The 72089-nt window shown below is 42.8% G+C and overlaps 4 protein-coding genes across 4 annotated transcripts; 1 reads left to right on the forward strand and 3 right to left on the reverse strand.

Annotated features, from left to right (window-relative positions):
• Positions 1–3297: 3297 nt before the first annotated feature.
• On the reverse strand, positions 3298–11213 carry LOC108925392 (transmembrane protein 182-like). Its single transcript, XM_018737250.1, has 5 exons — positions 11037–11213; positions 6970–7090; positions 5871–5969; positions 5632–5769; positions 3298–3771 (listed from the first exon to the last, which is right to left on the reverse strand). The coding sequence occupies exons 1-5, from the start codon at positions 11211–11213 to the stop codon at positions 3548–3550; spliced, it is 759 nt and encodes a 252-aa protein (XP_018592766.1). The 3' UTR covers positions 3298–3547.
• A 10356-nt stretch (positions 11214–21569) lies between these two features.
• LOC108925314 (uncharacterized protein CXorf21 homolog) lies at positions 21570–22553 on the reverse strand. Its single transcript, XM_018737143.1, has 2 exons — positions 22532–22553; positions 21570–22476 (listed from the first exon to the last, which is right to left on the reverse strand). The coding sequence occupies exons 1-2, from the start codon at positions 22551–22553 to the stop codon at positions 21755–21757; spliced, it is 744 nt and encodes a 247-aa protein (XP_018592659.1). The 3' UTR covers positions 21570–21754.
• An 8309-nt stretch (positions 22554–30862) lies between these two features.
• sh3bgrl (SH3 domain binding glutamate-rich protein like) lies at positions 30863–52857 on the reverse strand. Its single transcript, XM_018737026.2, has 4 exons — positions 52638–52857; positions 36071–36256; positions 35159–35239; positions 30863–32010 (listed from the first exon to the last, which is right to left on the reverse strand). Exons 1-4 carry the CDS (start codon positions 52680–52682, stop codon positions 31981–31983), a joined length of 342 nt encoding a protein of 113 aa, XP_018592542.1. The 5' UTR covers positions 52683–52857; the 3' UTR covers positions 30863–31980.
• A 1616-nt stretch (positions 52858–54473) lies between these two features.
• On the forward strand, positions 54474–58016 carry hmgn7 (high mobility group nucleosomal binding domain 7). Its single transcript, XM_018737178.2, has 6 exons — positions 54474–54641; positions 55766–55798; positions 55954–55983; positions 56243–56290; positions 56607–56726; positions 57210–58016. The coding sequence occupies exons 1-6, from the start codon at positions 54627–54629 to the stop codon at positions 57258–57260; spliced, it is 297 nt and encodes a 98-aa protein (XP_018592694.1). The 5' UTR covers positions 54474–54626; the 3' UTR covers positions 57261–58016.
• The last annotated feature ends 14073 nt before the right edge of the window (positions 58017–72089 follow it).

Consider the following 72089-nt stretch of genomic DNA (forward strand, 5'->3'; position numbering starts at 1 on the left):
GTACAACACTGATTATGGTAAACTTAATTCACAACAAAAAGAGCAGATTCAATATTAACTAATGACGTGTTAACCGAATTATTAAAATCATACAGTATAAACAGATTTTATAACGGGAATATTCTTACACTCTCGCAAATAAAGTCTTTTCTTGTGCTTCACAACTCAGAGTTCCCAACGTGACACTGACTGGGCAAAAACTGGATAAAAATATGGAAAAAAGTTACAGAATTCAATAATTTTTTAACAAATATTTTTAAATATGTTGGTGTTATAACCACGTGCATAAAAATTTTCAATTTTGCTTAGTTCTGGTAAATTTTAGGAGAAATTTTTTTTTAAATCTGAGAGCCTTTTATCTTTTTCCCTTATAATATAATGGTAATTCATCTCCCTCATAATGGGATTTTGCTGAAAGGAGTGTTTTTGTGGATCACACTAGTCCTAATATGTGAGTGATAGGTGTATGTGTAAATGGATATAGAGTTTTAAAAATCTGACAATGCTGAAACAATATAATATCGCAGCATTATAGCAACTTAAACATAAAAATCCTCAACAACTTCCAAGAAAAACATGAAACAATTGAACAAGGGTTTCAACAAAAATGGTGTTTAATCACACTGAAACTCAAGCTGTGTTTCTTAAATGCTTAATTACATAGTAAGGAGTGTCCAAAAGTCTTCAGCAATAGAATAGCAATTCTGCCGCTACTTTCTTAAACCCAACATAGAGGAATGGTCCTCAAAGGTTATGCCACATCTTTTTGAGCCAAAGGACCAGTTCGTGTGCAATACAGTAATAATAAAACGCTCTTGTCTTGGAAAGTAATGCCTTAGTATTGTGGTCAGATGGAAGGAAAAACTGAACCAGTCATGTGACCCCATCTAAATACATAATACTCAAATGCTTAGAAATTTATTAGGAATGGATACGTTTAGACAGCTGCTGCCTCTTAGCAGTTACATCACCTCTTGCTATCCATACATATAATATGTAGTATTTGCAAAACTGGGAGCATTTACAAGTAAGAGTGCACCTGATTTTTTCATCGATCCCCTTTCTGAGAGGCATGTCTCCAGAAAATGGGCATATCCATCCATCGCCAACAACCACTTGTCCTAAGTGGGGTCATGGCGAGCCAGAGCCTTACCTGGCAACACAGGGCATGGGGGGGACACCCAGGACGGGACGCCAGTCCGTCGCAAGGCACTCTAATCAGGGCTTGGGCCCCAGATCCGCCACACAGCAGGCACCAGCTGAACCCACTGCCCCACTGCCCCACCATGCCCCCCTTGAAATTAATGTATTTTAATATTAATTAAATGTAATCAATTTAATATTTTATTACTCTTATTGTCCATATAAACTAGGTGAGAAATCTAGTTGCTGCCTAAAAATTTGAAAAGTTGCTATTTTCTATCTTTTCTATTTTATGAAGTAATGTTAACTTGTATCTTTGCAAGTTATTCTAACAAGCTTCTAATTTCTTTAAATGAAGCAATTTAAATTGGTTCCATTTGTTCATTGTACACATCGTATTACCATAAGTCTGAATTTTGGAACATAATTCCTAATTGTTCCACCTTGAAGGAAGCTTTTACTTTTACATTTACGTTTATTCATTCAGCAGACACTTTTTCTCCAAAGCCACTTACAATGGATACTATGTAGTGTTACTACCCTACACACCTTATTCACCAAGGTGGTGGCTAAACTACAGTTCACATGTCCTTAGGCCAATCTAAGGGTTGTATCAACATTCTCACTCACAGGGTCCCCACAAAAGGCTGATATTCAGATATCTCCAGTCCTTCCATCCAAGCCATGGAGCTGGGGTGAGTACACCAAGTCCAAAGCTCAGCAGTATTAGTCATAATCATAGTTCACATTTGTATCCTGTGAATTGGGTCCAAAGAGTCAATCACAAACTGATTTGTTTTAGTTTGATTTCATTTTGTTACATTATCTGCACAATTTCTGGCAACCTAAAAGCTTTTGAAATATATTGTCGCAAAGAGGTATTTTGAACTTTAGTTAGTGTACTTTCATTCCCTGAAGTATGCTTTTTTATACTTTCTTTTACTTTTTAATACTTTATTTATATTAAAACTTTAAAAATCTTTATTTTTTTGTTAATAAAACTTTTTTACATGAAAGTTCCAAGTCGTTCTCCAGAAACTCCCCATATGTTTTGTGATGAAACAAGCTGAAAGAGATGTGATGTGTATTGCCGCATCTTATTTTAGAACTAAAAAACTCCAAAATAAGACAATGGAGAAGCATCTTAAGGTATAAGTGAGCATGTATGATGCGTAAGCAACAGAACTGGGTATGTTTGAATAAGAAATGCAGAACATCAAAATAATGCTTTATCTGCATGCAATAATCTATGTGTCAAGTATTTTGATAGTTCAGTGACATTAAAATTTTTTAAAAAATCATGTTTTATATGTGTGTATATATACATATATAATAGCTTAATGTAAAATAACATACATTACACACACACACACACACACACTTTCGGAACCGGAGCCTAACCTGGCAACTCAGGGCATAAGGCTGGAGGGGGAGGGGACACACCCAGGACAGGACGCCAGTCCGTCGCAAGGCACCCCATGCGGGACTCAAACCCCAGACCCACCGGAGAGCAGGACCTGGTCCAACCCACTGCACCACCGCGCCCCCCCATCATACATTACATATATATGTAAAAATGTTTTTATTAATATGGTGTTATGTTTGTAGCTGATAGTGTAATAGTTACAGCTGCTGCCTTTGCATGTGAAGGTTGCCAGTTGGAATCTCACCTGCTGTTGTAGTACCCTTGAGCAAGGTCCTTATCCTAAATTACTCGAGTAAAGCTTCCTAGCTGTATAAATAGGAAAGTAATTGTAGGTAGTTCAACGTTTTAAGTCACTTTTGAGAAATGCATCAGCTAAAAGAATAAATGTTAATATTTACATAGAGTAGAAAATGTGAACCCCTCCTCCTTGCCATCAGCTTTCATAAAGTAAGAGATGTAAAAGGTATAAATGAAGGCGTTGAGAGTTTTACAAGTATTCCTGTGATCTGAATGACATTTTGCATGTTGGCACAATTTGAACCATTCATGGAAACTCATACACTACTTGTACATTTCATTATATGTATTCATTTAGTTGACGCTTTTCTCCAAAGCGACTTATAACATTAAGCTTACAATTATTATTCAGTTACAAGTTTCCAATTATTTAACCCTTTATACAGCTGGGTAATATTTTTACTGGAGCAATTTTAGGGTAAGTACCTTGCTCAAGGGTAATACTGCCGGCAGTGCAGATGAAACCAGTGACCTTTGGTTGCCAAGGCAGCAATTCTAAACATTACGCTACCAGCTGTCCCCAACTGCACAACTGTAATTTTTAGAGAAATATGTTTAATGTTCCATGGAACTTAAATTAATCTACTTCGGTACTTGGTTAAAATAGTGGGATCAAGAAACATTTTTACATATAAAAACCAACAGGACTTCAGACATTCCAGCAGTATTTCTACTGGATAATTATTTGTATCTTTGGATGTGTAGAGCAATAAAGTAAAACAGGAGGCCAGAGAAGAAGACCAGTGGCATTCCAGTAGCAGCCACTATGAATGACCAGCCATAGTGAGCTTCCATATGGACATTGGGACAGTGTTCTCCTCGCTCTTGTAAGATGTACCTCCTCACATCTGCCACCAACTCCTTCCAAAGCACAAACAGAATAACAAGGGCCAAAAATAGGGATGCTGGAAAAAAGGAGAACAACATTCTGGTAAGTCTTTGACTCCTCACAATGTGGCGTTTGGTCTCCATTCGTAGCACAGGAGTCACATGAGCAATTTCAAATTTCAGAGTGAAGCACAGCAGCACTAATTCAAGGCATAGCTTTTCCATAACCATTAATATCTTTCTTTGTCTCTCTGTTTATGACTGTCTCCTGTTGCTATCACAGCCTCTTTTACTGCGATGGAAAATTTCCAAACCTGGCTTGTGTGAGGAGCTGAAAGCTGGACCATTGTAGTTAAACAGCATCTGTTCAGAAAGGCTCTTAAGCCAGCATGGCAGACAGAAAATTCATTTATGCCTCATGAACAATGTAAGCATGTGTGCACATGACATCATGGACTGATGACATGGAGCTGGAAGTATAAAATGAAAACATTGCACACAATCCTAGATCTCAAGGGTATCTGAATAACAGTTTGCCCATAAGCCATATTTTAAATCAATTAATGAAGACAAAGATTTCAGTATGAATTGGCATGGTGGGTGTGTAGGAGAGAATGAGTGTATGCTACAAGTATATGTGAATGTATTTGAGTGGTCAGTTGGACTAAATTTACTGAGCTATGCCATGCTCAGAATAGCCTGGCTCGAACAAGCTATTTCTGGTGTCCATGGGCGAGGGACATATACACACATATTTAAAGGCTCCGAAGACCAGAGACCTCCTGCAGGTTACCCAAATGTACAGGCATGCTGGCACACATACATTCAGGGCGCAAGCAGCTCTACTCATGAAGCATGGTAATGCAGTCACTCAGTCCAAACTGAAACTTCCACATATGCAGACAAACTCCAAGCGTCAATTTGTGAGCCATGCAGTGAAATCCAATATGCAGAGCCAGAGTGCAGGCCCCTCTTGGGGGATGAAGTCCAGGGCAACCGTGACTGACAGTCAGATGCCCGTTGTCCTCACGGGAAATGACCTGCTGTTCTGCTGGCATTGACACTGTGAGCCTGCTTTTTCCTTCTGTCTGTCTCACACACACACACACACACACACAAAAGCACACTCACAGACAAATACACTCTTTCTATTTTCATCTATATTTCCCTCCTCCTATCTCATCAGCATTTGTATGAGTGTTCAAGGTCTGTATGCTCCTGCTAATGGGCTGGCTCAGAAACCAAACATGGAAAACGCCGGTAGTGATAGTAGATGGTGTCACTGATTAAAAATACACTTTCTTGCCCATGCCTATGACTCATCTGTGGACATCTGCTCTTGTGGAAGGCAAATATGCTGTACATATCACTTAAACACTAAGGAGGGAAAAGGCTTTTCCTGAGGTGCTAGCGAGGAAGCAGTAATGCTAAGGCCCAAACTGACTGGACTGGCTAGTGAAAAGTAACATCTGACATTTCAGTGTATCCAGGCTAGTGACCCTCTCGAGTCACAACAGACCTGCACACAACAGTTACTGCCTCAGCAACACCCAACATAAACAAACTGTCTCTGAGAACCACTGGCTCACCGAGCAGCACTTTCAGCAACTGCACAGTGTTTCTGAGGATCAGGGCTTCATTAATCAAACAAATCACCATACTGAAACTCACTGAAAGTGTGGAGATTAGGGGATTTAAAGGACATTTACATGTCTTGCCTTTGACTTTTTTGCCCCACCTCTGTCCGTATGCATGGGGTTAGGGGTTAGAATTAGGGTTTGAGGGCTAGGAGTTACAGTTAGCGTTACCCCTAATATGAAACCTAAGGGAATGCTCACTGCTACCGAGAGCCTTACTGCAAGCCACAAGTGAATTTTCCGATCCTTTCTCTGAGCAACAGGACGTGTTCCAGACTCCTTGCTGAGATTAAAACTCACCTGCAGTAAGCAGGAAGATTCCTGCCCAGCGGTAGAGCTTGGCACTGGTAAAAGGCACCGCACACACCAGGAGGAAGCCTCCCATCAGGCTGGCACCAATGGCCAGGACTATGAGCATTGTCCAGAACCCGCGGAACACTGCAGGAACAGAGGGAATGATTGGGGTGGTCGGGGATGGCACTGTGCATCCAAAATGAACCTGACAGTGGTTAGTAAGAAGCAATGCCAAATGCTTTTACCTGCTGTAGCATCATAAGCTGGGTGCGGAACTGGTCCCACAGCAACAGGAAGAGGAAAGAGGTACCCACGAATACACACCTTGGGTGCTGGCTGATTGGCTGAAGACATTTTTAGGAGAAGGAATTAGTCATAATTCGTGTGTTTTTCTGTTTATCGTTTCTGTTAAAATAGATTTCTTCTTTTTTCTTTGACTGTTTGATTCCAGTGGCCTGAATCTGTCTTTCTGTCAGTCTGTCTGTCTTGGTTGGCTTTCACTTCTTATGTTAAGTATTTTTCTCCATGTCTGTCTACTTTGTGACTTTTCCTGGTGTCCCATCTCACAGTCTGTCTGCTATTCATATTTCTATGGTTTTTTGTGGCAGGAGGAGTAGTGGAGTTAGACTTTAAGAATGGGAGTGCACTCCCACAATGGAGTGGCTATTTCTTGCCCTCTAAGCTTTAACATGGATGAGATGATGATTAAAACACACAAAAATAACACTGAAACAGTTGAAGAAAAGGCTTTTTCAAAAAGCCCTGTTCCATTGTCACAGCCCCTAGGGGTAATAGTCCTATAGGCCAGAGGAGGCGGAACCCACTGCCATTGACCCAGACCCAAGCACCTGTTCACAATTAGATACTTCCTAAGGTATAAAGAAAGCGAGTGGTGGATGGTGGGTGTCGGATTCTTAATCTGCGTCTCCATAGTACTCTTGTTGCAATTAGTAGTTTCCTGTTTTCTCAGTTTGTTCCATAGGTGTTTATGTTCCAGTCCCGAGTTCCTGTCCTGTCTACTCCTGCCTCTTGTTCTCCAGTCCTGGTCCAGTGTTACAGTCCGGTATTTTGTCACACCTCTTTGTTCAAGTCGTACTCATGGATTCACATTTCTCTTTTCACCTTTGTGCAAATACGCTGTGCCTCTCTTTGTCCCACGTTCATTGTTTCACCTCCACCCAGTAGTCTATACTTTGCAATGTACACTTCTAAAACCACTCTGCACGGGGGGTCATTTCACTTTTCGTCCGTGTCGGACTCCCGTCCGGACGCTTACAACCGCCAGTGGTCAAAAGGCTATCAGAAAGTTTTGTACATCAGTATTTGTATCTGTTTGGCACTTACTGAACAGAACAGCCCAGACAACATGGATGGAGGCCTCCCCTTTGAATGCACACCGCCAGAAGAAGCCTTCATGGTGCAGGGTGAGAGATGGGCTGCTGGAAGGCCAAGTCACCCCTTCTGACTGAGAGATAGAGAGAGTGAGAGATGGACATCAAAGCCTGGAGAGCACTCATCTTTGAGACCTGTGGAGCAACTTCACATCTGCCATGCAGTCTCTTCTAGCAGAGTGATCAACTGATATTGGTGGAAACAATGATGGAGCTTTAGGAGAGACCATCAGTAGTGAACCAGTGACCCCAGAGATGCCCCCAGCTACATGTAGCCATTCTTAGGACCTTTATACTTAAGTCTGAACAACACATTCTGTTTTTCCCACCGTATCAAACCGAGTTGTAGTTCTGCAAAAAAACATCAACACATGTTCTGAATTCAGAGCAGTTTCAGTCAGTGGTCTGTGACTTATAATCCACATACTCAACATGGGATCCTTGACTATGCTGTCAGACAGTGATTGATGGTGTGGCATGAGCAGTAATGTCGCTCTGTTTCTTGTTTGGGCTGAGAACGGGGATTGTTGACTGTAGCGTTGTTATTATTCCTGCTTCTGCTAGACATGGTCATGCTGACAATCAAGGGGAGCAGCATCTGTCATTTGAGTTTACAGAAGAAATCCTGGAAACAAAATAGGTATAGTTTACCCATAGCTTCTCCATCTTATTGTCCTTCTGAAACTTTACTTTTGTGGATTTATTAACTGCATTTGCAGGAAACTGGATGTGTACCACAGGGTCCTCCTTTACAGCATCTGGAAGGCCTACCTGTTCCTCACAATTCTCTTTCGCCATCTCCTCATCGGGACCTTGCCATCTCCCGCCTAGACTTTTGAAATAGACTTATCAAAACCTTTCACAGTGTAGTCATGGGCCAGGTTTAAACCACAAAGTAGAGTAAGCCTGCCAAGGAATCAGGGCTTTCACAGCGTTACCAGCTTATAGGCTAAGTTCACCTAGGCTTTTTAACCCAGCATCCTCTGTGTGATTACTGGTCTACGTGAGATTCCTGGGCTCTTTCTTTGGTGGTCCCACACCTCTTGGTTAAAATGAGTTTCCAACAGCTGAGACAGTAGTTATTGTATTGCTGAGCCAATACCCCAAACCATTACCTCAGGTTAAAGCATGGTCCTTAACTGTTACATCATAGACCCAACTGAATGAGTCTATGATCATTAGCTGTGTTTTAGTATTCTATTACAGAATATGCTCATGTCTTCAATTATGCCACAGTTTCTAGAAAGCCCCTGAGCATTATGCAGAAAGTCAAATTTTCCCCTAGAATTCAGGTGTGCGTAGTACCGCCTGCCCTCTTCGTTCCAAAGCTTTTCTTCAGTATACACATCAGCAGAAAGTGCCAAGTTAATGAGCTGGTGATTAATGAGCAGGGCAACAGCCGCATAACCGTGCTACAGGTTCAGTAATAGGTAACTGTGGCTACAGTCAAAATTTTTCATTTGAATTGTCGATCACAGTTGTAGCCCCCTTTCACTGGGATAATAGTGACTGTTTCTCTTTCTTAATTTGGAATTTGCACAATTTTAATTTATTTTGCTGTATTGGTCATATACTGTATATCTCGCTGGAAAACAATTTGGATGTGTAGTGTGTGAATGACAGAGAAAGTGTGTTTCACTGATATATGGATGAGTGACCCATTGTAAGTAGTGTATCTAGCAGTGTAAGTCACCTTGGTGAATAAGATGTGTGGGCTGATAACACTGCATAGAGTTCATTGCAAGTCGCTTTGGAGAAAAGCATCTGCTAAATAAATGTAAATAAATAAATGTATGTAAATGTAAGAACATCTGCGTATTTAAATATTTATAAGTAATGATTTAATGCACCTGTACACATCTTCATAATGATAAAATGCTAATGAGATGTCAAAAAATGGCTCTCACCCCAAAATTGACAAAAAAGATCAACATGGTAATTATCTAGGTCATCCCATCGTTCCATCTACATCATTTCATATTTCACTCTCAGTTGTCACTTTCAGTGTATTAGTAGTGTGTGGGTGACTGACAGACTAACTGTTATGTCAAAGGGGAAAAAACAAGTTCTCTGGTAACTTCAGCTGGATTTTATTATTGTTTTAATCATAGTTAGCTGTCTCAAGAGATCTAGAGGACTATATTTGCAGTAAATTGTCTAGAATGGCATATTTCTGCAGTTTGCCACAGAAAGTCAAGTTGTCCTGAATGAAGTAAAGGATATTAAGGGCATGACTCACCATTCAGAGAGTCCAAATGTAGCACAGCAATTAGGTTTAACTGAGACATCCCTGAAGTCTACATCAAGGCTTTTAGCCACAGAAATTGATTTTCTGTCATTATTTTTATTTCCCTTATAAACATCAGTCTGGACGAAAAAGGTTAAAATTGTAAATAACAAAGTAATTCTTCCTTAAATCATAGAATTTTTTTGGAAATAAGCATGAAAAAGGGGAGTTATGGGTTATGTATTAAAATGGCCTATGCTGGTAAAAGGGCTGTGTGATTCTGTGTATGGAAATCCATGTACAGTATATAGTATGTCTGGATATGTGCATGTGTGAGTCATAAGGGTGGGGCACTGACAGCTCTCATAAGGGGGAAATAGATGCTCACTGTATATCTGTGGTATAATCAATCCCCCCAAGAGGCTGGTCTCTCTAGGCCTCTGACATGTGGTCTAAAGCATAAGAATTATATGCATGTGGGTGTGCAGAATGAACACTCTCTTCAGCGCTGGAAGTTTCATATTATGCTGTGTATAGCTTACGTGGTTAGACTACAGGATATAAAGAATGTGGGTACATTATAGACTGAATATTTGTTATACTATATAGCTAAATGAATAAATGTAAATATATTATCAATAATTGGACATTACTGTATACATTGGTAAAGTATAATGATAGTGTATAATTACATTGCAGACAGTATGGTTATGATGTCTTCAGTATTTATCCTTACAATATATACTGCTTGCATAATTTTACTGCAGGTTGCATAACTAGAAAACATACTACATGAACGGTTAGAGTAAATAGTGTATAATTAAAGGAGGTATAGTATATATGAGTTGAGACCTCCATTTGAATTGCGAGGTTTGTTTAGAAAACATTTTTTAGATCCTAACACAATTTTCCTTTCTCTCTCATGCCTCAGAAAACAATATCCAAACTGCAATGTTACAAAACAGATTATTATCACAGGCATTTTTACTGCGCAGCCACAGCTCAGAAAGTAGCATCCAATCTGAGAAAAAATTTTGGTCAGCAAAATAATAAATGTAGTGCAAACACAGCTCTAGCAGTATGATTCAGTGTACTGTCTGAATTTTAATTAAGATTTAATGTGTTACAATTTTTTAAGGTTACTTATTATATAAGAAGTACCCACACAGCACAGTGTATAATTAATGCAAATAAATATTTTATTAAATTTTTTTTTTTTGCTTTGATTTGACTGTAGGTCAGCAGTGAAGTGGGCAGCTGAGGTCATGCAATGAAGCTTAAAGCTCTGAGATGTCAGACCAATAAGGCTGCAGCTGTAGCTCTACTGTGAGCACCAGGGCATCAACCTGGGGCAGCAGGTGACGTAGTCCTCAGAGTTGCTGCCTTTGGGTATAAAAGTCAGAGGTTTGAAGGCCATCTCCCGCTGTAGTATTCTTAATCAAGGTACTTACCCTGAATTGATACAGTAAAACATGCCCAGCTGCATAAATGAGTAAATCAGCATGAGTTGCTTGGGAGAAAAGCATCAGCTAAATGAATAAATGTGAATGCGATGTGCCTCTGGATCTCAGCATTCACTTTTTTTCACTATCCACTGAAGATTTCAGTCTGCACACATGATGCCTGGCAGTGAAAATTTCACAATTCTTGCCCCCTTTTCCGGTGCATATATGCCAGGACAAGGAGCAGACTTTTGGTTAGTGAAGCAAACCACAGCAAGCTGTATGGTTGAGGTGTAGTTTGCTCAGATGCCATGTGAAAGGAGTGGGCAGAGTCAGCCGCATGTGACTCACCTCCGAGCCATTTGCAAGGCCCACCAAGCTGCTGTTTACAGCCCGCGGGAGATGCTCGTACCCCTCGCAGTCATCGCTCGCCAAGAGCCAGTAATCCGTCCCAAAGGCCACCAGAAAGCAGAGCACCCCAATGGCCCCCACAACGCCCGCCAACAGGGCTGCTACACCCGCCTTCATTCTGAGCACGGCGGCGAGAGCGGCCGCAGCGGGGTACAGTGGGCAGCAGTGGCGCTCCGGTAAACAGGAGGTGGGGAGAGGAGGGCGAGCTATGTTGCAGTGGGGCAGGGAAGGGGGTTGCTCGTGGTGTCAGGGGATTGCCAGCTATTTCAGGCAACAGAATTAGCAGTCTGTGGTGTGTGTTTAGTAGAAGACAGCAAAGAGGAGGGCTTTGATCAACAGAGGGGGCTTCTGGGTGGGGAGGAGGTATCACAAAGCTATCAAGCACCCAATCCGCGATATCAGCTGGCTGGCCCATGGCTTCCGTGACTCCGTTTATTGATGGCAGCTATTTAGCCCCTCCGTGTGACACTTTGAGAGGGAACAGAAAACACATTAAGTGGCAGATGCCAGCTGCTCGCTCAACCCTCACTGTGCAGTTCACCTCAGGGTGCGAGGACAGGAACACATGGTGGACAATGAATTATGGATATTCCTGTACATATTCCATGTATTATTTCCTTAGACTCAAAACATATCACATTTAACCCTCACATACCAGGGTCCTGCACAAATGAAAAACCACTGCAACGGCTTATGAAAATATAAATTCTTGTTTCATACCATGGATATATTATGCAGTACAACAACATTTTTGGCCATTACACAGTCATTTTACTTCCACAATCAATATTTTGTTTTCTGCAGTGACTTGCATTAGATATTTTTGAACAGATATACACGCTTAGCGTCTGAAATCCAAAATGTTCCTCAGTTTATAACAAAGGCTTCAAAGACAAGAATTTTGAGTTACATTTTCTTGCTCAGCTGACACTTTTCTATGAAGCAAATTACAATTTTTTTATCCATTAACATAACTGGATATTTTTCATTCGAGCAACTTTATGGTAAGCACTTTGCTTACGGACACTGCAGCAGTAAGTAGGATTCAATCCTGCAACTTTCAGACCCAAAGGTAGCAACACTACTCATGTCATCATGATGAGCAAATATCATTTTTACCTAAAAATTTGTATATTGACCTAACAACTCTCATATTCTCTAAACAACTTGCAAGACCAGACAAGGCAAGCAGCCCTGTTCAACCCCTACAGGGTGTAATTTCTCTCCTGTTACCACATAGGCTTGTTGTGGGTGAAGAGCTCAGAAGTCTCATGTCTCTATCATCTATGGCAACATTAAGCAAGAAAATATTTCAAAGAGGGCTAAAAATTAATGAAGTGAAGTCTAACATGGAATCTGAAACAATAAAACACACTGCTATAAACTTCATCTCAACCACACATACACACACACACACCCACACACCTCTTCTTCTTTCGTTTTAAACCCCAGCCACCTCCTTTGGTTTCAGCAGAGTGTGTGCAATACGTCATGCCTGCAACAGCACAGCAGCTGCACCGTCCACTTTCACTGACAATCTTTTCAATGAACCTTTTTGCTACTAGGGAACGCATTACCTATTTTTCCCAATTTAATGAATGAGAATGAAGAGTTCTTGTTAAGAATTCACTTTTTCAGTACATGTTCAGGAATAAATTACGGTTATTTTGCAAGGGAAACCTGTACTTCATACTTCATATCATGTTGCCTATCTCAAGCAGTCACAACCATCAATTATGGTAAATACACATAAATCATGACTGAAATACAACATTCAGTACCATTATTATAACTCTTAATTGATACCTTTCTCCAAAGCAACTCACAATTACTTCTGCATATAAGCAGGGTAATTGTTGCTGGGGCAATTCACAGCAAGTACCTTGCTCAAGGGTACTACAGTGGGAGCAGGATTTAAACTTAGGTCCTACCTGAATGCTAACTTTTATAAACAATCTAAAAACACACACACACACACACACTGACTGAAACCGCTTGTTCTGAGCAGGGTCACGGCAAGCTGGAGCACAAGCTGGAGGGGGAGGGGACACACCCAGGACAGGACGCCAGTCCGTCGCAACAAAGTAAAAACATGTACCTTAAATCAGTTATAATGTAAACAGCTTTTGTAACATGAATACCATCACACAAGAATAAATAAAGCTTCACGATCAAATTAAGATCATGTAATGTAACATAATAATAAAAATGTCTTAGTGCTTTATAACCATCTCTAATGGTAAAGAGTGTGCATACTTTCCAGTGTAGAAGACATAGACAGACATCTTCTCAATGTGAACTTATATCATGAACATACAGTATGTACCCTGACTCCAGGCCTCGGCAACCTGTATTGAGCAAGTGGTTATCATGAGTGAATGAATGAACGAACGAACGAACATATAACATTAAAACATAAACTAAAAATAATAGTTTTCTTATAAATATGATTAAAAATAATATATTGCATAAAAATACCTTTTATTTTTGGTATTTTAATCAATTTCAGGTGATATATTATTCATGAGGGGGGTGCAGTGGCGCAGTGGGTTGGACCAGGTCCTGCTCTCCAGTGGGTCTGGGGTTCAAGTCCCGCTTGGGGTGCCTTGCGACAGACTGGCATCCTATCCTGGGTGTGTCCCCTCCCCCTCCAGCCTTACGCCCTGCGTTGCCGGGTTAGGCTCTGGCTCACCATGACCCCGACTGGGACAAGCGGTTCTGAAAATGTGTGTGTGTCTATTATTCATGTGCAAATCTTTTTACCAATATTTCTTAAGAAATAATAGTTATCTGATTCCCTTCCAATGGGAATTCATGTATGGAGTGATTACACGGAACTAATTAACTCTGTTATGAGAGGAACGTGTGTATTCACATTTTTCTCCTTGTTTTTGTTGTAAATGCTTTCTGCTATCGACTTAAACATTTAAGGTTTATCTCATAAGCCTTACAGTGTCATTATTTCATTTGTATGAATATTATAGATCTGAGTGATCAACTTTTAATGAGCAAATTGCACTTATGCATCTTTTGTGAATATAAAGAAAGCGGTTTGACTGAGAGAGGCTGTACAATGTCCAGGGTGTAGCAACCCCTCAGCTTTGTGCCCAGTGCTTCCGTGATAGACTCCAGACTCCCGTGAACCTGAGCAGGATAAGCGGTTAAAGAAAATGGATGGATGGATAGATGGATGGATGGATGGATGGACTATTATTATTTTTGTTTTTGTTGTTGATCTGTCTATTATCTTTGTATCCACATTGTCTGTTTGACATTCCTTGTACTGTGCTGTAAAGCAGTGAGGAATATGACAAGATCAGTTACAAGTTTAATTATCTTCATTCTCATGCCTTGTTTTGCTGTTTTTACAAGTGCTGCACTGCCCTCTAGTGCCTTCATCAATGGGATCCCTGGGAAGAGGAAAAGGAAAAAATATGTTGTTGAAAAATATTTATTCACTCATATGGACTGCTGGTCCATTCAGGCTGTACCTCTGCAGTTCTGCATGGAGAAGAGGAGGTTTGTCATTGTGAGTGCAGTTACTGGCTTGGACCAAAGCGTACATCCACTGAATCAATGAGATTAGCTTTTGAATTAAATTCAATTCAATTTTTTTTTATGGTGCGCTCTTCATGCAGTGACACAGACCACTTAAACACAGACATAGGGCAATGCCTTATAGGTCAGAAGTAGAATTTCATAATCAACTCTAAATGCGACCGGGAGCCAATGCAATGATTTCAGTACCGGTGTTATATGGTCGTATTTCTTAGTTCTAGTGACAATTGTCGCAGCAGCATTTTGTTCCAAGTGTAGCCTGAATACAGTCTGGTACAGACAATCCGATAGCAAAGCATTACAATAGTCCAGCCTTCTTGAAACAAAAGCATGAACCAATTTCTCAGCATCCTGCCTACATAGGAATAGCCATAATTTAGCTATGTTTCTCAAGTAAAGGAAGCATGACTTCGTGAGAGCATTTAAATGAGATACAAGTGACAGCTTTTCATCCAAACAAAACTTCTTTTTACAAAAATAAAACTTCTGTAACACTGAAAACTGGTATGGCCACTCTGTGTGATCAAAAGCTTTTTCACCATCCAGTAAGATGTTTACTTCAGGAAATTGCGATTTCCTTGAGTGTATGATACAAGGAGCTTTCTAATATTAGTAAAATATTAGATATTAAAAGAATCATGTTCCAGATAAATTTGTTCTATCGTAGTTGGAAGAATGGGCTCCAGTTATGCTACGATTGTCTTAGAAATGGTCTTGACATTCAGATAGGATATAGGCCTGTATGCAGATCATTCAGTTGGATCTTTTCATTTTTTAAGAACAAATTATATTTAGGCTTGAGAAAATATAGCTGCTAGAGATGTATTTGCTATGGATTCTTGCTATTTAGGTAAAGATTTAGGGGCAAATTTATCACAATCTTTAAAATAAAAACAGCTAGAAACCCATCTGGGTCCAGCATTTTATTATTCTGTGTATTTTAAATAGACTACATAATCTCTTCCAGACAAAGGATAGAGTCCACATTAGTGGCAAGAGAGGAATCAGCTGCTGGCATGAATTTCACAGGGTCAGATCTTTTCACTTTCTTGAGAAAATTTTGAATCTTGGTCTTTGATCTTCAGGAATGGTTTCCCTGACCATACAGCTTTTTTGCTAACAGCTTGTTCTCAGTTTTCAGGTAGAATCATATTTCTTTCAAACTAGCAGTTCCATTACTGTAGTCAAACACAGTTCTTCGCACATTGGTAAGGCCTCTGTTTTTGGTAAATTGTACAGTAGATTCAAAGGAAGACATTGTAGCCAAGGCTTTTTTTTCCAAAACTGCATGCAATTGGTTCCTTGGTCTTGGCCGTGGATGTGCCCAGCACTGCACTGCCCTCCTCCCCCCTTATCCCCGCAATCTAAAACTGCAGAAAATGACCTACATACATCACAGCTGCATGATGGTATGGCAGATGGTTCTTCTGGCCTGACAATATTTTTTTTATTACACATCCATAATTTTGGGTGTGGTGGGAGGCCCTCCTGCCCACAGTGGCTGGACAATGAGATTGAACTTGGGTTCAATCTCCATTCAGCCCAGCTGGCTTTCCTCCAGGTGCTTTGATTGTAGGGGTTCAGAGTGGTGACAGTGTGTCAGACATTGTAAGCCATCTTGGATAAAGGCATCAGCTAAAAACTAATTACTAATTATTATAAGCTGCTTTGGAGAAAAGTTTCTGCTAAAGGATTAAATGTAAAGGTAATATGAAATTCTGACATTAACGTACAGTAGCTGATCTTTAAACTGGTGGAATTAAAACATTTACCTTTGAATTTTTACTCACCAAATACATTATGATTAAGCCGCAATCACTGCCCAAAGGTACGTCAGGCATTGATACTTCCTTAATTCTTGGGACTGTACAGCGTGATGTGGTTTTACGAATTTTTTTAAAAGTGTCATAATCTTGAAATTAAACTTTAACTTTTCTTCTGAGGGAAGTGCCTAGCTGTAGGACTTCACCATGTCCTCAAACCCTGAAATCCCTCGGTCTCCACCATAATACGTCATCATTACAGCACACACACGTTACCTGAAGCCACATGTCCCGAGCGGGGTCACAGCGAGCCGGAGCCTAACCTGGCAACAAAGAGCGCAAGGCTGGAGGGGGAGGGGACATACCTTGGACAGGACGCCAGTCCGTTGCAAGGCACCCCAAGCAAGACTCAAACCCTAGACGCACCAGAGAGCGGGACCTGGCCAAGCCTACTGCGCCACTGCACCCCCTTAATTACATAACAATATCGTCAAAGAATATTCATAAAAGGATGAAAAATATAATCAGCCAATGTCAACAACCACGTGTCCCAAGCGGAGTCACACCAAGCCGGTGCCTATCCCACAAACACATGGCGCAAAGCTGAAGGGGGAGGGGCAACACCCTGGATGGGATGTCAGTCCATCACAAGGCACCCCAAGCAGGGCTCAAACCCCAGACCTGCCACACAGCGGGCACAAACCCACCACGCCTTCACGACCCCAGTGAAAATATAATCATTATTTTTAATCATATAAACGTTTCATATATTCATTTCGTGGAAAGATCTGGCCCACATTTCAGTGCTATACAAATCATATGTCATATGTTTCGGACAGGCAGAACTTAGTGACTTTAAGGAGCTCATGTCAAGAGGTTGTATTGTCTTGCACAGGAGGTCCTTGTGACGAAATGTGTGGAACGTTGGAGACAAAGGAGGAAGTGTGAAAAACATTTGTCACTGTGGTTCATTGTAAAGCAACTCTTGAAATACTTTCCAATCTGTCAAAGCATCTCCTGTGATGTCATGTCACAAGATATGTGGTTACACATTTTAGGTATGGTATGGTAAATAAATCTGTACCCACACACCTTGTATGGTATGGATCAATATAACTTCAGCTGTGGCATGTATTTGGAGTATTGGGCTGACGTTTTTCATCATGACTATTTGTCAAGTCCACACGCTGACAGAAAACAAAGGGTCTGATTCTCTGTGAACAGAGAATAATTTTTGCTCATTATGAGAATATTAATTATTTAGCTAATACTTTTTTCCGAAACAACTTTGACTGATTTTATCAATTTATGCATGAGTGTAAATTTTACTAAATGAATTCACACCTTGATCAAGGGTACTACAGCGGGAGGTGGGATTTAAATCCAGGTCCTTTGAGTGTAAAGTGGCAGCTCTACTCATATAATGCTGCCTCATATAATTATCAAACAATAAAGACCCCTCTGTGCAGATCTTTGATCCCTTTACAAACGGGAGTTTGACAGGGAGCTGTAGAAGAGCACAAACAGAAACTTCGGTTGGTTGTGAAGTGGGTGGTCAATGAAGCCAAATAGTTGAAAAACAGCCCAAACGCCCCACCGACAAACAGTACCCTCATAAAACTCTTAGAACAACATGGGTGAAATCAGTCTCAAACTGAATAAATAAATTTAATTTGCACAATACATATACATGTTTTAGCTGGATGCCTTCATTAGCATCTATCATGATACGCTGAGTTATACCTTGAAATACTGTATAACTATTCATTTTTTTGTCTCACATCTTACCTAATACTGTAAATCTCTTTGGGTGAAAAGGTGTCACCTAAATATGACAGCATATTCATTGTAAGTCTCTTTTCTTCGAAGAGAAAGTAAGGTGGGGGAAACTGTACACAGTTTATAGAAAACAATTACAACCCCCATTCTTAATTATATTACCATGTGTACCATTTAATTGCTAGTGTACTTTCTGTTATCTGTGTGTCCAATAATTAAGATGCCATAACCTGTCATATTTCTGTAAACTGTATTTATGTGTCTCCTGATACAGCAGGCAGAAATTGGTCAGTGTCCTGAAGAAAGAGGGAAGGAAGACAGTACTTCATATGATTTCCTCCATTATCTGTCTCTTATGTCAGAAACAGGTCTCTGGGATCATGACGGATATCATCTCGGACATCCTGGAACCCTGGGAGAAGGAGACACCAACAGGGGTTATGGGTGGCATGCCCACGTTAGTCAGTCACAGTCAGTCACCATTGTGATCAGATGTGTCATTAATGTTCCAGCTCAGTGGTGGAAAACAACCACTAAAAAGAATACCTCTACAGATAAAGACTTGAGAAAACCAACGTTGTGTATGTTCAGAAAAGAGGAAACAGTTTATTTCCTCATTTGTTTTTTTTGCTTGTGGAATTTTTCTTAAAAGACTAAGATATTAATTTGTGGCACATCTGTACAATTATACTGGTGCCAAAAACCGAATTAGTGTTGTAATTAGGGCTAATATGTAACACAGACGTTTCATTTCACATGTTTCTTCCTCTTTCCGCATATAAAGACTACTGCTCACCCAGATGGACTGTTCATTATCTCTGGAGACTTTAACCAAGCCGACTTCAGGAATGTGTACCCAAAGTACCATCAGCATATCTCCTGCCCCACCAGAGGCTCAAACACCCTCGACCACTGCTACACTTCACACAAAGGTGCGTACCACTCCCTGCTGCGTCCACACCTCGGGCAGTCAGATCACGCCTCGATTCTACTGCTCTCGGTCTACGTGCAAAAACTGGAGCGAGAGGAGCCTGTGACTCGCACTGTGCAGCGCTGGACACCAGAAGCGGAGGAGAGGCTCTAGGACTGCTTTGACTCCGTGGACTGGGACATGTTCAGAAACTCATCCTCCAATCTGGACGAGTATGCCACGGTGGTCAGAGACTTCATCGGGTATGTCTGTAATGCACATAAAACAGTCTGCTCATTCCTCAACCAAAAACTACGGATAACTGCCGAAATCCAAAATAAGATCCGTGCGCGAACTTGCACGTTTCAGTCCAGAGACATGGACGCGTACAAGAAGAACAAGTACGAGCTTCGCAAAGCCATCGCAGAGCGAAACGGGAATACAGCAGGAAGGTGGAATCAGAGTTTAACTGCACTCAAGATGCACGTAGGCTGTGGCAGGGAATCCAAACATTAACAGATTATAAACCACAGACGCGGACATTGACAGGTGCCGCTCCATCTCTCCCTGACGAACGCGTTTTATGGCTGCTTCGAGTTCAAGAACAAAGACCCCCCCGGTGCTGATCCCCACAGCACTGCATGATAACGCCAGTCTCACCGTCTCTGTAGCACAGGCGAGAAAAACCTAATGTGCCACCTTTAGTAACTAGAGTTGGACTGTTCTTCCCAAGCGCATTCGTAATTACACTGTCACTTTAAGCATTCTTATTCTCATTCTCTTGTTTTGAGTTCTCTGGCTGTCAACTGGTATTATTGTTATTATTGTTACCATTATTCATTGCTATTGCTGTTTCACTACTCACTGTCATTGTCATTGTTTTATTTGTGCAGTATTTCTATTGTCTCTGTCTTTGTCCATAGTCTGTGGAGAAGCATTCAGGAAGAATTTCATGATGCTTGTACATGGTACTTGTACCTATGACAATAAACTTGAACTTGAACTTGGAACTAAAGCTTACATTCATCTTGGAGGAAATGTGTGGCACATGGCTTTTGGTGGCTTCTGCCAACTGGCCAGTTTCATTTGCACCTTCATTAACAGTGCTTCTCTGTGGTGCCAGCTGTGTTTTGCAATAACTTGTGCAATGGACAAAACTGCTGTATTTTACACTTTCAGTAATACAAGGCATTGTGCAACACATATTTTCTGCAGAAGACCTGGAATGGCTTATCTAAGTAGCATTTTACCGCTATAGATAGTAAACCTTGGGCTATCACCAAATTGATGCCAATTTACATTTTTAAGTCTATCTTGGAATATTTTTCCTTTTGTCTTCTCTGGCCATGAAGGAACTGCAGTACTGAGATATGACAGCAGGTGGAAGACCTTCTCAAAAATTTATATTTACTCTCATTAACTCTCATTTTTAATAACTAACTATATAAACGACATTCCAGCCTCAGTTACATTACAGTGCAGTGTACAGTAATTATTCAAATGTCACTTAATTTATACAGTATGTGGAAATTGACGTTATACATTATATTTCTGCATATTATACAAATATACAAATTAAGTGTCCTGATTTCATAACATATAATCATATAAAATCATATGTCTCATATCAGTTCTGTAGGTATTCGATAAGGTAGCATTTAAGGTGTTGGCCTTGTAACTGAAAGCTTGCAGTTTAAATCTCAGTCCCACCGTGGCCGAAATACCGTGAGATATTAATACTTATTTTAAATAATAAAAAAATAAATAAATAAATAAATAAATAAATAAATACATTTTAAAAAGTGCTAGCTTGGCCAATAAATTTTTTATTTAATGTACCACATTTACACAGGGCACTTGTAGCAATACTAACTACAATCTGTTCACAGTATCAAGTTTCTTAAATATGGCCTTTTCAAACAAAGGGGAAGTTCCATTCTGGTTAATGAAAGAATGTTATGTACAATATAATTTCTTTGAAAACTTTTACTTCTTGTTCTGGGTTGTTCCCATTTCTTCTGTGTCCTCTTCCTCACTTTTTGCTTTGTGCTTGACTCCCATGATCACTGCAGCCTCAGTAATGTGACCCTAATTTCCCTCTATTTATTATTTATTTATTTATTTATTTTTTTCTAGACATTCTCTAAATCAGACAACTCGCTGTTGTTCAAGTTTAGCATCTTATTCACATCGTGAGCACAGTTCCCACTTGTCACACATGGTTATTTTTATTTCTCCCATTCCTCTGTTTAAAAGTGTCTCAGCATAAAAAGGAAATGACTCTTTCTGAGTCGACAGGATGTCAAACCCCATTTCAGAGCATCTGCACCGCCTTTGTAGCCATAATTTATAGCTATTTACAGGATTTGCGCCACATGGGACAGTAGGTGGTGTAGCGGTTAAAACTGCTGCCTTTGGACCTGAAGGGCTCAGGTTTGAACCCCACTTCCTGCTGTAGTACCCTTGATTAAGGTACTTAACCTGAGTGGATACAATAAAAATTACTCTGCTGTATAAATAGGTGAGTAACTGTGAATGAAGCATGGCACTGGATAGTGTTTGATTACGTCCACAACATGACAACCAGTCTGAATGTAACATTTTGCTTTCCTGTGCCTATGCAAGTCAGTTAGAGATGATGGCAGGAGCTAAAGGGGGTGGGGTTTCACTGGGGGTTTGGATGCCACAGGGCACTGCTCTCCCAGTTTGGTGTCGGAGATGCGCAGCACAGGCGAGCTGAAATCAGAGCTACACTGGGAGCTCAACAGCCCCAGCGCTGTAGCTGGCTCTGTGAAGAGCTGTGAGTTCGAAGGCAGAAGGCTCGGCAAAGCAAGGCCGAGCGGGGGCAAATTTGGAGGGGCCAGGCTCGGTGGCAGCACACAGCCAGGGGAAGATCCACACCGTGCCAGGTTGTCCTCCATGTACTGCCGGTACACCTCCAGCACCTTGCTCTCAAGGTACCCATTGAGCATGGAGTTGGATGGTGGCTCCCCATGCAGAGTAATACTGGTCTCTGCGGCATCCTCTACAGGCAGTTGCATGCACCTCTGTGTTTCCGGCACCATAGATTCTAGTCGCAGGTGGTCCAGCTCCATCAGGTCCCTGGACTGCAGCAGCGGACCCTCATAGGATATGTAGCTGGGCACAGGGCTCTCAGAGGCCCTGTCCCCTAGGTGGTCCCCATGAAGCTGCAGGTCAGGGTAGTCCTTGCACAAGCTGGAGCAACACCAGGAGCGGTATAGCTCCAGCCCACAGTACAGGGGGCTCTCAATGCCAGGGATGCAGTGGGCCTGGCCAGGCTGGGGTGCCGCATCAGGGGCCGGTGATTCCACTCCCGTTCCCTGCAACTGCGCCGACCACTCCTCCTTCCCTTCTCACACAAAAAACCTCAGTAAGAAAAAAAAATCATCCACTCAAAGAAACACCCCTCTTTAGGTGGCGTGGCATTCACCTTCTAATAAACCCCCCCAGGAATGACATGTTAGCTCTCACCTTTCTGTAGTTTCAACACCAAGGAGCTCTGGCCAACCTCGGGGAGGGGACCGCAGGCTTGTTGACTCCTGGGCGTGCTATTGCCCCTCTCCTCCTTGTACCCAAGAACAGACAGGAAGCCCTCACTCAGCATATCTGTGCCTGTAGTGCCAACAGAGACTGTCTCATTATGTAAAAAATTTCAGACCTGAGTCACATAGAGGCAAACCAAAGACAAATTGGATACTTCTGTGGAAACACATTATATGTCAGCTTTGCAAACATCATCATTATTTTTCTTATACTTATTATAGCTAGTTCTTTGTCCAAAGTAACTAAATTTTAAAGTTAAAATGAAATATAACACATTGTAAAAAATGGGCTTCTTTTTACTGTGGCCTCAGAAGAGCAGCGGTAAGGGTCATCTGTCCCTTAGCATACAGAACAAGTTGTTTCTAGTACTATAAAGGCTATTTCTGTGACTTTTGAGCTAGACGGGAATATTGGTGAGACCATTCAGGAGTGGGTGTGGAGTCCATGCAGAGAAAATAGATTGCCACAGAAAGTCACCTAAAAACACCTTATTATGACAATATGGTACAACAAAAGAGCATACTTACGAGGATCTGACCAGGAATGTGGAACCTGAGAACAGACCAGCGGCTGATATGGTAAAAGGCGGGGAATGGTCAATCGGCGCACTCTATCATGAGTGGAGTGCAAGTTCAGCTCTGCAGTCCTTTGTGCTGTGGCGCAGGCAACCGCTTCTTTCGTATCTGAGAAACAGGAACTGCCTGGTAAAAAATATCACTGAAACGCTCACACTATGTCACATGGAGGCCTGAGAGCTCTGAAAACCTCAGATCATAAAAGGGAAGTGAATGCTCTTGATTCAGTGTTTGTATGCCGGTGACTGTAAACTCCAGAGCAGTTTTTTGCATTCGTTTTGGTCAAGGCTCTTTTCAAGAATGTGATGAAAACTAAGAACGTATCCATTTACACAGTTGGGTAAAATAAACTGGAGCAATTTAGGGGTAAGCACCTCAGTCAGGGACAGTGAAGCAGCAGGTGGGATTAAAACACACAAATTTAAGACCTGAAAGAAGCACCTTGAATAACTGTGCTACCAGCTGCCTTATACTATGTTATCTTTTTAACCCGAACTCTAACCCTTATAATTAATCTTAACCCTGACACTAATCCTAACCATAACCGTGATCGTTAACCCTATCACTAACCCTCAAGCCCATCTTCATGCACCCAAGGACTCCATGGACCCCGGGTTCCTATTGCTGGCCTAGAGGTCTGTTTTCTTACTTTTTTCTAGTGACCTTTTTTCTACTAATCCAGGCCACAAATTTCTTAGTTCAATATACCGACCCAGCGGTGGCAAACTGTTTATATTTCATTTCCTCCAGTGGGTGAACATTATGAGGGAGCTGTCTACCATCAATGCTAATTTAGCCAAACAAATCAAACCGTGTCCTGCTTTCGCTCCCTTGCCGCCTTGCCCTTGTCTGAGGTACAGCATCTTGGGGCTGCCAACTGATTGTTCCTACCCCTTCCTCCTCATGTCTAGTTCAGTTGGGTCTCCTGCCCAACAGGAGTCTGCCAGTGGTTCGTATCCAAACAGCCTTACTGGGTCCTCACACCTTAAGGTGACTATCTCGCCACTGAACATCTGGGTCCAACCAGCCTGCAGGGTTATAGAACAGTGTCTTATCCTTCTGTACAGACACAGTAGAACACAGAATATAGAGCTTAACTATGATACATTAAATATCATATTCATGTGTAAAAGCTATACAAAATTAACTGCGTGAAAACACACCTGAAACGTGAAAGTGTACCGATGTACTCAGGTGTATCTATGGACACACTATGAATAAATGTTCCTATTCAGAAACAGGGACCCACATCTGATCCATCATATGTTTTTGTTTTCTTTATTACTGTACATATACAGTATAAAGTATTAACCCTCCTTTAATTTTTTCATGTTTTATTGTTTTTATGGCCAGGCAGGGACAACTCAGTGCAGAAAAAACAATGGTTTATTTCAACACTCAGGACACAAATATGTTCTGTATGGTGCAGTGAAGAACTAGACTTAAGGCAACCACTTTTAATAAGGTACCATATATAAGAAAACTAATCACGAACATCCTAACAAAATGCCAGAGTGAAACATATTTGTACAAATCACTTTTTAATGAATGACAAATAGAAAAACACAAAATAACTGAGTCTGTAAGTATTCACCCCATTTACTATGGCACATTTAAATCAGCTTTCGTGGGACAGCTAACAAAAAGACACAAAAAAGTTGAGTGAGGGGGAGAAAAATTTTATAGATGCTGTCCTCTTGCTGAACACCAGGAGCCCCATGCAGGCTACTACACCCCTCTCGAACCCATGCTCTCAGTGCTCAGGCAGCTGGTTAACGTTGTCCTTTTGCATGGAAGCAGACCCCTCATTTGTCCTTCCCCCACATCCAGTCAGCTGTTGATCCTGCCTCTCTGCTCTGTAACCTGGACAACCGCATCTACCCCCAGGCAAGCATCCTTGTTGGCATTAGCATCATTCACACAGTGATCTGGCACCAAACCTGCAGGGAGCCCTGCTCTGGTGGCCTCTGTGCACAGTTGTCCTCCGTTTCCAGACAGGCAACATCTCCATGCAGCTCTGTACCCCTTGTCACCGCATGTTTCATCACAAAGGAGCTCCACACCCCCTATTGAACCATGCTGGCTTGCTGTTGTTACTCCACTGATATGGTTTGAGTCTGTGATGTTGGGCACTCACCTCACAAGAGTACTTCATCACCGCAATCCATGCTACTTTGACTGATGTCATTTACATGCATATATGATCCTCATTAAATATTTTTGTCCCACAGTGTGAATCATAACACTTTCAGGGGTCTCAGTGTCCTTAACTCAGGCAGAAATTGGTGTAGCGGTTAGAGTAGCTGCTTTTCAATTAAAGGACCCAGGTTTGAATCCCACCTCCTGCTGTAGTGTCCTTGATCAAATTGATACAGTAAAATTTTCCTGTATATATGTGTAAATAACTGCAAGAAGCTTAACATTGCTTTAGACAAAAGTGTTGCCTATGCAAATGTGTGTGAAAATACTGTTGGTTATTTATTTTTAAGTTTTGCAGTTATGTACTGTGCTCGTCAACAAATTGTATCGCTCAGAATAAAGATGCGTATAGATTTTAGAGCAGTTTGAGGCTGCTGCTCCTTGTCAATCCCTTTTCCACAACACTAAGGAACAGATGTTCTGTCGGATGCAAATCTCTTTCAGTGGTATTGAACACCACCAGATTAAAAAAGCAGATGTGGGCACATGACCATAAATTCATTCAACATGCGAGTGTGAGCTGGAACACCTGCGCATGGTCACGTGGTGGAGCTCTGACACCCCTCATTGGTGGCTTGGTTGTTATGACAAAGAGGTGATGTGAGATAATGTGTGACACCTTCCCATACTCACCTGTTACTCACAAAAAGGAAACCAGAGTAAAATACACCAGTCTGAAAGCCTTTAATAGTCTACACAAAAAATAAAATAATAGAAATGACTTTTTGCTCCAGAAAGCAAAACAATGTAATTACTGCAAACTATCTTTTATGTTGTTATCCTTCTTAGAGTGGTACATTTATTGTTAATTTTCTTCTCCTTTTTGGAAGCAATTTAGTATTGTTATTTGGTTTTAAGATACATTCTGTGGATGTGCTGGGACACATCGTCAGTGATGTGACATGGGGTCATCAGGTGTTTCAGGTCTTTGAACATCAGACACCCTCGCCCAGGCGATCCAGTCAAGGCTGATCAAGCCCCGACTTCTATCCCAGCAGCAACTCACCACGGATCTGTTCTCTTAATTCAGAGTCACTTAGTGGCTCTCTCTGGGGCTTCGGTAGCTGATCCGATGGCCTTCCTCTTTGCCTTCTCTGTGATGCCCAGCAGCATTAGGGCTTTGCACAATGAGCATCCTGCAAATCCCTGACATTCTGCCTCAATGGGCATGCAGTGTGTCTGCCAGTCTTGTCTCTGACATTGTTTCACAATCTCCTGGTACTTTGCACGTTTCTACACATTGGCTTCCTCCAGGCGCTCTTCCCAGGGCACTGTGAGCTCCAACATGACTATTTGCTTGATAGTCTCAGAAAAGATGATCATGTCCAGATGGAGAGATGTAAATACGATGTTTTCTATGAACCTCAGCTACTTGCCCAAGTCTACTCTCCGCTGCCAGTTGGTAGCTGTGTTTAGAAGGCCTGTCTTCCCTCTAGGCTGTGGGTGGGCCTTAAGTCCAGCCTTGACAGAGAAGATAGTATTCCATGCAGGGTGGTGATGCTTGGTTGCACTGATGGCTGTGACAGCATGTTCTGCAACTGCCTTCAGCACCTGGTTGTGATGCCACAGTAACAACCTTTTTCAAGAGCTTTCGGGCAACTGCTCAGAAGGTGTTCCAGAGATCCTCTCCCAGTGCAAAGAGGACAGGAGGGTGATTTATCATTCCGACAGACATGACGGTTAGCTGGACTTGGTATGGTGTTATACATATCCTGGACCAGGAAACTGAAGCCTGCAAGATGTGTGAGCAGGTAACATTCCATTGTAATGCACTCTCCCACTTTGTCCATGTTTCTGGCTGCTTGAGCCGAACCATTCTGCCAGCTCTTACTTCTTCCATGCCTTCCTACTTTCTCCTGAATAATGTGGTGCCTATCTTTGCCACAGGCCTTGTACGCCTGGATCTTTGGGAGGAGGCCTAAGCTTACCTTCCCTGTTGCCACCATGCCCACCAATGCCTTCCATCTCAGGCACGACTCTGCTCCCTCCAGCTGTTCTCTGCCCTCCATCTCCGGCCTGTTGATACTTCAATGCCAGCTGCAGCCACCTTGGGGTCTGTGGAGTCTCTGTACTGGAGCACTTCTCTTGTACGTCCCATGAACTTTTCCTGAAGGCCTCGAAATGGGAGTTACAACGTGTTACTTCTACCATACAGGACTGTGCTACTGAGACTCCAAGGCAAGCCTAGCCACCTGTGGAGGTAGCTGCTGACCTTCCTTTACAGGGATTCCACTGTTGTTATGGAGACTGTGTACTGTATATTAACAGAGGCCACAGAAGTCTAGGCAAAATGGTGTGTTGATAAATACAGGCCTTGAACCTACCAGGCAAACTTGACTTGTCTACCTTGGTAAGCCAGGCCTCAAGGTCTCCCATGGTTCTCCAGACAGCAGCGGTGTCACTGAAGCTACTGTTAAAAACCTTTCCAAGACTCTTGACTGGCATCTAGTTACCCCACAAGGGCACTTTTCTGTTTTCTGCCATCTGGAAAGCGGCTTAGGTCTATTCGAACCCACACTGCTAGGTACAGGAACAGTTTTTACCCCACTGCTGTAAAAGCATACAATACTCACCAATGTGCCACCTTCTTGCAACTAGAATTGCACTGATCCCTCCAAGCACATTGGCACATTCCTTGCATTGTCACTTCACGTATTCTCACTTTTAAGTATTCTGGCTATCTGTTGCTATTTATCGTTATTGGCATTATTGTTTTGTTTTTGTGCAGTACTATTTATTGTTTTGTTCATAGTCCGTGGATAAGCACTCAAGAATTTCATAGTACTTTGTACACGGTACTTGTACTTATGACAATAAACCTTAAACCTTGGTTGTTCAGCGATGGACGGGATGGTTGCTGCAGACGAAGAAAAATTAAATTTATCCACCACTTTTCCCTTCTTCAGCACAAGAGACCTTGATTTTGCTGGTTTAAAGCTCATCCTTGCCCACATGATGAGCTTCTCTAGGCCTTGAAGGATCAATCTGCTCCTAGGCACTGATGTAGTAGTGACTATGAGATCATCCATGTATGCTCTTATGGGGGGATGGTGCACTCCAGTCTTTGTCAAGGGGCTTCTGTATTCCACCTCCACTGATTTTACTATCATGTTCAAACTGATATAGTTCAGCTAGTTATTATACCTTTCTTGAGCTGATGCCAGTCAGATGTGATGGACCCAGAAGTGACTCTCTTCTTGAAGTTGCTGTAATAATTCAGGATGAGGTGCTTGGTCTTGATGGGAACATGGCGTATGTGTAGACCGAACTCAATCAGCTTGTGTGGTATGCACCTGTATGCATCGGCAAGGTCAAGCCATAACATGACCAGGTCCCTTTTGCCTTCACGAGCTTCTCTGATGAGTTGTGTGCGCACACTACACCAGTGTGCTCCAAACATCCAGGCACTCCAGGGGTGCCGCCCTTCTGCAACGAGGTGTCTATGTACGCATTCCTCTAAACAGTCGACATGACAAGATGTTGAAGAATATCTTGCACTCCACGCTGAGAAGTGAAATGGCTCTAAACTGGTTGATATTCTGCATACCTCCAATGGAAAGCGATCTTTCCCCTACACCCTATCACCCTCAAGATTTTAAACAATTAGCAAAGAGTCATCGGGTGTTCTGGGTCTTTCAACAACAGACACCCTCACACCGGTGAGGTCATTGAATGATGTGTATAACTGCAATAACAGTATTTTGATATTGATTAAAGTGCTCTATATTTTAGTACTGTATTCAACACTGTTATATTTATATTGTGCTCTGGCCAAATTTGACCACGTTTTTTATCTGTCATAAATATGATTTCTTCTGATTCAGAATTTCTTTTCAGTCTGATTGCCTTAAGGCTTCATGACATCCTCCATCCTCAAAGCATCTAAACACATAAAATTAATGATCACAAGTTTCACAAAATTTTAAGTCTTATTCACATTTTGTACATATACATTCATTTAGCAGACACTTTTCTCCAAAGCGACTTCCAAAGAACTCTATGTAGTGTTATCAGCCCACATACCTTATTCACCAAGGTAACTTACACTGCTAGATAGACTACTTACAATGGGTCACTCATCCATACATCAGTGGAACACACACTCTCTGTCACTCACACACTATGGCTGAACCTGAACAGCATGTCTTCGACCTGTGGGAAGAAACCAGAGCGCCTGGAGGAATCCCACGCAGACACAGGGAAAACATGCAAACACCACACAGACTGAGCAGGGATCGAACCCATGTCCTCTCGCATCATCCAGACACTGAGAGACAGCAGCACTACTCGTTGTGCCCGCGTGTCATCCAACTCGCTGCTCCCCATGCTGATTTTTTAAACAGTTACAATGGGCTGCAAAATTTTGGACAAGAAAACCAAAAATAGAAAGCCTTCTCAAACACAACCCAAGTGTTAAATATGTATAATATATTTTGAAGCCCCGCACCTAACAAGTAATGCCTCTGTTGCCTCTAAACTTCCCTGGTGCCTGACACGTATTACCATGTATTTGATGTCATCATAGACAGTGTGATCTCCTAATATATAAAATTATACCCACTCTGCAATTGACAAATATTCTTATTTTTATGCTAAAAGGGTGTCCTCTTTGAAGAGGTGAGGTGCCTCACGTGGTACTATTCTCCAAAGGCTTGACCATTCCCAGCAATCTGGAGTAGGAAGAATGAAGGCTTGATTGGGAAATGTGTGTTCTGTTTGTGTGTATTTGAGTTGCTACTCGGTGTGTTTGGTGCTATAGTTGCCACATAATGTAATACTATATAGGTTCATCTGGCTGGTATCCACAAGTCCAAATGGAACAGGGTCTGGAAATCTGGAAAGACATATATAAACAGCAGGTCAGCACTTTGCCTTCTGCAACTGTTACCACTCACAGACATAACAATGTGTGAAATTTGGCTCATGTTCTATCCACCTGGCAAGCGGTTGGACAGGTATATCAGAGAATGATAGGAAAAATCCAGAAAAAGGTTTCTGAAGAGCCTGGGCTGCAATCACAGTTTAACCAAGATGCACGTCTCCACGTTTCTTCGACTCAGTTCAGCAGGTACCACCTGAAACTAAGTTCTACAGAAGAGAGAAACAACTTTCCAGAACATCCAAAATTTATGTGCACCTTCTACATTGCTGGTTGAAGAAATCTGTGGTGAATCAGCTGCAGATTGAAACAGGTATCAGCACTTTGAAGACAAGTCCTTGAAATAAGCATTACTCTCTAAAATACCAACACTTGAATATATACAACAAATATGTAAAAATATACAGTGGCGTCAGCAATATATAACACATATAGCGTTGTCCCCATCTAGCAAAGATGTGCAATTTGTTGAGGAACGAGTCTGAGCAATGCTCATACAATAATGAAAACAAGTAACACAACACTGGACAAAAACAAACTTAGGGTTTGCATTGCGAGTTTATTGTTTGGAAGAAACACTACATAACGCAGTAATTGTACTATGAACAAGCAGTGGCGGAGTGCACTGTAGCCGTAAAGCTGTACTAGTGCTGCTACGATTCCCATTTCAAAAAGACCTTATTTCTGCACACTTTCCTCACAACACCAAACATATCTCAGGGTGGTACAAAACGTATAAACAATTACAAACCTTTTCCTTTTCTCACCCAGTGTTCTGTCAATGACAAAAGTTATCACTAATTATGCTGCTCTACCAATAGCGTTTTCCTTATTACCATGCATTTCACTAAACAAAAAAAAAAAAAAAAGAAAAAAAAAAAGTTTATACCCAGAATGTTTTCCTTGTAAATTATGACAGGACAAATTCACACGTCTTTTGTATTTCTGTTTGCTTTAAAAAAGAAAAATAAATCAGGCATTTTTTTCCTGTTTCTTTTGTTTGTTAGTTGAATAAAAAAAGGTGCAAAAATGAATACAGAAAACAACAAAAAGCACATTAAGACACTGAATATACACTGAATTCTTCGATCGGACACATGCATCGGTACCCTTCTTTTTAAAACAATGACCTCTTCTTCAGTGCAATAATATTAATCTATATTAAACTATGCTTTAAGCATAAGGTTACCTGTACCAAGTTCAGACAAGGTGTCTTAAGGCTCATAGGTTCTAAGTTGAACATGTTTGAAATATGTAAAAATGATTGTGTGTTTAAAATGCTCCATAGCACATGGCACTGTCCATATTGCAGGATCTTAATACACTGCAGGTCATTGCACACATGCTCATTCAACTGGATGGAGGAAGGGACAATGCATCTCGTAGACGCACACTGGTGTGTGATCTCCAAAAACTGGGAAGACACTGAGAAGCAGAGCCGATTTAACTGAACTACAAAAAAAAAAAAAAAAAAAAAAAAAAAAAAAAAAAAAAATTAACTGGAATAAAAACAGACTGAAATGGAGGACGCAGATATTTCCGGCGGCGTGGCAAATGGTCATGGCTTTGAGTGCTCTCCCAGAAAGCACCAGGGCCAAAGCTGCAGTACTGAAGACAAACAGGGGGGGCGCTGATGACTGACAAAGGCATTGGCTGTCTACTGCTGTTCTTTCTTGGCTTCCGCTTCCTGTTGAGACACAAACACAGTGACATTTAATAAGATACTGTGTGGGTTCTTCTTACTCTTTGTACCCAAGTATATATGTACCAAATGGGATACGTCAGAGTAAGGCTTAAAAAACACCAATGGTCTCTGCTTAAAAGTCCATCCAAATTTTAATAGCACTTTCCAGATTTTCTCGATTGATGAAATATTGGAACATTCACAGTATTTGGAAACTGTGACCATCTTTAGGAAATGTGACCAATTTAGCAGTGATTTCAGTGCAGCTTTTTATAACTCTGACAAATGTGTTGGTCACGCTCTGTATTCTCTCTGCTTTCCTTTGCATCTCTTCATACCCCTTAAAGAGCTGCCCGAGTGACATTTTTGCTGAAAAAGTGATGAGTCACAGATTTTCTTGCCACCTTTGCTAAGCTCGGACAATGAACTGCTGTGAGGTGGACACAAGGAAAGAGAGCATGGTTCAGTGTAACTGGGCTCTGTGCCCTTCAGTGACAGTTCTGACCTAGAGCCATAACTGAGCTCCCTCTGTCCCTCAGAGCTGCTGAACTCCTCTCAGCATTCAAGATTGGTCTCAAAACATATGCCTTTCAGACCCACATCTCTCTTGATATCCTCTCTGCTCCAAAAACCAAACTAAATTAACTGTTGAAATTAAACTTTAAAAAGAAAAAACAGGCAATTACTCATGTAATGTATGCTGGCAAAAACGGTGACATCAAACAAACTGTACTTCAAAAATCACATGTCTGCATCTATATGTCTGTTAATGACACGTACTTTTTGAGTTACCTTTACTTGTTTACTCCGAGTTGTACATCACGTCGCAGAAAAGTGTCTATGAAATGTCTGATAAACACAGCAAATGTAACAGCAGTTCCTCACCCATCTGCCCCACCAGTGTGTCCCGTGTCACGGCATTTCTAGGAAATTCCTGGTACAATACCAAAGTGTGTGGGCTCCATACGCTGCAATTTCAGCTTCGTACCTACTGTAGTAACCGTGATGCTCTGCCAACAGGAAGCTCATCTTCCTGCAGTAGCATTTTAACAGATTCCAGCCACAGTACAGACAACAGACAGGCTGCCTCATCCTCACCACCTTTCCGCAATGCTGTTCTAAGGGTCACAGAGCCATAACTCATTACACACGAAAAACTGATCTTTTTTCTCAGATTATTACCAATTTCTTCTTTGTGTGCTACTGTAACTTTGTGTGGTTTCCTTTGGGGTCAATTAAGCTGTTTATTTTTTGTGTGTATTTTATGTTACTACAGGTAAGGGGTCTCACTGTAGGATCTTACTCTTTGCCGGGGGGGAAGGCTGGATCTAATGTGGTGGCCGCTTGAAGCGGACAGACAGGACACTGGAACCAACCAGCCCTGACCAGCTACACAGCAACTTCAGATGATTAATCTGCCTGCCGAAGTGAGCACCATCAGTGAGCAGGGACACACTGATGCGGTAGAAATGAGGAAGGAGAGCAGCTGATCGGAGGAGGTGCAGCCCAACTGATTAGTCAGTCAGTCTGCCTTTCACATACTGTTATTGCCTATGGCTGAGTTCTGCTGTTGGGGATGAGAATGAGTAGAATTCACATATGGCGAGCCAGGAGGAACTGGTCAGTGTGCATGCATGTGCGTGTGTGAGAAGAAATGTTTTGCCTCTATGAAAGGCTTTCTGACATTCAAGCCAAAACACTTTTTTTTTTTTTTAGCCCTCATACTTATAACTGTGTAAAACCAGTGCTGACCAAATGTCAGCAGGAGTTATAACCACTACACAGGAAATTAAGGTTGAATTTCTAGACTATGCATTTCAGTACAACACCGATACAAGCATGCAGAAAAGGACAACTGCTTATAGAGGTTTCTTACTGTAAAAACTGAGTGTAAATGAGAAAACAAGTGTGTGGATGTGCAGCTACCCTGTGACGGACTGACATTCCATCCAGGGTGTGGCCCCCCCAGTCTTGCACCCACTGCTTCCGGAAAAAACTCTGATTCACCGAAACCCTGCTCAGGATAAGCAGTTATTGAAATTAAATGGATGGATGGAAATCCATAGTTACTTCTGTTAATGGTGTTATTTCTAGCCCATCTTTCATCATCAACACACACTTGTCAACTGCATGGTTATGGTAGTCCAGAGCCTATTGGAGATGCACAAAGTGTAAGGTAGGGTACACCCTGAATGGGACACCAGTTCATCACATGTCAAACATATAAACGTTCATACAGACCTGTGCTCTAGCCAATTTAGAGTAAGCAATTCACATCAAACATGTCTTCGGACTTATTTCTGATGTACAGTTCATTAAGGATGCAACATATGTATATAAATGTTTAAGCTGCAGGGCTGAATTCAATATGAAATTAGTTGATGGATATAAATGACTGTGAAATGCACTTCCTCATGCTCCCTGTAATTGTGTGGTACCATCTGCACCAACTCAAGAAACAGCTAAAGCATAAATCAAAAGCCAGTTTTGCTACTACATTACACTACTTCTTCCTTTCCATTTTAATATAGTCTGAAGGTATTACATTGAGGGGTGTTAGTTTGTATTTAAGACTTTTCATTTAAATATTTTTATTAACTGAGCTACGTTAAAATTAATTTTCTAAACACTGTAAACTGAAATACATAACATACAAAATGTAACAAAATAAAATACCCTATACCTCAAAAAGTTATAAACTGAATTAATAAATGAACAAATTCTACATTTATTTGTAATTTACAGCACAGGGAAAAGTTAAATAATTATTAAATAGAAAGAAAATCAATTCATTTCCAAATGGAGGTGTTAGAAAGACACAGAACGGTGAACGCACACTGGAAAGAGGCTATAGCGCAGGGTGAGCTCATTCATAGGCTTATGTTTGCTACTAAAACTGGATTCAAAATTCAAAAAAAAGTTTTTCCAATGTCATCGGAAAAAACCGTGAAGCAAGAAAGTAAACAAGCAAGCAAGCAAATAACTATATTTGTGTGAAAATATGTATTTATATATTAAAATATGCATATATTTTAAATACATGCCCTTTATTTATTTTCCTTGAAACAAACCCTGGAAAGTCAAAGTGCATTAAAAGACATGCAAAGAATATGAAAGGCTGAGTGCACTCAGAAAAGGAGGTTTCACGTACCTTGGAGCCTGGGGGAGCAGTCAGCCCTAAAAAGGCATACACAGCATTGTCTTCTCTGGCATCAAAAAAGGCTTCATAATTCTGTGGGAACAATGAATGAGAAAACTGTGCAAGCTGAGCATTTTCTTTCCATAGTAACCTTTAGTGCATGCAAAGTCCTTTTGAAACGTGCTTTCTTGTACACTGTATGTTGATCAAAACATATGGAACTACCAGGCAGAAATGGAATACGGTATGTTTGAGGCAAAATTCAGTTTTTGCTTCTCACTGTGTGGAAGCCCCAACACACATCTACTTTGCACTTCACTGAATCTCCACAGAAATAGAAGCATAAATCAGATAAACATAAATCATAAATCTGAACCCATATACGGACATCATATTTCATTTCTGGCCATGTAATTGTATTATTAGCATACAATAGGTGGAAATTCTGCATCAGCACTCTTACTCTAAGAAATCTGATACTGTACTTACACCCCAGAGGCCACGTACAGATATAGCAAGTGTAGCCCAAAAAAAAAAAAAAAAAAAAAAAAAAAAAAAAAAACTGGGTTAGGATGGGACAGAGTATGTGTAGGGTTAGAGCTCCACCCAGGTTACTGATTTGACTCTGCATTATGGGCATGTTCCAAGCAGGACCATAAACATTGTGAAAACATGTAACCCATCTGTGAATGGGCCTGTGAAGTTACTGCAGAGAACTGATAATTTATGATAAAACAAGTGATTATGCAGATTAATATTGGGCTGAAACCAACCAAGTTGGACCAGACCACCTCAGCGTGAGTTCTGTCCTCATGTGTCCAAGCTCTAGGGTATTCTTAAACTAGCACAGTGTGCATGTGAGTAGTATTTAAAACACTGCTTTTCATTTAAATGAACTGCTCAGGATGCCTGCCAGTGACGCACCCCACAATATCTCTCCTCATTGAAGATCTGGGGCGGCAGCGGATTCCCAGTGGCAGGACGATGGTCTTCCGGAATGTTTTCCCTCATCCACTTCCGGTTCTCCTCGTTGGCTGCAATGTCACACTCCTCAAACTCAATTTTGTTGGCCGCGAGGAAGCCCATGACGTCTTGCTGCTGCTTCTTGATCTGTATGCGAGTGGAAAAGTGGGAGACATCAGTGTTGGTTAACCACCAAAAATAACATGGATGTGATGTGGACATGCCAGCAAGGAAACCTTCCAGGTGAGCTGCTGTCTCATGACTTGCGTTAAACACTGTAAACAGGCTTAGTAACCAAGGGATTTGGACTAAATACACTAGGTTCTCGGCTTACAAACACAACCGGGACCAGAAGTCTATCTGCAGCTACACACATTTGAAAAACTTACAGCTATAACAAATTTTAAAAAAAATCTGTCACACACATACATCCATTATCAATAATTGCTTGCTTGATGTAGTGTCTGGAGTCTATCCTGGAAGCATGCGGCACAAGACAGTACAACCGCCAAACGTGGCACCACTGCACCAAAATCTAACACTTGTATTACTTTTTATCAACTCCAAACCACATTAAAATAAAACTTAGAAATTACTGAAAACAAAAATGTGTCATGCAGAACATTTCTCATGTTTATCTCCAACACAGAGGAACATCAGCCACCACTGTAAACACTGACGAAGGTGATCCGACCTTTCAATTGTCTTTGTTCTACCAGAGTGTGTTTTGCTGCCAACTGAATGTGGAAATGCAGATAATCTTAACTTTATAGCAAAATTAAAAACAGTACAAATTTTAAATAATAATAATAAAAAAAATGTAAATAGCCATGTCTGTGGAAAACAAACGTGGAACCACTGTAATCAGAAGCTTTTCTCTGTTTAACAATGCAACATGGAACCACAAAAGGTAACTGAAAAAGGCAATAAGGTTTCATAAATCTGAACTAACAACTGATGTGTACATATAAACTCACCAATCACTTTATTAGGAACACTATATTATTACTGGGTAGGATCTCCCTTTGCTCTCTAAACAGTCTCAATTCTTTGTGGCATGGATTCCACAAAATGTTGGAAACACCATTTTGATATTTTGGTCCATGTTGACATAACTGCATCACACAATTTCTGCAGATTTATCAACTGCGCATTCATGCTGTGAATCTCCCATTCTACCACATCCCAAAGGTGTTATAATTAGATCCAGATCCGGTGACTGGGAAGGCCACTGAAGAACACTGAACTCATTGTCATGTTCATGAAACCAGTTTGAGAAGACTTTTGCTTTGGGGAATTGTGCATTATCATGACAGAGGTAGCCATTAGAAGATGGGTAAATTGTGGCCATAAAGAGATGCACATGGTCAGCAACAATACTCAGATAGGCTGTGGCATTCAAGCGATGAGTGATTGGTACTAACGGATTCAAAGTGTGCCAAGAAAAAAAACATTCCCCAGGCCATTATACCACCACCACCAGCCTGGACTGTTGACACAGAGCAGGTTGGGTTGTATTCATGCTGACACCAAATTCTGACCCTACCATCTGTGTGCCTCAGCAGAAATCAAGATTCATCAGACAAGGCTACGTTTTTGCAGTCTTCGACAATCCAGTTTTGGTGAGCCTGTGTCCACTGCAGCCTCAGCTTTCTGTTCTTGGCTGACAGGAGTGGAACCTGATGTGGTCTTCTGCTGTTAAAGCCCATTTGCCTTAAAGTTCGAGGTGTTATGCATTCTGACATGCTTTTCTGCTCACCACAGTTATCGAGTGGTTACCCGAGCTACTTTCCATCAACTCGGACCAGTCTAGCCATTCACCTCTGACCTCTCTCAACTATAAAGCGTTTCTGTCAGCAGAACTGCAACTCACTAGATGTTTTTTTGTTTTTCGCACCATTCCAAGTAAACTCTAGAGACTGTTGTGTGTGAAAATCCCAGGAGATCAGCAGTTATAGAAATACTCAAACCAGCCCATCTGGCACCAACATTCATGCCACAGTCAAAAAATCACTGAGATCACATGTTTTTCCCCCATTCTGGTGTTTGATGTAAACATTAACTGAAGCTCTTGACCTGTATCTGCATGATGTTATGCATTGCCCTGCTCCCACACGATTGGCTGATTAGGTAATTACACAAATAAGCAGGTGTACAGGTGTTTGTAATAAAGTGCTCTCTGAGTGTAGTCTACAGTAAAAATCCATTCTAAGAGCAGAACAGAAACAAGTTTGGGTTGTACATTCTGCTGTGATGTTTGAACGCAGTCATTCTCTTTTTGACACTGCTCCTTCCACAGTCTCCATGGGCAAAGTAACCTATTGGAAATGTACCCTTATTTACAATGATCTGGAAACAATCAACAAGCATGCAAGCTGTCTTTCATAACCAGTGGAAGTCACGGCAAGATGTGAAGAAGGTGCCCAGCAGGGAGTCTTTCTCAAGGAGCACAGGATCCTCATTAGTGCTACCAGCAGGGTACGTGGACTTAGCAGGAAGGAAACAACCCAAAATTTTCTTCGAGATAGGGTAGACTGCCAAAATTACACCAACAACAATGGTCCAGTTTGTTTAGGAAGCAGTTCCAAAATTATGTTTACAGTACTCAGGAATCAATAAGGCTGTAACATTTTTCTAAGCAACTGGAGGGGCATGTTCAATAGGTATTGAAACAATGTCAATATATACCAATACATATATATATATAATTTTGTTGTATTGCACAGCAGTGCAATGACAAAGTCTTCAATTCACTGTGTTTATTATTCAGTTATCTTCAGTACTCATGCCGCAATGTATTATTTTAGCCGGCTGGGGAAGTAAAAGTGCTAGTGATCCTTTTCTTAATCAGCCCTATGCAGATGTCACATTAATAAAAAGTAAAAAAAAAATAAATAAATAAATAAAAAAAGAAAAAAGAAGTGTCCTTTCTATACAATTGCAGCAGGAATCCAAGAGTTAGGTGGCCTGTGTTGGCAGCAGCATGTTATCAGCAGTTACCGAGTTAGTCATTTGCATGTCTGCATTCATAAAAAACATATTCAAATCAAAGGGTAACTGTCAAACTGTAAAGTATTTGCCAGTAAAATGTGACAACATGCACGTCCTACACTCTTTTGTACAGTGACAGAAACCCATTGTGAAGATTCCGCAGCATCTCACAATACCTGTCCATTAGAAGCCAACTTTATCCATGAGCAATGTGAATCCAATAGTTCACATTGTTTTTTTCCTTCAGTTTCCATCACTGTTTTTAACTCTATTTCAATACTTTACATTTCTCAAAATGACAGACGTTGCAATGTATTCAGAAAAAAAATTTCAACACACAAAAAAAATAAATAAAATTGCCATAATTCAAACAAGGAAACAGATTGATATGAAAACCAGCATTCACACAGGCTTATGGCAATTTATACATTGGGGGGGGGGAGTTTGTTTGTTTTATCTTACATTTTAAAAATATAAAAGAATTTATGTACAGCCTCCTCCGTGAACCGCCACCTTATCGTGGTGGAGGGGTTTGAGTGCCTGAATGAGTCCAGGAGCTATGTTGTCTGGGGCTACATGCCCCTGGTAGGGTCTCCCATGGCAGACAGGTCCTGGATGACAGACGAGACAAAGCGCGGTTCAAAAACCCCTTATGACAAAAAAAATCAAGGCGTCCGTTTACCCCGCCCGGTATGGGGTCACCGGGGCCCCACCCTGGAGCCAGGCCTGGGGGGGGGGCTCGCATGCGAGCGCCTGGTGGCCAGGTCTATGCCCACGGGGCCTGGCCGGGCTCAGCCCGAAGCCACAACGTGGAGCCGCTCTTCGGTGGGCTCACCACCTGCCGGAGAAACCATAAGGGGCCGGTGCGTTGTGATTTGGGCGGTGGTCGGGGCCGAGTGCCCGGCCGACCCAAACCTCGGGCGCCAACTCTGGTTTTTTGGGACTTGGAATGTCACCTCACTGGCGGGGAAGGAGCCTGAGCTGGTGCGGGAAGTTGAGAGATACCGTCTAGATATAGTCGGGCTCACTTCCACTCACAGCTTGGGTTCTGGAACCACTCCACTCGACCGAGGGTGGACTCTCCACTATTCTGGCGTTGCCCAAGGTGAGAGGCGGCGGGCTGGTGTGGGCTTATTAATAGCCCCCCAGTTCAGCCGCCATGTGTTGGAGTCTACCCCGGTGAATGAGAGGGTCATCTCCCTACGCCTTCGGGTCAGGGAACGGTCTCTCACTGTCGTTTGTGCTTATGCGCCTAGCGGCAGTGTAGAGTACCCGGCCTTTTTAGAGTCCCTGGGGGGCGTGCTGGAAAGCGCTCCCACTGGGGACTCTGTCGTTCTACTGGGGGACTTTAACGCCCACGTGGGCAGCGACAGTGATACCTGGAGGGGCGTGATTGGGAGGAACGGCCTCCCTGATCTGAACCAGAGCGGTGAGTTGTTATTGGATTTCTGTGCTAGTCGCGGTTTATCCATAACGAACACCATGTTCATGCATAAGGGTGTCCACCAGTGCACTTGGCACCAGGACACCCTAGGTCGGAGGTCGATGATCGACTTTGTAGTCGTTTCTTCTGACCTTCGGCCATATGTCTTGGACACTCGGGTGAAGAGAGGGGCTGAGCTGTCAACTGATCACCACCTGGTGGTGAGTTGGATTCGATGGCGGGGGAAAAAGCTGGACAGACCTGGCAGGCCCAAACGCATAGTGAGGGTCTGTTGGGAACGTTTGGCGGAGGCCCCTGTCAGAGAGGTCTTCAACTCCCACCTCCGACAGAGCTTCAACCAGGTCCCGAGGGAGGTGGGGGACATTGAGTCTGAATGGACTATGTTCCGCTCCTCCATTGTCGGTGCGGCTGTTCGGAGCTGCGGCCATAAGGTCTCCGGTGCCTGTCGCGGCGGCAATCCCCGAACACGGTGGTGGACACCGGAAGTAAGGGATGCCGTCAAGCTGAAGAAGGAGTTCTATCGGGCCTGGCTGGCTCATGGGACTCCTGAAGCAGCTGACGGGTACCGACGGGCCAAACGGAGCGCGGCTCTGGCAGTCGCCGCGGCAAAAACTCGGGCTTGGGAGGAGTTCGGTGAGGCCATGGAGGAAGACTTTCGGTCGGCCTCAAAGAGATTCTGGCAAACCGTCCGGCGACTCAGAGGGGGGAAGCGGTGTTCCACGAACACTGTTTACAGTGGAAGTGGTGCGCTGCTGACCTCAGCTGAGGATGTTCTCGGGCGGTGGAAGGAGTACTTTGAGGATCTCCTCAATCCCTTCGACACGCCTTCCGTAGAGGAAGCTGAGGCTGGGGACTCGGAGGGGGACTCGTCCATTACCCTGGCTGAAGTTGCTGAGGTAGTCAAAAAACTCCTCGGTGGCAAGGCTCTGGGGGTGGATGAGATCCGCCCCGAGTTTCTCAAGTCTCTGGATGTTGTGGGGCTGTCTTGGCTGACACGCCTCTGCAGCATCGCGTGGAGTTCGGGAACGGTGCCTCTGGACTGGCAGACCGGGGTGGTGGTCCCTCTTTTTAAGAAGGGGGACCGGAGATTGTGTTCCAACTACAGGGGGATCACACTCCTTAGCCTCCCTGGGAAAGTCTATGCCAGGGTACTGGAAAGGAGAATCCGACCGATAGTCGAACCTCGGATTCAGGAGGAGCAATGCGGTTTTCGCCCTGGCCGTGGAACACTGGACCAGCTCTATACCCTCACTAGGGTGTTGGAGGGTTCGTGGGAGTTTGCCCAACCAGTCCATATGTGTTTTGTGGACCTGGAGAAGGCATTCGACCGTGTCCCTCGTGGCATCCTGTGGGGGGTGCTTCGGGATTATGGGGTTCGGGGCTCGTTGCTACGGGCTGTTCGTTCCCTGTATGACCGGAGCAGGAGCTTGGTTCGCATTGCCGGCAGTAAGTCAGACCTGTTCCCGGTGCATGTTGGACTCCGCCAGGGCTGCCCTTTGTCACCGATTCTGTTCATTATTTTTATGGACAGAATTTCTAGGCGCAGTCAGGGAACGGAGGGTGTCTGTTTTGGTGGCCGCGAGATCTCGTCTCTGCTTTTTGCGGACGATGTGGTCCTGTTGGCTTCATCAAGTCAAGACTTGCAGCGTGCACTGGGGAGGTTTGCAGCCGAGTGCGAAGCGGCGGGGATGAGAATCAGCACCTCCAAATCCGAGGCCATGGTTCTCAGTCGGAAAAAGGTGGATTGCTCCCTCCGGGTTAGGGGGGAGTTGCTCCCTCAAGTGGAGGAGTTTAAGTATCTTGGGGTCTTGTTCACGAGTGAGGGAAAAATGGAGCGGCAGGTCGACAGACGGATCGGTGCGGCGTCTGCAGTAATGCGGTCATTGTACCGGTCTGTTGTGGTGAAGAGGGAGCTGAGTCGTAAGGCGAAGCTCTCAATTTACCGGTCGATCTACGTTCCTACCCTCACCTATGGTCATGAACTCTGGATCATGACCGAAAGAATGAGATCGCGGATACAAGCGGCAGAAATGAGTTTCCTCCGCAGAGTGGCTGGGCGCACCCTTAGGGATAGGGTGAGGAGCTCAGTCACCCGGGAGGAGCTCGGAGTAGAGCCGCTGCTCCTCCGCATCGAGAGGAGCCAGTTGAGGTGGCTCGGGCATCTGTTCCGGATGCCTCCTGGATGCCTCCCTGGGGAGGTGCTCCGGGCTTGTCCCACTGGGAGGAGGCCTCGGGGCAGACCCAGGACACGTTGGAGAGACTATGTCTCCCGGCTGGCCTGGGAACGCCTTGGGGTTCCCCCAGAGGAACTGGAGGAGGTGTGCGGGGAGAGGGAGGTCTGGAGTACTCTGCTCGGACTGCTGCCCCCGCGACCCGGCCCCGGATAAAAGCGGAGGAAGAAGAAGAAGAAGAAGAAGAATTTATGTACAGCTATTAACATCACATTCATGTATAATTTATTCACTTTAAAAATTTCTGTGGGGGAGGGGAAGAAACTAACCTTAGTTCAACAGCAAGGAACTCTCTCACTTTAAATCTCCAAGATTTCCTAACGACAATTTTTATTGCATGGGATCAGATCAGTTGTTACATGACACTTCATGCACTGCTTCTTTGCTTGCCCTATATTTTCCAAACCTACATTGAGGATTCCTGTGAAATGTGTGTCCTGTTGAACTCTAGTTTCAACAAAACCCAATTGCCATCAAGTTTAAAAATAATAAATAACCAAACATCAAAATATGCATACACTGAATTTTGTTTGAAGAATTATTATCCCTTCTTTAGAAAGTGAATGCTTAATGCCTTTTTTTATGAAATGAGAGCTTTGAGGGTTAAAGCTCCTATAAGGACAGCTTCTACTGAGATTTATCTTATGTTGAAAAAAAATGTGACTGGTGTACTTTGAGCTAATGTTTTACAGTAGAGCCGTGATAATGAGCACCATTTCCTGCCGCATTCCTCTGTGGGAAGATCAGGTTTTACATACACACGAACATTAACAGACTCATCATTGCCGATGACCTATGAACTCCGATCCAGGACACCAGTACATCACCACCTCTGTTAACTACAGTAAACACAGCAATATACAGTTCATCCATGCATGGCCAGAGCTTCAGTGACCAAATATTGGAATGACTGGACACTCCAGTGCACCACAACATTAGTTTAATATATCTTTTGTTTTTCATTGAAAAGATTTAAAAAAAAAAAAAAAAAAAAGTTCAATATATGAAATTATTTACTTGCACAAAACCTTTTATAATGACACAAAAGTTAGTATACTCTGTTATACTTGCCCCTTGCATGTCTCAGGATTGATCTGTCCTCGCAAGTTTTTGGTAATTTGATAATTTTATTATTCGGTTACTATACAAATGACTAGCCACCATCTTATTTTCTCCAGATTATCCTTATTTTGATAAAGAAAATATCTTATTTACATATAACTATTGTTGTACCAAAATTTAGAAAAAAAGAAAAAACTGCAAAGTATACCAAACATTAGTGTGACCAGTCACATGACCAGACCCCTGTTAGTCCAGTCACATAAAAATGAACTGCTACGGCTGCAAATGGTTCAGCTGGAAGTTCATAGGTCAGACCTATGATCTTTACAAAGTTATATACAAAAGCAAAACAGAAATGGCATGTTTTTATGAACTATTTCGTTCTTCTGTGTGTGGAAAAAAAGATGGGAGGTGGGGCCAAGAAGCAGGCTACTCGGGTTCGACTGATGATCTCCACTTTACAGTAAGCCAGAAAGGACATCGTACACCAACAAAGAGAAAAGGCTGCGGCCAAACATCTGGTTCACAAAAAAAAAAAAAAAAAAAAAAAAAAAAAAACCCACCACAGGATCAGCACATAAAGGAAGTCAAAGTTAAATTCTTTGTTTTTACTACGAAGAGTGAAGGCAGAGCTCTGGAAAACGGTGGCTCTCTTGTGTGAGAGCAATGACGTGAAGGACAAAAGCAAAAAACTGAGGTTCAGGGAAGAAACAAATTTAAGAGCGGAGGCCCAGAACAAACATTCAGAAAGGGGAACATGTTTGCCTTGCCGTTACATGGGACAGCAGCGGGGGAGGGCCTGGAACAGCAACAAATGGCCCGCTTCTCGACGGTTCTGCCGCTCTCCTCTGCCCAGTGGGAGGAGAGCATCCTGAAAAGGACCTGCGGAAAAGGGATCTGGACGGACCAGTTTTGGGGGCTGTCAAACCCGCACCAAATATGGCCAATTGATGGGAGCCCAGCTGGTGCCTTTCACTACAGCTCCCAGATACTTCACTGTACAGCAGCCCAGATCAACAGGAGAGGAGTGGGAAACCATGCTCTTAGCACCCACCCCTCCCCTAATTTACTTCATCTGTGTGTGGGGAGGAACATATTATGGGAAAAAAAAAATTTCCTCTACTCTCAACTGACAGCTGGTAATGTAGTAGTTAGAGCTGTTGCCTTTAGACAAAAAGTTGCAGGTTCAATTCCCACCTTTAGGGCAAGGTATGTACCCTAAAATTGCTCCAGTCACATTACCCAGCTGTATAAATGGGTAAATAACTGTAGGTAGACTAATGCTGTAAGTCACTTTGGAGAAAAGCATCTACTAAATGAATAAATATAAGTGAAGGTGGAGTGTCATTTGGGCTCAGATTTAATTTGCGTTTGGTTATCCACAGGACAGGTACTTTTTACACTGTACCTCTGCCATCGTGTTTTGCACCTGTCCAATTTTGGAACATACCAGAACTTGCAAAATAACTAAACATATATGTTTGCAACATCCATGTAAACTGCAATGAAAGCAAAGAGATCAGGGTATCATGTGAAAGGAGATTTACTTGCATAAAGTCCAACACAGAGAAATCGCTAAAATTAGCAAGATATTGGGGCTGTTTCACATTAGTTTTGACAAATTTTGGCACTGTGTAGTGAGGAAACGACTTCAGAATGAAAACCTAAATGGTTGCCGTTTTACGTCAAATTTCCTGGCATTTTATTCCACCCATCAGACTGAAAATTTAAGCACATACTTGTCCCAGACACCTGGGAAGCTGTTAATGTCGAGCTCTGTTATTGGTGTGCACACAGGGAAATAAACCAGTTTTGTACAGCTGCACTTCAGAACGAACAAATTAAACTTTATTAATCAATAAGAAAATTCCACTGGATTGCAGCATCATACAATTACACTATCTACATGCCCATATTTGACATGTGACAACAGCAAGAAAAGTCATCATAAATAAGTAAGCAAGCAAGCAAATTTGTGCAGAAAGAAGACAGGGTAAAGCAAAGCGATGCCATCACAGCAAGAAAACTGATGAGCCTGCGCTGCCCAAGAGCGACCCTGTGACCACGGCCGCACCCAGGGGGTCCAAAACATCGACGGCTAGATTGGTAAACGTGTGAAAATCATTCAAATTGACAGGCTGCAGGCTGCGTGACCACCTCTGTGCACCGCCTGCTGGGAAGTGTTGCCTAACCATGGGCCGTGTCTCTCTCTGAGCCCCTAGACAGAGGCCTCATTGTGCAAATGCCAGGCTACGTTAATTTGTACAGGAAATGAGCGAGCCTTCATCTGCTGCTTTATCTCGCTGTGCCTTTCGGTTCCGCAGACACAACACGCCCTCCTCCCGGGTGTCGAGCCCTCTCTACTGGAGCACGCTGCACACAGCTAAAGCTTCACCCATTAAAGTGTTGCGATGGACCTTTGTGTCTAATGAGGTCACAACAACATGGCGCAACTCCGGGAGCCTTGTTGAGTGGGTGGTGTTTAGTGTTCTCACGTAGGGTGTGGTGGTAGAACACGTCACCCTGTGCACTGCTCATCTGGACAGCAGAGTGCATGGAAGTGACTCGTGTCCGGTGGACTGGTTGGCCACTACATCATAAACACAGAAGGCCGCAGGTTGCGTAGCGGTTAGCGCTTCTGTCTTTGAAATCTCCAATCCCACCTCCTGCTGTAGTACCCCAAGTTAATACCATAAAAATTACCCAGTTGTATAAATGGGAAAGATCACTCAAATCAGCTTGTCACTTTGGAGAAGAGCATCAGACACATGCAAAAGGTTCAGAAAAGAGTTACTGTAATGCCACCATGTTGCAGAGCTAAGTGCTAGACATGAGTAAGCGTACTCTTTAGACAGAGTCTTTAAACAAGCTGTTTTTATTATTGGAGTGGGACGTGCTAAAGCTGCAGCACCACGTATGTCTGAACGACATTGCTGGTAAGGCCTTGCTTTGTTCTCTCAGCTCGCAGCTGATTCAATAAAGAAAAGCACCCAGTGTTGACCTTCCCCAGTGTTTTACAACATGTGCTGTCCTTTATCTTCTGGGCTTTAGAAGGCTCTTACCGTACCGTCTCGCAACGACCGTGAAGCCCCGGACATAATGCAGACCCGCAATCCTGAGAGATGCGCTGATGTACAAATACGAACACCTGTGTGTAAAGTGCAGGTTTACTTCCAGGACTGTCTCTACTCAACGTGGCTCAGTTGTGCTACTACCAGATTTACCCTTAAAATACAGAGAGACACACACGCACACACACCATCTGAAACTCTGGGGAGCCGGAGCCTAACTCGGCAACACAGGGTGAAAGGCTGGGGGGGGGGAGGGAACACACCCAGGACGGGACGCCAGGCCGTCGCAAGGCACCCCAAGCGGGACTCGAATCCCAGACCCACTGGAGAGCAGGACCCAGTCCAACCCACTGTGCCACCATCCTTAAAATAATTAATTTATTGCGAGTTTAATATACATAACAATGAAGTCTGGACATACATATACTGCAGCTGGAGAATTAATTATAATAAATTACATTGAAGCAAACATGAAGAGCTGTAAATTCCATACTGCACAATCGATCTGATGCCGGGTGACTGTACAAACTGTTTATTATATATAAAGACTAACTTTTTGTACATTTTTTGATTTAAGCAAAGACCTACATTAACAAACAGCTCGCTGTACAATACAGTGATTTCATTTTTAAAACTGAGAAAGGTTACAAAAGTCAACACAAATTCTCAAATTAAATTCAAATAGGTCTACTTTAAACTTATATTATAAATAAAACATACAAAGATAGCTGTACAAGTCACATCATAGCGGCAATGTAATGTTCAGCGTTCACGTGTCCAACGACCCAGATTTATCTCTTGCCAACCCATAGCCTTGAAACATTTACATTTGTAACACACACACTGCTCACCTAAAACATTTCAGAGAACAATACAAAAAGTGCATTACAGTGACAGAATGAGAGATTTGGAATTGAGAACTTCGGAAAATTTCACCATTTGTACAGTGTGCACCACAACTTTTAAAAATGTGCTAAAAAGGCCTTGCATTACAGGCAACATTTTACCGTAAACTCTGTTCCAGATCTTTTTGTTGCAAATGTAGAACAAGCGCATGTGGGAAATAAACCTGATGAAGAAATCAGGGATTTTCTACAGCTTCTCAACCAGTTGCGCTGTTGACGATGAACTCGGTCAACAGCTCTGTCCAAGCAGGAGCTGGAGCGATAACGGTTGTCACAGTGGACCCAGTGAGAGCAGTGAAGAGCGAACACACACAATGTTTTAATTCTCCCAACTAGATAACTGGGTTTTTCCATTAGATGTGGGCCCGTACTGTTATGTGGAGGCCTGGCCTTTCTCCGAAGCAAGCCCTCTGGTCTGGGAGTGGTTTTTGTTACCTAACCCATTGAGAAAAGCTCCAAAAAGTGGTGCTGTGGCTCCAGTATTGCTAAGTGGCCCCTTTGCTGATGCCTGTGTGTGTGTGTGTGTGTCACTTGCATACCCTCCACTTTCCCCCATAATCACACACACACACACACACACACACACACACACACACACACACAGGCTGAAGCCGCTTGTTCCAAGCGGGGTCACAGTGAGCCGGAGCCTAACTTGGAAACACGGAGCACAAGGCTGGAGGGGGACACATCCAGGAGGGGACACCAGTCTGTCGCAAGGCACCCCAAGTGGGACTCGAACCCCAGACCCACCACTGAGCAGGACCCTGCCAAACCACTGCGCCACCGCACCCTCCCGTTCCATAATTACAGTTCAATGCATTTCAGAGCTTCCTGTTTGGCTCACATCCCCTCCATTGATCCCGGCGGCCCAGTATGCTGAAAACCCAGTGCAAACCTTGGAGCTACTGCTGGGGGTAAACAGAGCATCACCGAATGAAGAACTACACTAGTCAATTGCTGTCTGATGATTCAGCAATGAGAAGACAAACACTGCCCACACCTCAGCCAGGGACCCTCTGGACAAAGGCTGGATAATGCCCCCCCCCAGCATTGACAGGGGCACGCGAGTCACATTACACCTCTGGCATGTGAGTGACAGAACATGTAGGTCACACCACTGACACAGGCTAAGGAGATGGGACTCACTTCTGACACGTTCTAAGGAAATACAGATCTCACTACTGAAGGAGGCCACGTGAGGACAAGTGAATCTCGCTACAAGCAAAGGCTCTGAGCACTAAAGTCAAACTGCAGACAAGTAGAGCCAAAAATGGGGTAGTCAAGGTAACAGACATCATTATTCAAACCCTCACCACTACCGGATAACAATATCATAGAGGAATTGTATTATTCACATTGATTCAAGACTAGACTAGTATTTGTATACATCTAATATCATCATCATCATCATCTGAACCGCTTGTCCCATACGGGGTCGCGGGGAGCTAATAGTATCTCTTACACAAAATACAGGTGATCTCCACATGACCAAACAAAGGGGGGGGTGTCAGTCATACAAACTAATCACTCATTCTAATCTATCAAACATGATTTTCTATGGGTAATATGATATGCGCCTGGGTGGTGCGAGAGGACGAGTTCAATCCCAGCTCAACCTGTGTGGAGTTTGCATGTTCTCCCCATGTCTGTGTGGGTTTCCTCCCACAGTCCAAAGAGATGCTGTTCAGATTCACCCATAGTGTGTGAGTGACAGAGAGAGAGTGTGTGTGTGTGTTCCACTGATGTATGGATGGGTGACCCATTGTAAATAGTGTATCTAGCAGTGTAAGTCACCTTGGTGAATAAGGTGCATGGGCTGATAACACTACATCAGTTCAACGGAAGTTGCTTTGGAGAAAAGCATCTGCTAAATGAATAAACGTAAGCGTAATGTGCACAAAGCCTCAATCTGCTGTACTGAAATCTAACACACACTTCCCCTCTCAAAGGGCAGTGCTACTGGTTCTGCTGGTTAATCATTATCCAACTAACGAAAGTGCATTTTTTAAAAAAAAAAAGAAAAAAAACCACCACATCACTGACCTAAACCTTTGGAGGTGGAAACATACAAAACATCACACCTGTGTTGTGAACAACACGTGAAAGGCACAGGTAAATCCGCCTCTGTGAGAGACAGAACACGTTTCCGCAATCAGAAATACTGGTGTCCTGTGACTCCAACTGCACAGAACATTAATCAAATTTCACCCCAGCCCATATTAACCTTCAGTCCCAACTGATGCGATGGTGCTCTTCTGAATGTGTGCGTTTTACATAATTTGCAGCGAGACAAAAGTATAAGAGTCTGAACGTTGCACCTGCAGCATTCACAAGGTATTCCATGTTTTCTTCAAGTAACCACACAACTGAAAATTACCATCAATTAGCCAGAATAAATGATAGAGTAACCGAGCTGTGGCGCGGGCATAAACGTTACGTTTTTAATCTTTATTTTCAGTCTTGAAATCCACACATTGTGCTGCACTACTCAGCTAGAACTTAGCTGCAGAGTTATCACACCACATCATTTCCATAAGACTCAAAACATTAATAACTCAATAATTTGGACAGATCTTAAGCATGAAGGTAGTGCACAGTGTTCAGCTCATTTATCACAGTGGATTGTGATTAATAAAATGACTAACATGCAGATGAAGCCATTCTCACAGTCATATTCTATGCCTTGTTCTGCAACACAAGTCAAATTCTGAATGGCTTCTCATCAACTGTGCTAAGTGGATTTATGGCTCTCTCCAGGTTGGTGAACTCGCTCGGGCCATGCGCGTAAGAGTGTATATGGTCATCCCCTGCACACAGAGGCCAAGTGTAAAGGTAGCGCTCTTTGGAACGTGGATAAAGAGCGATTGAGAACAAACGTCCCACTGTCAGAGTTCCAGTTCCTGCCAATGAGGCTCAGCAGGAGATCATTTACTGTCTCGACAACAACGTGCTGCTTGCTCTCGCTGCAGCACCCAGGAGTCTCTATTACTGAGCGCGCTGTGTGTGTGTGTGGGGGGGGGATAATGCACATCATCTGCATACACAAAGCAAGCGATTCATTAGAGAAGGTTAAATTATGTCATGCATCGTCCTCCATTGTAATCTGATGAAAAACCATTATTATTACTGTTATTAAGCATGCTGCAAAAAGGGACTTAAGTAAAAACAGCTGGATGACTCAGCTGGCTTCCTTTAAGTTGTATCAGCTTAAAGCTATTTTTCTCAAAATTGTACTTTAAAAAATTAAAATTTTCCAAATTGAAGTCAAAGGACGAAGGGCTGTTATGGTTTTCCTGTGTGTTTTTATTTTTATTTTAATTGCTTCCGCTGTGTGCGAGTGCGAGACAGGAGAGCGCGCGCTGCCGTCTGCGAGAGGGGCGCGGGCGTGGGCCACGCGCTTTCTGCTGCATTCCACAGGAAATATCACGAGTCTCAGGCGGCCCCCGTGGTAATGTGAGACAGCGACAGCCCACAGCTCCGGCACAGCTCGCCTGTCCACGAAGAGATGTGTGTGCGGAGGGGCAGGGCGCAGCTCTCTGTCCCTCAGCACAGGCGCATTGCTGCACTGGGAAGAGCAGGAAGAGTGCAGATGTCTTCCAGGCAGCTGCAAAAACTAAGCTAACAGCCCATCTTGAAAAAATGTCATTTTGCACTTCATACTTCATCTATGTACATTCCGAGGGGCCTCAAAGTCCTCACGCGCCAGTTTGTGTCCTCTCATCAGTTGTTTTGCGTCACGTTTTATTCGTTTCACGGAAAATGATGTCCGGAACCGACGGAAGAACGGGGAGAAAAATTTGCGCAAACTGGAGCAAACACACAATTTCTAAGAAGTTTCATTAGCAATCATAGGGACTTTGGGGACGATCTATCATGACTTGATTTAAACAAAAAATATGAAATCCAACTAGGTTTCTTGCTCTTAATTATACTTTGCTTAAGATATTAACCATGAACCTCTCCTACTTCCATGAGATTAAACTGTGTATGAAATATGTCAACGCCCTTTTGACAGTGACAGAGGCCACGTGTTTCTCATATAAAAAGGAATTCGGAACCAGTTGTGCTTAACCTTGCAAACTACATGGTGTGTGAGTACAAACCTTCACTTCCACATTATAACCCAACTACTGCAAAACTTTAAGAACAAAACAGGATGTAGTCCCCTGGTACACACATAGTAACATCCCACAGTGCCCACGGACACGAGCGCGCGCTCGCGCGCACACACGCGGGAGGAGAGGAACAGCGCCTTATTTAGTGTTATTTAGCGTTATTCGCAGGGCCTGCACCCTGGGCGCGAGCACGTGGGCGTTCCCCCCCGGGGCAGCACGGGCTCGCGCGCGCAAGGAAAGTGCCGCTTTTTACAGCTGTGTAGACATCGCACAAAAATGTAAGTTTAAAAAAAAATAAAAAAAAAAAAAAGTACAAAGACAAAAGCACCGCTTTCCGTCCAACTGAGACTGACACTGAGAAGGATGACCAATGCATACTTATTTGCATACTCCCAGCTCTTTTTGATGTATTCTTTGCAACGCCCGTGACTCGAGGCTGCATAGTCTGCACCTCAGCGCATGTCAAGAGTCATGGGGCAGCAGGTGGCGTGGTGTTTAAAACTCGAAGGATCCAGCTTCGAATCCCAGTCCTGCTTACGTACTCGAGTTCAAGGTACCTACTCTGAAGTGATACAATTAAAATTACCCAGCTGTATGAACGGGTATGTCATTCATTGGAAGTCGCTTAGAGAAGCCTCCGCTAATCATGAAAATAAGCGAACGCTGTGTGACTGAAGACGCGCACGGCACGCGGCTGCCGGTCACTCACCGAGGTGGACCCGGAGGAGGACGCGATGTAAACTTTGATGACCATGTCGATGCTGTGATGCTGCTGCTTGCAGATGGCCGCACGAGAGCGAGCTTTAGGAAGAAGGCGCTGAGGAAGCGTGCAAACCGCGAGTGATCTTCTCAGCGGAGGCGCGTGGAGGCGCGCTCATGTAGTCAGTGCACAGCGTTGTTCCGCGGGGCCAGTCCGTAATGCGCGTCCACGTAACTTCCCCCGCCCCCCTTCACCCACCTCCAGCTCTCTTCCCGCCCCCTTGTTGCATGGCCGCGTTATTAATGTTTTCATGTGATATAGTCTCGTACACGTTACGTTTCCGTCTTTTAGCGAGTGCGAGGGAAGGCTAACTCGCCCATAACAGCAAATCACCCCGAATATCTGAGTGTAAAGTGCATAAATATCCTTATGAGAGCACCGTCTTACGCCGTTGGACAATCATTACTTCACAAAACCAAACGCGTCTGGTGAAATGTCAAATGATGCAATGGAGTTTTAAACATAACCGCGGCGTTTTGAGCACCCGCGCAGACCAACTGCACACATACAGCATAAACTCGCGGTAGATTTGTAACGTTTAACTCAGATGTAGTGCATGCTGAATTTTGGCAAACCGATGTGTTCGTCCGTGCAGAATTCGGGCGCCATCCAGTGACAAAGTGGAATCGGTTGAAAGACATTAACAGGAAAATCACAATGTTTAAACGTTTATTGGTGATAATCTCAGGGCTTTCTAATGGGTGATACTATACGGTGTACTTTATATAACAGAGGATGCAGTTAAAGCTTAACACGGTTAAATATTTACATGTGGCAGTGGTTTTGGACCGATATTATAGTGCAAGTACGCCAGGTAGAACGGCTCGGAGGGTGGCACTAAAGCCTATCTGGCTTTCGGTTTTCTTCCTTACGCTTAAGTTTCAACAGTGCACTATTGTACTTTTCCATTACTGTCTACACTTTCTAATTATTTCCAGACTTTTTTGAACGTAGAAATTAATGCAGTATGTCTGCATAAATCACGGTAGTCCCGTTTCTGGACGATATAACAATGAATCCCTCGAGTACTGTTTCGTTGGAGTACCGTCGTGTTATTACAATTTATCAAAAGTGAACAGGGAATATTTTATCTGTTACCACACAGAGTTTAAAAAACCGAATAATCCCAGCATATCGTTTATTTCTGTTGAGTAAACCTTTACCAAGATAATGTACCGCGCATTAAAGTGTTCGAAGTGTGTAGTGTTTGGACACGACCACAAGGGGCGCGGGTTTGCAAGACATTGACCAATCGCGGCGAAGGTTACATTTACTCGCCCTGTGTGAAAGGTTAAAGGCACCAATAGGAATCTGTGTTTGAAAACGCCTGCTAAGGTTTTTCTTCCACGGAGGAATTTGGTTAAGCCGCCAAAGAAGAATGTGTGAAGCAGGCTGGGCGCCATGTTGGAAGTACATAGAACGTATGGCTGGAGCTATTTTCTTTAGTTATTATTTGTTTTACAGTAATATGGCAAACTGCACTTGTCTATATTGTCGGAACACTAGACCGTGCACACTAGAGGATGCTAGTGTGTTGGTTTGCATTAATGTTTGAGGCAGTGTGACATATCTTTCGGCGTCTTCCAAACACATTCATATTTCCATTGCAAATAAATATATTTTTTTCAAAGAACAGTAATGACTCCTGTCGAAAAAGCTTTTCCTTCATTTGCATTTAGTATTTGGCGCGTAAAAAATACCGGCGCTGAAATTCCAGTTCTACTGCAGCTGCCAGCGCCGCACAGCGATTGGTCTAGAGCCACGTCAGTCTGGGTTTAGCCGCACCCCTCCCCCCATTCAACCACTGGCTTTAATGTTGCTGTGTGTTTACTACAGTATTTAGTATAAGGGGCTATTCGCCTTTTACATGCTGTGAACTCTCAATAACACAACCGAGGCTTTTAGGTTTATTTTAAAGAAGCCATTCAGGAATCCAACATGCCCAAACGAAAGGTACGTAGCTAACTATAATATGTAGATACTTTTTCCCCCGTCTTCTTGTGAAATCAGAGAACCTCACGTTAGCTAGCTATTTATTGTCAGTCTTAGGGCACAACGCTGATTTAATTATGAAGCCCTTTTTTGCGCAAACGTGAACGATGTGCACCGGGGGTTTTGCTGTGGGCGCGGAGGTGCGTTTTTTGGCGGAGCGGACCCGTTTCCCGGCCGTGGCCGCGCTGTTTACACGCCGTCCCCTGTCTCGGGGCGCTCTGAGCTCCCCTCCGTCTCCATGCTCTCGGACCACAAGCAGCCATGCTGCGAAGCTCTCGCTCCGTCCGCCGTGTGTCAGAAGCTCGTCTGTAACGCCTCTCTTTATCGCTGCAAGCCCCTTCTCGCCTCAAGAACGGCATATGCAGACTCGTTAGGAACCGAGCTCTTTAATTACCTATTTTAAAAGGGGATTACTTCACCACGAAGACAAAAAAGATGGTATTTTTTCTTTGTTCGAAGCGCCAGATGGCTGCAGTACCACCTTTCTATCGTTAGGTGGCGCTGCGGTGACTTTGTTTCGACCCCTCCCCCCTTTATGTGCCCCCCCCCCCCCCCCCCCGGCGCTACTTGGGAAGGGGGTGTTACACAGGGGGATGCTACACCAGGTTGCCATAAAGTCACGTCCCTTTGTTCCTCTTTTTCTTTTTATTTATCTCGAAATTACCGTACTCTTTTCTGACTAAAACGGATAAAACACGATCATTAATATTGACTGGATTGTGTTCACTGGTTTGATTTGGTGTCTAGTAGTGCTGCAACACACTCTCCACAACTGCTAAATCTTAATAGATCGTTTTTTCAGGTAAAATTTACTGTTGTTGTGTTTTTTCCAAAGATGTATTGTTTAATGTTTGTTAAATGACGGTTTTTGCAGTTAAGCTAAATTAAGTGAGGTGTCTGGCTCGGTGGGTCAGGTAACCCAAGAAAAAAAGTTTCCCCTGAACCTTTCATAGCCATTTTTATCAGTCACATATTTGTTGAAATGGTAATAATAAAAGTTACATTACACCTGAAATTAAACATTTCAAATTGAAATGTATGTAAGAAATAGTGTGTTCATTACTTTAAAGTCTAATATTTTGCAGCAACAGGGAGCTGAGGGGGATGCCAAGGAGGAGGTAAATGCCCTTTTTCATTATCATTCAGGTTAATTTTAGTTTTTTTTTTTTTAAATATAGTTTAAGTGTCTGAGGGTAAGTATTTCTCAGATTTTTCTATCTAGTACTTGTTTTTCTAAATACAGATAATGCATTTTTTTCTCCTTTTGTTTCAGCCGCAGAGGCGATCTGCACGGTTATCGGCAGTAAGTCTTCTCTTCTCGTTCATTTTGATTTAGTTACTTTTTTGAGGTATTTGTCTTTTTTTTTTTTTTTTTGTTGTTTGTTATGCCCCCACAGTCTTGTGTGAATACTCACCATCCTTTTAGATGAGCAGAAAACTTTTAGGAAGATTGTCGATAACTTTAAATGTTATTCTATTGACAGTGCACTATTTCATTATACTTTAATTGCAGGTATATTTTGTGTTGTAAGTATTTTACAAAATAGTTTTTCTCTAAACAGAAACCGGCACCACCCAAGCCTGAACCAAAACCTAAAAAGCCAGCAAAGGTAACTCTTTACAGCACCCCCAGAATGCATGATGAGCAGAATGTGTGTCTGTCTGAAAAGATTATTTTTTTGAGTGTATGTTACTTCTGTCATGGGAAATTTTTCTTAGTAGAATGTCACATTTATGTAGAATACCGTTGTGTATTGCATTTGTACCAAGTGTACCTATTGTTCCATCAATTGTATGGTCCAGTGAGGGTTCACAGACTGAGGTTTCAGACATTCTGCCCCAAATGTGGTGGAGTGTGTGATGAGAGCACAAGCACTGTTTATCCAGATAGCTCATTTCCACTGCTGCTTTCTTGTATCTCTTCAGAAAGAGAAGGCAGTGAACGATAAGAAGGAGGAGAAGAAGGCCAAGGGCAAAAAGGGGAAGGCAGAGGGAGAGGCTAACGAGGAGAACCACTCTGAAAACGGAGAGGCCAAGACTAACGAGGTATTTGGCGTGTTATCGTGGGAAGTTTTTTTTTTTTTAAAAAAAAAAAAAAAAAAACACTTGCTACTGGTGTAGCTGTGTTCCTCATCTAGACTAAGACTATTGTAGTACCGGCTGGGACACAAACTGACATGGTCAGTTGGAACACTTGTTGCCAATCTTGGTCACATTTCTGCCAGTTCATTTCAGATTTTTCTCTGCAGTCAATTTGACAGTGTTTTTCAGTTTCCCATTAATAGCCAGCATGTAAGTCCTTTGAGTATTATGATGTAAATACCACCACTGTCATTAAGAAGAATGTACTTCTGTGGAAGTTTTATGCACTAATCTCTGTGCATAAATTGGGTTTCATTGTAGCAACTTGGTATGTTAACGAAACATCTCATAGGCTTACCTTTAAATTATGTGTTGAGGGATATTGGGCATCTTCTGTAGTTAGGACAATAACGGTCTTCTTGTTTCATTTGCCTCTCCTTTTGTCAGGTGGAGAAGACTCCTGAAGAAACTGAGAAGGAGGAAGCAAAATCTGAGTAGCTACACTGCCGCCTCCCAGCCCCCACTCCCTCAACCCCTGAAATACCCCCAAATCTCTTACGCGTTTGCCCTAAACCTCCATGGCATATTGTTAACAGAGGAATATTTTTATCAACAATTTTATAAATATCGGTACAGGTTTTTAGCACAAAATAAAGCTAAATACGGAAGACCACTGCACGTGTGCACTGGTCATATTAAGTGTCTCCGAGAAAGATCAACACAATAAAAATAAAAAAAAAAAAACTTTTTTAAATGGCATTTCTTGATTGTTCATAGCTTGTTCGATGTAGGAAGTGCGCACCAGCTGGTAGGGGTGATTTGTGAGCTATATAATTCCCAACCTTTTCCCACAAACCATTTCACTTTTGTGAGTGGTTTATTTTTTTATCTTCTAAATGTGCAGTGAGAGTCTTTCTGTTTGTTCTTTTTTATTTGGGGGTTTTTATTTTTACTTTCACTTTAAAAATGTATTGTCCATATGAAAGAGGAATAGGAACATCTGAAAACATTCCAGGCAGAGTTATAATGTGGGCTAACTTGTTTTTTAAACAACCATGTTAAAAATTATTTTAATAAGACAAAATATAAATTGCAAAAAGCTACTTATAGGAGGTAACACTGTTAATACAGGATTTTTTTTAAACAACAAATGAGTTTTTTAAAACACAGAAATTCAAACAAATTCGAAATATGCAGGCGTCTCTGTACCCACTCTAAGTTCTGGATGTCTCTTAATAAAAGTTATCCTTGGAATTTTCCTCATTCTGTTGCAGTGCATGTTACTTTTTCTTCAAGAAAACACATTTTTGGAAAACTGTTTGATACTGATTATGTGACTTGTAAACAGCAGGTCACATTGTTATCAAGTAACACACATTTTCAGTAAGCAGAAATTTACATGTTGCTGCTTAAATACATATGAATTGTATACAGTATGCTACACATTTGGGCTGCTGTATAGTTCACCTAAGCAGTTAACAATTTGTTCCACAACTACAATGGAAATGTCCATAGTTATGTCGGAAGTGTTAAGCATGTGTTCACAAGTCAAACTTTCTTTGTCACTTCTTGCACATATTTTTTTTTTTTTACCCTCTGTACGTGAGTATGTAAATGAAAATGTATGTATATAAATATGTAAATATGAAATAGACACTTTTGCAGTTTTTGTAGAGGATCTTAGCTGAAACTATGCTTACACCCATATTGAACACAGTCAAAAATTTCTGCTCAATATTTGTCTGAATTTATTCCATTAAATGTAATGAAAGTGTTTGGCATATGCTTGGTATATGGAACAGCTTAGTCATCCAGACAAATGGATTTCTGAGAAACCAATTTAGTGCACTTGATACTGCAAGGTCCCTCCCAAGTTAAATGAAGCAGTCGTCCTTAGCAAAGAAAGGGCCTGTCCCAACCTTCTCTTCCTGCCGAAGATGGGCCCCATGTGTGAAAATGTGACCTCACCCATCTCATTCTGCTCTACCAACTAGTGACAAACAGTCTTGCCCACTGCACAACTGTTGATCTAAATTTCAGTGGTATAGATCTGTAACCAGGAAGGTGTAAAGTTGCATTACTGAAGAGGGTGCTGTCTTACAAACGTGTACACAAACCTTTTCACGCTAAAGGTCTTTGTTTACATTTTTTTGGTTCTCTTGGTTCCTACCTAGGAGCCAGCAAAAATGTTTTTCTTGGAAGATCAATGTCCTGACATTTGATCTGTGCAGAGAATTCCAGCATTTCACACTTGTAGGGACCATTTACAGTTGTGCACCTGCATTACCTTGTCTGTTAAATTTTCCAGTTGGATTCCATTGTAAGATGTAGTACCTGTGGGGGGAAAAAAAAAAAGCATTTTGAGTGTTTGTGATGGCCAATTTGGCATGCGGGTTTGCGATTCCGGAAAAGTGTTGGTCACTGCTGGTGTAGAATATGTTGGCAAGCAGGATGGAATGGAGGTAACAGGAAATGCACAAGGGCAGTGGCAGGTCATGGGTGGAAGTAGGGTAGCCCACCACATGAGCCAGCATTCTCACTCTGGTTAGTGCAGAAATTTTATAAAACCACTCCCAAAGCTGAGTCTGTGCAAGCTTGATTGACAGCAGATATCAGGCACCTACTTGGGGTGCAGTGAGGCAAAAGATTCTGGCACTGTCAATACTGTCAGTCTCTGAGATGTTCACCAAATGGGCTGCTCTTGTATGTTTCCAATATTTTTTACTCAGGGTAATAAAATGACAGTATGTGTGCTAGGTGGATGAGCTAAAAAAAAGAACACAAGTTATACTGGAAAAAATTAAACCTGAGATGTTAGGAGCAAAAATGTCACTGCCTTTTCAGTCAGCTATGATCCCAGAGGGCTCCGTACTCCATGGTGCAACACAAGTGGCTGCACAAAGACAGGTCTTTGTCGAGGGCATCTGTATGGTGACAAAGAAGCCAAGCCAGAGGTCTTGTCACGGAGGTCTGACCCAATAGGAAACGGGCAGTGTTGGAGCTCAGAAACGCAAGAGGAGCACCCAGCTCTGATAGGGACACGGCCCGCCTCCCAGCAATACAAAACACCATTAGACAAGTGGAGCATGAGGAACATGACCCACTTCTGCACAGCTTTCAGGAGGCCTGTGGTCTGCACACCAGGCAGAGTGTTTAAAATATATATCCATATGCATGGGGTGAGCAGTACAGATGGAATTTACAAAACAGTGACACTGTGCCATTTCTTCACTTTTTCACGTCATCATCTTCAACTTTGGACATGAGCGTGTGGTGCTACAGAACAAATAACATTCCATCATACAGTAGCTTGTCTTATTTTTGTGATGGTAGGGTTAATGACGATTAAAGATGATTACAGTCTTCGCCCACCCTATACAGGTTACGGTCCTGAAAATAATTGGTAAGGAGAACTCTCATAACTCAAAGATGTGATTCCTAAGCCTCAGACTAACAGCTCTTTATTCTAAAACATCACCAAATCCCATTAAAATTTAACATTATTCATCATAACACAGCGTAATAAGGCAGTTTCCCTTAACTGGTTACTCTATAGTACTGTATGGCTGTGCACCCATGCTTGTTCTGCTCCTTTGTAGCTATCGTGTACTGTTCACTTAAAAAAACAAAACATACATACATATGATACTCAATGTTATGTTAATTCAGCCTTTAATGCAAAAAATAAATGTACAAAAGAAATCAATGAAAACAATGTAAATGAACTCAACAGTCCAAAGATGTAGAGGTGAATTGGTGATACTAGACGGCCCTCAATGTATTTGTATGTGTGTTACAACGTGCTGCTCTATAGATGTGTGAATTATTGTAGGGAATTTAGTGTATCTAGAAATGTAAGTAGAGGGGGTGCGGTGGCGCAGCAGGTTTGCCTGGGTCCTGCTTTCCAGTGGGCCTGGGGTTCAAGTCCTGCTTGGGGTGCCCTGCGACAAACTGGCATCCCATCCTGGGTGTGTCCTCTCCCCCTCCAGCCTTCCACCCTGTGCTGCTGGGTTAGGCTCCAGTTCACCACAACCCTGCTTGGGACAAGCAGTTTCAGACAATGTGTGTGTGTGTGCAGAACTGTAAGTCATATCGGACAAAGGTATCAGGTAAACACTGGTGATAATCGCTGTAAGGCATTTTACAGAAAGCTAAATGAGTAAATTTAAATAATGTCTCATGTTGCTAAAAAGTCAAATTCATTTCTTTTATATGCAAAGAAATGCCTCAGAAGCTGAAGCAGGAGCATTAAATGCAACTCCTCGTAAAGCAGAATTCTTATGATTTAAATGGAAGTATCATAGGATATGACTGTGTAGTTCCAAGTCTTCTTTACAATGTGCAAATGGTATGTTGTGTTGTGATAAATTCTCATGGCATGCATGTAGTTGTATGAGAAAAAAGCATACAATGTTGTACTAGAGATTATCTAGTTATATTAGCACTGTCCTTCTATGAAGCAAACAGGTACAAGGTGTAGCATTTGCTAATTGAAATTCATGAGTCTTAAGTAACCAACCACAAGTAATTAGTCAAGAATGGGTGGAGAAATTTCTTTACTTGCACTCTATGTAATTGGTCTTTAATGCCTCTTTGCTTCCTGCTATGGGTGTATACAGTGGAGTGAAATGGAGTTCATCAACTTACATGTGAATCCTAGTGTCTTTTGCCTTAATTTGCTGAATGTGGAAAAAAGTGAACAACCTTTTTCCTTCTAATTCCTATCCCATGTCAGTAGATGTGTATTTTTCAGCTACACGAGCAACAAAGATCAGCAAAAGGGTACAGAACCCCAGTACCCAGAACAAGCACTGTCGTGGGAGTCCAAGGCAATGTCTGCGAGGATGCCTGGTCCACAGATGAAATGACCAGATGTCCATTGAAGGACAATGTGAGCTTACATCAAAACTTGGTTCTGCACCTTTAAAACCAATGCGTTCTTGTGTCGTCTTTGCTAGATCAACTCATCGCTGTTCTCGGGAGACTTTTACTTAATTAGTTGCCCTGTGTGGTAAGACATTTTCTTTAAAGCAGCTTACAATAATTTACCCATTTATCTAGCAGAATTTTGCCCCCTAGAGCAGTTTTAAGATAAGTACCTTGCTTGAGGGTATTACAAAAGGAGGTGGGGTTCAAATAAGCAATTGATGAGTCCAGATGCAGTATCTCTAACCCCCACAGTACCTGTTGCCCCGTAAAATAGTAGACTCCATCACCTATGTCCAGCTTACAGAAATCTCTGAATACTAATGATGCAACTAGAAGTTCTGGTATTTGAAAATATTCTGCATGGTGGTGGTTCAGCAGCTGAACCTCTATATGCCATATTTTGTTCATGGTACTCCAACACCAGAGTATTCATTATGTAGAACAAGTGTGACGAAGATGTGGCAAATGATAAGATCTACAACAAAACAAATATTTGAGACGCTTCCCTGGACTATTCATCTTTTTCAAGCTGTAGCCTATTAAAACGAATGATGTAAATTTTGATAGCAGGACAATCTCATTTAAAAGGGCTGACAGTAACAATGAAAAAACACCCAGTTTGAATCAACACAATCTGTTGTGTGATTAGATGATCAAATAATGTATATGTTTAGCTTCCATACTCATCTCAATGAAGATGTAAATTTCAAAGTTTGGAATATTGAAATGGTATTAACTGCCTAGTTAAAAAAAAAACTGAAACTTTTGATACTATTTGAGACTTGTATTGTAAATGGTGGACCTTTACAACATTAGTGAATAGTAAAAAGAAAAAATTATTGAAAGTCTTTGTGGTAGAAGAAAAGACTCAGTTCAGCAAGACAGTCACCAGTGGGTCCCCTAGGCCTAGGACAGTCGCCCCCTCAGTAGGGATCCTCGCGGCTCACAGGCCGGTCATGGCAGAAGGTCGTGATCCCGGACGAGCCACCAAAACTGTGGTAGGAAGAAAAGACTCAGTTCAGCAAGACAGTCAGATTGCAGAAAAGTTCATTTATTCATGCACATGGGTGAGCCTCCGAGAGAGAGTCACACCCTTAGCAACTAAGCAAGCAGATATTTATATGTAGTCTAGGGCGGTTCTTCGCAAGCATGATGAGATACATGTTTTGTTTCATTTACATTTACATTTATTCATTTAGTAGACACTTTTGTCCAAAGCGACGTACATCTCAGCAAAAGTACAATTTCTGCATTACATTGAGAGAAGGAGACATAAGCTGCAGACATGAAAGTCTCAAGCAAACATAGTTTGTTCCCTACCCCTTGCTACACCGAGGTTCATCGTTCAAGTAGGTGCATAAGACACAGACAAATCCCGATACCCACACCAATTTTTTTTTTTTTTTTTTAAATATTATAAGATACACAAATGAGCAGTACAATACCAGAGTAATGGCTGAATAAAGGTTCTATCTGGGGATGCTTCTGGAGTTATGATGCGTGAACAGTTACACCATAGATGATCTGAAGAGATCTTGGTCAAAGTGGATCTGGAAAAGGTGGGTTTTCAGACCCTTCTTGAAAAGAGACAAAGTTTCCGCAGTTCTGAGTGACGGGAAGGTCATTCCACCGCAACGGACCCAGAACTGAGAACCTCCGAGCTTTGCCTTTTGTGCGCGTGACCACCAAGCGAGCAGAAGTAGATGAGTGAAGGGGCCTAGCTGGGGTGTACGGGTTGATCAAGTCCTGTAAATAGCCAGGGAGCTGTTCTATTGATGCATTTGTACACAGTAACCAGGGTTTTGAATTTGATACGGGCAGCTATAGGAAGCCAGTGCAGAGAGATGAGTAGAGGAGATACATGGGAGCACTTTGGCAAATCAAACACAACTCGTGCAGCAGCATTCTGTAGAAGCTGCAGAGGTTTGATGGCATTAGCAGGAAGGCCACACAGAAGAAAGTTGCAGTAGTCCAGATGGGAAGTCACCATGGCCTGGACAAGTAGTTGGGCAGAGTCAGTAGTGAGGTAGGGACGGATCCTACGAATATTATGCAGGATGTACCTGCAGGACCGGGTTGTGGCTTCAATATGTTGAGAGAATGACAGACTCGCATCAATCGTTACTCCCAGACTCTTAGCAAAGGAGCTAGGCGAAATGAGTGAGTTGTCCAGTTTGATCAAGAGGTCGTGACAGGAGGACAGGCCAGCTGGGAGGTAAAGAATCTCTGTTTTGGAGAGGTTGAGTTGGAGGCGGCGATCATACACCCATGAAGAGATGTCCAACAGGCAGGCAGCAATGCGTATGGAGATGTCTGATGCACCAGGTGGAAAGGAGAGGATGAGCTGGGTATCATCAGCATAGCAGTGGTATTTGAATCCATGGGAGGCTATGACTGGGCCGAGGGAGGAGGTGTAGATGGGGAAAAGAAGAAGACCTAATACCGAGCCTTGCGGAACACCGGTTGAGAGAGGCAGAGGAGAAGAACGAGAGCTCCGCCAGACCACTTGATAGAATCTGTCAGAGAGGTAGGATTCGAACCATCTGAGTGCTGCACCTTTGATCCCAAGCTGGTTAAGAGAGGAGAGTAGAATCCGGTGATTTACAGTGTCGAATGCTGCAGACAGATCGAGGAGGATGAGGACTGAGGAGAGGGAGGCAGCTCTAGCAGCTTGGATTGCGTCAGATACCACCAGAAGGGCGGTCTCAGTGGAGTGACCAACTTTGAAACCAGACTGATAACGATTAAGGAGATGGTTCCGGGTGAGGAAATCGGACAGTTGATCACAGGCTGCCCGCTCAAGGGTTTTGGACAGGGAAGAAACCGGTATGTAATTTTCAACCAGATTGGGGTCCAGGGAGGATTTTTTTAACAGAGGTGAAATTAGAGCGGTTTTGAAGGCAGCTGGGAAACAGCCAGTGGAGAGTGAGGAGTTGATGACAGAAGAGATGAAGGAGGAGAGTTGCGGGGAAATGTTCTGAAGGGGTGATGACGGGATCGGATCAAGCGAGCAGGTGGTGGCTCTGCGCGACATCAGGAAGTCAGCGACTTCAGATTCAGAGAGCAGCTTGAAGTTGGAGAGGATAGCTTTGCAAGGAGGTCCAATACGAACTGGGCAGGTTGATGATGAGAATTTATCAGTGACTGCTTTGACTTTGTCTCTGAAAAACAAAGCCAAGTCTTCAGCAGTGAGAGAAGAGGAAGAAGGAGGTGGCGGGGGACACAGAAGGGATGCGAAGGTAGCAAAGAGACTGTGTGGTTTTTTGGATGCAGACTGTTTTGTTGTGGAAAAAGGAGGTTTTAGCTGAAGATACAGAGGACTGAAAAGCAGCTAAGAGTGACTGGTAAGCATCCGGGTCCGATGGAGTTTTGGATTTACACTATCTTTGCTCTGCCACAGTTTGGTCCTGTTAGCACATAATGTATCAGACAGCCATGAGGTAGCAATGGGGCATGCTGGTCTAGAAGACAGAGGGCAGAGAGAGTCAAGGGTGGAAGACAGGGCAGAGAGGAAAGTGTTAGTGGCATCATCTGTAGACAGATCTGAAAATTGTGGAGCAGAAGGGAGAGCGGCCAGAGTAGCAGAGGCAAAGCAGGAAGGTGAGAGAGATTTTAAGTTGCGGTGAAGGGTGACAATGGGTGCAGGAAGAGACGAAGAGTTAGTGGTGAGGGAGGGTTGAAAGGAAATGAAGAAGTGGTCAGAGACATGCAGTGGCGTGACAGAGAGAACGGGACAGCCACAGTTGGGGGAAAATACAAGGTCATCATCCCAGACAGATCAAGGTGCCCCCCCAATCTCTTGTCCTTTGATGAAAACACTCAAGTTTCAAGATAATTGTCATAGATACAAGTACCATGTACATGTATCATGAAAATCTTCCTGAATGCTTCTCCACAGACTATGGGCAAGGACAATAGAAATACTGCACAGACAAAACAATGACAAACAAAACAGTGTCAATGACAGTAAATAACAATAGCAGCAATGACAGCAACAACAATAAATAATGGTAACAGTAGTAACAATAATGGTAACAGTCAGAGAACTCAGAACGAGAGAATGAGAATGCTTAAAGTGACAGTGTAATTTACCAATGTGCTTGGGAGGAGCAGTCCAACTCTAGTTACTAAAGGTGGCACATTGGTTAGTGTTGTATAGTCTTACAGCAGTGGGGTAAAAGCTGTTCCTGTACCTAGCTGTGTGGGTTCGAATAGACCTAAGCCGTTTTGCAGATGGGAGGGAAGAGAAAAGTGCCCGTGCGGGGTGACTGTGATCTCTCATGATGCGCATCGTCTTTCTGAGGCAGCGTGTGGTGCAGGTGTCCTCGACTGCTGGTAGCTGTGTGCCGATGATTTCCTGAGCTGTTTTGACCACCCTCTGTAGGCCTTTCTTGTCCTGTATGGAGCAGCTGCCACCCCAGGATGTAATACACCATGTGAGGATGGACTCCACAGCACACCTGTAGGAAGTGGTGAGGACTGTAGTGGACATCCGGGCTTTCTTCAGACGCCTGAGGAAGTGGAGGCATTGATGGGCCTTTTTGATGGTCGACGCTGTGTGCCCAGTCCATGTGAGATTGGCAGTGAGGGTGACCCCGAGGAATCTGAAGCTTTTGGCTCTCTTTACCATGTCCCCTCCTACGTAGATGGGTGCCTGAACCGTATTCTGTTTCCTGAAGTCAATCACCAGCTCCTTAGTTTTACTGACATTGAGAGACAGGTTGTTGTCCTGGCACTACTCTGCCAGGAGCCTCACCTCCTCTCTGTAGGCCGTCTCATCGTTGTTGGTGATCAGACCCACAATGGTGGTATTGTCAGCAAACTTTATGATGGTGTTGGAGCTGTGACTGGCCACACAGTCATGTGTGAACAGGGAGTATAGCACTGGGCCCAGGACACTCCCTGTGGAGTGCCAGTGTTGAGGATCAGTGGGGAGGAGGTATTACTGCCAATCCACATATGCTGTGGTCTGTTGGTGAGGAAATCCAGGATCCAATTGCACAATGCGGCACTCAGTCCCAGCTCTAGTAGTTTCTGGATCAGCTTGATTGAGATGACAGTGTTAAATGCTGAGCTATAGTCTACAAAACTGCATAGCAGTTTTTATTATCCAGGTGAGACAGAATGGTGTGAAGTGTGTGTGATATTGCGTCTTCAGTGGATCTGTTGTGGCGGTAGGCAAACTGCAGTTGGTCCAAAGTGTCAGGGATGGTGTCCTTAATGTGTCCCAGCACCAGCCTCACAAAGCATTTCATTGCAATGGGGATCAGTGCCACTGGGAAATAGTCATTAAGGCAGCTCACTTTGTTTTTCTTAGGAATGGGGATGATTGTGGTGTTTTTGAAACAAGTGGGTACAGTTGAGCTTTTTAAGGAGGTTTTAAATATGTCCCCGAAGACAGTAGCCAGTTGCTCACTGCATGTTTTTAAAACTTGCCCTGAAATTCCGTCAAGTCCAGCAACTTTGCAGATGTTGACTTGGCTAAAAGTTTTTCTCACCTGTGCCACAGAGACGGTGAGACTGGCGTTATCATGTACTGTGGGGATCCGACCAGGGGGTCTTTGTTCTCGAACTCGAAGCAGCCATGAAACGCATTCAGTTTGTCAGGGAGAGACGCAGCGGCACCTGTCAATGACCGCCTTTGTGGTTTATAATCTGTTAATGTTTGGATTTCCTGCCACAGCCTACGTGCATCTTGAGTGCTGTTAAACTGTGATTCCACCTTCCTGCTATATTCCCGTTTCACGCTGACGATGGCTTTGCGGAGCTCGTACTTGCTCTTCTTGTACGCGTCTATGTCTCTGGACTGAAATGCTCAAGTTCGCGCGCGGATCTTATTTCGGATTTCGGCAGTAATCCACGGTTTTTGGTTGGGGAATAAGTGGACTGTTTTATGTGGTATGCAGACATTTACACAGAACCCGATGAAGTCCGTGACCACTGTGGCATACTCGTCCAGATTGGAGGATGAGTTTCTGAACATGTCCCAGTCCACGGAGTCAAAGCAGTCCTGGAGCCTTTCCTCCACTTCTGGTGTCCAGCACTGTACAGTGCACGTCACAGGTTCCTTCGCTTCAGTTTCTGCTTGTAGACCGGGAGCAGCAGAATCGAGGCGTGATCTGACTGCCCGAGGTGTGGACCCAGCAGGGAGCGGTATGCACCTTTGTGTGAAGCTGTCGCCGGTCTTATCATTCTCATTACGCACAGTCTCATGGGAACTACGTAAATCTGTATTCCTCCCGATATGTTATGGGAACAGGCTGACACAGACTGGCACCAGACTGCTGCCTGGAATGTGGCGTTTTCTTGCATAGGCCGTTTCACTAGTTAGACATGGTAATACATAAGCATATAGGCATAGCAAAGCTTTAGAATCAAACTTACATACCACATCTTATTACCAGGTTACAGAGCAACAAAAAAAGAAATTATATATATATGAAGAATTAAAAGTTGAAAAGTTGAAATAAAAAACCAAAAACTTCCACATTTTAAACTATTCCAAAACCTTTACACCTGAGCACCCAATTTCTTCGTGATATGGTGGTTAAGATTGCCATTTCAAATAAGTGGAAAATTACAAATATTCAGGATGCTCAGACTCAAGTTCCTCTGCTTTCCAAAAGACCACCTTCTGCAGATGTAGGCAAATATTAAACCATTTTTTTTGCACACTTATTAACATAGCAATTAACAAACTTAGATTGCAGGGAATATATTTGTTCCTTCAGAAATTACCTCGCTAAATGAAAAAGCTGTCAAAATTCTTTGTAAATCAAAATGCTGGGAACTTTTTTACAACTAATGAAACAAAATAGAGTATTTCCAAGGTGCAATTCATGGTACTATTTAAAACAATGAAATAAGGTATGTAAAATATTTTATTTAATCAAATTAATCATTGAACAAGCTAAATTAGCAATTTTAACAGTATAAGGAAAACGGTTTTAGATTGTAAAATAAATTGACAGTCCACTCACAGCTATGGTTAAGAAAGCATAACTATTTGGGTTTATTGTCAAACAAATTTAATTTACTTGTTTTCACGTAATGTATCGTACAAGGGCTTAGAAACAGGAGAGTAGAAAGGTCCAGGAACTTAGAATTGCTTTCCATTAAAGCATATTTTAAAAGAATTGCTACAGATCAAACTGAATGATACTCAAGTGAATTGTATGGACTAATTGTTTTCAATAAATTGTCTGCAAACCAGTTTTGGGTCCATGCACAGGTGAGGGGATTAAAGTTTAAAATTCAGCACACCTGACAAATTCTTTGAAAAACTAAAAAATCAGGCAGGAAATACAATATTTATGTAAGAGAATTTCTTATTGTTCTGTTGTTCTAAAATTCACTAAGGTGACTTACACTGCAATATACATTACTTACAATGGGTCACTCATCCATACATCAGTGGAACACACTCTCTCTCTCTGCTACTCACACACTATGGGTGAACCTGAACAGCATATCTTTGGACTGTAGGAGGAAACCCACACAGACATGGGGAGAATAATTATATTCTGCACAGACTGAGCAAGGATCAAACCTACAGCCTCTTGCACCACCCAGGCGTTATGAGGCAGCAGCAGTACTTGCTGTACTATCACACTGCCCCAAATTTGACCAATTTTACACATTCAAGTCAATCTATTTTTATAGAGCACTCTTCTCATGCACTGACATGAAGCATTTGAACAAAGACATAAGGCAAAGAAATGCAATGAAGAAGTCAGTTGACTACAGACTAGCGTAATAAATTATCACTTATTTTATAGCGCTATAAGAGTGCCTACTGGCAACGGAGGAAAGGAACAAAAAACTCCCAACTGAAAGTTAAGAGAGAAAAGGCTGGAGGGAGGGCACAACCCAGGACAGGGATGCAAGTCCATTGCAAGGTGCCCCAAATCCACCAGACAGCAGGACCTGGTCAAACCCACTGTGTCACTGCACCCCCCCCCCGACCCCCAATAAATATTGTCTAACTATATGAAAGGGTAAATAATTATAAGTAGTTTAACATTGTAATTTGCTTTGGAGAAACGTGTGAGCAAAATGAGTAAATGTAATTTTTTTTTTTTTTCTGAACCGCTTGTCCCATACGGGGTCGCGGGGAACCGGATCCTAACTCGGCAACACAGGGCGTAAGGCCAGAGGGGGAGGGGACACACCCAGGATGGGACGCCAGTCCGTCCCAAGGCACCCCAAGTGGGACTCAAACCCCAGACCCACTGGAGAGCAGGACCCGGTCCAACCAACTGCGCTACTGTGCTCCCCATAAATGTAAATATTATTATTAAACCTCATTTACTACCAATAACCACTCATCCAAGCCACTCCCCTGATGATCCTCAACACTGGCACTCCACAGGGAAGTGTCCTGGGCCCAGTGCTATACTCCCTGTTCACACATGACTGTGTGGCCAGTCACAGCTCCAACACCATCATAAAGTTTGCTGACAATACCACCATTGTGGGTCTGATCACCAACAACGATGAGACGGCCTACAGAGAGGAGGTGAGGCTCCTGGGAGAGTGGTGCCAGGACAACAACCTGTCTCTCAATGTCAGTAAAACTAAGGAGTTGGTGATTGACTTCAGGAAACAGGACACTGTTCAGGCACCCATCTACATAGGAGGGGACATTGTAGAGAGGGTCAACAGCTTCAAATTCCTCGGGGTCACCCTCATTGCCAAACTCACATGGACTGAGCACACAGCGTCGACCATCAAAAAGGCCCATCAACGCCTCCACTTCCTCAGGCGTCTGAAGAAAGCCTGGATGTCCACTACAGTCCTCACCACTTCCTACAGGTGTGCTGTGGAGTCCATCCTCACATGGTGTATTACATCCTGGGGTGGCAGCTGCTCCGTACAGGACAAGAAAGCCCTACAGAGGGTGGTCAAAACAGCTCAGGAAATCATCGGCACACAGCTACCAGCAGTCGAGGACACCTGCACCACACGCTGCCTCAGAAAGACGATGCGCATCATGAGAGATCACAGTCACCCCGCACGGGCACTTTTCTCTTCCCTCCCATCTGCAAAACGGCTTAGGTCTATTCGAACCCACACAGCTAGGTACAGGAACAGCTTTTACCCCACTGCTGTAAGACTATACAACACTAACCAATGTGCCACCTTTAGTAACTAGAGTTGGACTGCTCCTCCCAAGCACATCGGTAAATTACACTGTCACTTTAAGCATTCTCATTCTCTCGTTCTGAGTTCTCTGACTGTTACCATTATTGTTACTACTGTTACCATTATTTATTGTTATTGCTGTCATTGCTGCTATTGTTATTTACTGTCATTGACACTGTTTTGTTTGTCATTGTTTTGTCTGTGCAGTATTTCTATTCTCCTTGCCCATAGTCTGTGGAGAAGCATTCAGGAAGATTTTCATGATACATGTACATGGTACTTGTATCTATGACAATAAACTTAAAACTTGAACTTGAAGCAGTGTTCCAGAACAAGGTGTAGAATGCTAGGCCAGGCAGGGTACACAGTGGAAGAGGTTCCATTCCACTGCAGGGTAGCGACACACACATCATCATCAAAACGTGAATATGGGAAGAACAACAAAGAAACTACACAGACTAAGCTGGGTTTTGACTCACATTTCAATGCACAACTCAGAAGCTGTAAGGCCCCAGCATGACCCATTATGTCTCCATGCCCCATCAGTTAAGCACTGGGAACATTAAGATGAAAAAACACTGAATCTTAAGATTTTTCTTTTTGCCATTGGTATAAACGTCAACTTGATTCTTGCCTCCTAACCACAGATATGGTTGAGTCAGTATTGTCATTCTGCTAAATATGGACAATTGTTTGGTGTTGGATATATATTATTATTTGGATATTATTTATTTGGACATAAAGATGGTTATAATAATAACTTGAATTAGCTTGACTTAACTAAGAAAAGTTGAATAAGAAAATAGAATACTAGCCTTGATCAGCATTGCTGGATAAAGAACAAGACAAAACTGTTGCCTTGCAACTACAGTATATCAATACTGTAAATATCAGCACGAATTAAACACAGTGTGCACTTCAAAGCTGCATAAAGCAGTTGGACATTTAGACACTACACATACTACCTCTACCTATTTGTAAATGAAAGGTTTGGTTAATTTGAGAACATAAAGTCCAAAAGACTTTACCTCCAGTGTATAATACCCTACCCTGCATTTACTTTATGGATCCATTTCATTCAATTAAATCCCTCCATAGACTAATCTAGCACTATTCAGACCTAAAATGATTCAAAATCAGCATCTGTTTGCAAGTTTTTTATGCATAAATCTGTCGTAATATTACAGATGTCTTTGGGATTAACCTTATCAATGCCCTTTCAGTACCTGGATCATTTCCCACCTAGGCCACCTT

Source organism: Scleropages formosus, chromosome 13, assembly GCF_900964775.1.
Source record: "Scleropages formosus chromosome 13, fSclFor1.1, whole genome shotgun sequence".
Lineage (NCBI taxonomy): Eukaryota > Metazoa > Chordata > Actinopteri > Osteoglossiformes > Osteoglossidae > Scleropages > Scleropages formosus.

Bases quoted from the DNA above. Each gene is read 5' to 3' on its own strand.
- hmgn7 (XM_018737178.2), top strand. The intron at 55,799-55,953 runs GTAAATGCCCTT...CTTTTGTTTCAG, and splicing joins AGGGGGATGCCAAGGAGGAG to CCGCAGAGGCGATCTGCACG. The intron at 55,984-56,242 runs GTAAGTCTTCTC...TTCTCTAAACAG, and splicing joins GATCTGCACGGTTATCGGCA to AAACCGGCACCACCCAAGCC.
- LOC108925314 (XM_018737143.1), bottom strand. From the start codon at position 22,553: ATGCCACGCCACCTAAAGAGGG. The intron at 22,477-22,531 runs GTGTTTCTTTGA...TTGTGTGAGAAG, and splicing joins GCCACGCCACCTAAAGAGGG to GGAAGGAGGAGTGGTCGGCG.
- sh3bgrl (XM_018737026.2), bottom strand. From the start codon at position 52,682: ATGGTCATCAAAGTTTACATCGCGTCCTCCTCCGGGTCCACCTCG. The intron at 36,257-52,637 runs GTGAGTGACCGG...ACTCGCATACAG, and splicing joins CCTCCTCCGGGTCCACCTCG to ATCAAGAAGCAGCAGCAAGA. The intron at 32,011-35,158 runs GTACGTGAAACC...GTGTCTCAACAG, and splicing joins CTGCTCCCCCAGGCTCCAAG to GAAGCGGAAGCCAAGAAAGA.
- LOC108925392 (XM_018737250.1), bottom strand. From the start codon at position 11,213: ATGAAGGCGGGTGTAGCAGCCCTGTTGGCGGGCGTTGTGGGGGCCATT. The intron at 5,970-6,969 runs GTAAGTGCCAAA...AAATGTCTTCAG, and splicing joins TGTCTGGGCTGTTCTGTTCA to CCAATCAGCCAGCACCCAAG. The intron at 3,772-5,631 runs GTGAGTTTTAAT...CCTTTTTTCCAG, and splicing joins AATCTTCCTGCTTACTGCAG to CATCCCTATTTTTGGCCCTT.